Source organism: Oncorhynchus tshawytscha, linkage group LG08, assembly GCF_018296145.1.
Source record: "Oncorhynchus tshawytscha isolate Ot180627B linkage group LG08, Otsh_v2.0, whole genome shotgun sequence".
Lineage (NCBI taxonomy): Eukaryota > Metazoa > Chordata > Actinopteri > Salmoniformes > Salmonidae > Oncorhynchus > Oncorhynchus tshawytscha.
Window position 1 is genome coordinate 76,932,727 of NC_056436.1, and position 72,089 is coordinate 77,004,815.

General features: G+C 44.2%; 1 protein-coding gene across 1 annotated transcript; it reads left to right on the top strand.

The window, feature by feature from the left end:
• The first annotated feature begins 2,466 nt into the window (after positions 1 to 2,466).
• LOC112235230 (SH3 domain and tetratricopeptide repeat-containing protein 2) lies at positions 2,467 to 46,231 on the top strand. The gene is made up of 26 exons (XM_042326323.1): positions 2,467 to 2,763; positions 5,462 to 5,560; positions 6,527 to 6,655; positions 7,946 to 8,073; positions 8,295 to 8,400; positions 8,682 to 8,825; positions 10,007 to 10,205; positions 10,435 to 10,508; positions 14,549 to 14,744; positions 18,746 to 18,882; positions 19,726 to 19,776; positions 20,426 to 20,736; positions 21,015 to 21,209; positions 21,400 to 21,701; positions 21,914 to 22,145; positions 22,313 to 22,639; positions 23,782 to 24,002; positions 25,574 to 25,740; positions 26,284 to 26,461; positions 28,252 to 28,402; positions 28,978 to 29,100; positions 29,394 to 29,544; positions 30,286 to 30,482; positions 31,175 to 32,201; positions 38,435 to 38,511; positions 45,908 to 46,231. The coding sequence occupies exons 1-26, from the start codon at positions 2,679 to 2,681 to the stop codon at positions 46,229 to 46,231; spliced, it is 5,331 nt and encodes a 1,776-aa protein (XP_042182257.1). The 5' UTR covers positions 2,467 to 2,678.
• Positions 46,232 to 72,089: the final 25,858 nt, after the last annotated feature.

Sequence of the window (72,089 nt, forward strand, 5' to 3'; positions counted from 1 at the left end):
AGAGATAAAATGTCCAACTTATAGCAGAGATAACATGTCCAACTTATAGCAGAGATAACATGTTCAACTTATAGCAGAGATAACATGTCCAACTTATGGCAGAGATAACATGTTCAACTTATAGCAGAGATAACATGTTCAACTTATAGCAGAGATAACGTGTTCAACTTATGGCAGAGATAACATGTTCAACTTATAGCAGAGATAACGTGTTCAACTTATGGCAGAGATAACATGTTCAACTTATAGCAGAGATAACATGTTCAACTTATGGCAGAGATAACATGTTCAACTTATAGCAGAGATAACATGTCCAACTTATGGCAGAGATAACATGTCCAACTTAAAGCAGATATAACATGTTCAACTTATAGCAGAGATAACATGTTCAACTTATAGCAGAGATAACATGTCCAACTTATAGCAGAGATAACATGTTCAACTTATAGCAGAGATAACATGTTCAACTTCTAGCAGAGATAACATGTTCAACTTCTAGCAGAGATAACATGTTCAACTTCTAGCAGAGATAACATGTTCAACTTATAGCAGAGATAACATGTCCAACTTATAGCAGAGATAACATGTTCAACTTATAGCCGAGATAACATGTTCAACTTATGGCAGAGATAAAATATCCAACTTATAGCCGAGATAATACATCCAACTTATAGCCGAGATAACATGTTCAACTTATAGCCGAGATAACATTTACAGCATAAAACTGGTATGTGCGTGACAATATGAATTTGAACCCGGGTCTCCTGCTTGTCAAAACACTGCCCAAAACACTGACTCAGCCAGTCTTCAGACTTAACTGTTGTGATGAACCACCCTTGTTACACTGAGCACATGGGGCCCTATTCAGACTAGTCATATACAGACTTAACATGGACTTGAGTCAATAAAACAAGGTCAGAACGTGACAACAAGAGAAGGGAATAAACAATAAGAGAAGGGAATAAACAATAAGAGAAGGGAATAAACAATAAGAGAAGGGAATAAACAATAAGAGAAGGGAATAAACAATAAGAGAAGGGAATAAACAATAAGAGAAGGGAATAAACAACAAGAGAAGGGAATAAACAATAAGAGAAGGGAATAAACAATAAGAGAAGGGAATAAACAATATGAGAAGGGAATAAACAATAAGAGAAGGGAATAAACAATAAGAGAAGGGAATAAACAATAAGAGAAGGGAATAAACAACAAGAGAAGGGAATAAACAATAAGAGAAGGGAATAAACAATAAGAGAAGGAATAAACAATATGAGAAGGGAATAAACAATAAGAGAAGGGAATAAACAATAAGAGAAGGGAATAAACAATAAGAGAAGGGCATAAACAATAAGAGAAGGGAATAAACAATAAGAGAAGGGAATAAACAATAAGAGAAGGGAATAAACAATATGAGAAGGGAATAAACAATAAGAGAAGGGAATAAACAATAAGAGAAGGGAATAAACAATAAGAGAAGGGAATAAACAATAAGAGAAGTGAATCTCATTTACAGGAATTGGAAATAAGAAACATCAAATTGTTTTTTTAAACCTTTCTGTTAGTGCTCCCTGTCCCTGGCATGGTGTGGCCCAACTCTTGATTAAGTAGAGTTACAACACACCATGTCATGTTTCAAAACATCTCAGGATGATGTTTCAATACCCTAAGTTTGTGCCAGCTTAGTTGCCACTAGCTTTGTGTTTCAAAGCGTTTCCTTTGAACAGTGTAGCATCCTCCCACAATGTGCAGCACTCAAGCTTTCAGCCAATCAGAACTCCCCATCTGATCCCAATCCCTGACCCTATGGGCGGGTATTCACAATGTGTCTGAGTAGTAGAGCTGATCTAGGATCAGGTTCCCCCTGTCTATAAAATCGTATTCATTATGATTTGAAAGATTAAACTGATCCCCAGTCGGCACTCCTAGATCAGCACCGCTTTGTGAATACGAGCCCTGGTCACTATGGTGACCTTGCAGAGAGTAGGATGGTGTTTCCCCTGATCATGGGAAAGGTTTGTTTTGTGTTGTCCCCTCTACTGGTTATGAGTGGGGGAGGGTAAGCTGATCTTAGACCTGTGCCCAGTAACCTCTTGTAGAGTGACCTTGTAGCCTGCTGCACTCTGCCGGCATTCTCTTACAGTTGGTCAGCACTACTCTGTCTCAGCAGCACAAACAGTGGGGTCTCTCACACACACATTCTCTCTCACTAACCACCCCACTCACACATACCATCAGAAAAGAGTGCTTTGTGTATTCACAGACTGGGCAGCAGCTAGAGAGAGAGAGAGAGAGAGAGAGAGAGAGAGAGAGAGATGTGTGGGTACAGGAAGAAGCTCTAAAGAGAGTTAACTGGAGAGAGAACGAAAGTGACAGATCAGACATCCAACACAGGAGAGAGAGAGAAATCAGAAAAAGAGAAAGTGAGAAAGATAGATCAGAGCAGGAAAGAGAGAGAGAGAGATCAGAACGAGAGAGATAGATCAGAGCAGGAGAGAGAGAGAGAGATCAGAACGAGAGAGATAGATCAGAGCAGGAGAGAGAGAGAGAGAGCTGTCTCTGAGGACAGACAGAGCCGGACCACCAGACAGTCAGTCTGAATGCTTAGTAGCTGAGAGCTGTGCTGAGAGCTGCGGCTGTTGGCAGCATTGATTTCTGGGAGCTGTAAGCTGCTGGTACACATGGCGTGGTGCTGTTGCACTCCTCTCCGGGCCTCCTCGTCCTCCTGCTGCTCTCCGCTTCTCAAACGCTGCCCTCTCTTCCCAGGTTGGTTCCACTTCACTCTGCCGTCTGTACCCACAGCCTGTAGCTGAGGCTAGTAGGTCACTGACATGAGAAGACAGAGAGCAGTATCTCACTCGTTCAGACAGATACTGCTGCTGTAGGTATATCTATATGATATGGGTAACAGGCTATCCCATGAAGGTATAGTATAGTACAGGGCATGGTGTGTCAGTGTGACGCTGTGTTAGGTGGTGTTTGATTGTGCTTGTTGTGTGTACTGTAGTTGCAGTCCTGTCTGTCATATTGTTACTAAACTGTACAGTTTGTTGTGTTCTGTGTCTCAGTGCAGCACAACGGACCAGTCAATCATTGTGTATTGTATTGTCTTTATGCTTTGTCCTGTGTAGAGAGTCTCTCTGCTATGTTGGGTAATATTACCAGTATTACGACAAGGTCAAAAGCATGAAGACGATTTTGACATTGACTGTCAGCTGTGGCTTACCAATACAGTTTTGTATACAATACACAAAGGCTTACCGTTGTTTTGTTCCATTTACAGGGCATGCTTGTCCTTGTCTGAGTGTGTTCTAGTCTGAGTGTTCTCTCGTCTTGCTGAGCTGATGTCTCATGGGTAACGCTCAGTGATGTGTGGGGTTTTTGGCTGATGATGTCAGTGCAGATGTTTGTCTCTGGGTCATTGTGTGACCTCTCTGCTTCTTGCCATTGTGTTTCCCATCCCCTGTCAACCCTTACCACAGCTTTTCCCAATCCTGGTCCCTGGACCCCAGGGGGTGCACGTTTTGGATTTTGCCCTAGCACCACACATCTACATCGAATAATCAACTCATGATCAAGCTTTGATTATTTGAACAAGGTGTGTAGTGCTAGTATCTGTCTCTAGATCAGGGTGGCTGGTAAGGCCATATTGCTAGTATCTGTCTCTAGATCAGGGTGATCAGGGTGGCTGGTAAGGCCATACTGCTAGTATCTGTCTCTAGATCAGGGTGGCTGGTAAGGCCATAGTGCTAGTATCTGTCTCTAGATCAGGGTGGCTGGTAAGGCCATAGTGCTAGTATCTGTCTCTAGATCAGGGTGGCTGGTAAGGCCATAGTGCTAGTATCTGTCTCTAGATCAGGGTGATCAGGGTGGCTGGTAAGGCCATAGTACTAGTATCTGTCTCTAGATCAGGGTGATCAGGGTGGCTGGTAAGGCCATAGTGCTACTATCTGTCTCTAGATCAGGGTGATCAGGGTGGCTGGTAAGGCCATAGTGCTACTATCTGTCTCTAGATCAGGGTGGCTGGTAAGGCCATAGTGCTAGTATCTGTCTCTAGATCAGGGTGGCTGGTAAGGCCATAGTGCTACTATCTGTCTCTAAATCAGGGTGATCAGGGTGGCTGGTAAGGCCATAGTGCTACTATCTGTCTCTAGATCAGGGTGATCAGGGTGGCTGGTAAGGCCATAGTGCTAGTATCTGTCTCTAGATCAGGGTGGCTGGTAAGGCCATAGTGCTAGTATCTGTCTCTAGATCAGGGTGGCTGGTAAGGCCATAGTGCTAGTATCTGTCTCTAAATCAGGGTGATCAGGGTGGCTGGTAAGGCCATAGTGCTAGTATCTGTCTCTAGATCAGGGTGGCTGGTAAGGCCATAGTGCTAGTATCTGTCTCTAGATCAGGGTGGCTGGTAAGGCCATACTGCTAGTATCTGTCTCTAGATCAGGGTGGCTGGTAAGGCCTTAGTGCTAGTATCTGTCTCTAGATCAGGGTGGCTGGTAAGTCCATACTGCTAGTATCTGTCTCTAGATCAGGGTGGCTGGTAAGGCCATAGTGCTAGTATCTTTCTCTAGATCAGGGTGGCTGGTAAGTCCATACTGCTAGTATCTGTCTCTAGATCAGGGTGGCTGGTAAGGCCATAGTGCTAGTATCTGTCTCTAGATCAGGATGATCAGGGTGGCTGGTAAGGCCATAGTGCTAGTATCTGTCTCTAGATCAGGGTGGCTGGTAAGTCCATAGTGCTTGTATCTGTCTCTAGATCAGGGTGATCAGGGTGGCTGGTAAGGCCATATTGGTAGTATCTGTCTCTAGATCAGGATGATCAGGGTGGCTGGTAAGGCCATAGTGCTAGTATCTGTCTCTAGATCAGGGTGATCAGGGTGGCTGGTAAGGTCATACTGCTAGTATCTGTCTCTAGATCAGGGTGGCTGGTAAGGCCATACTGCTATGGCAAAAACAAACATTTGCAACCCTTGGGCTCCCCAGGACCAGGATTGGGAAGCGCTGTCTTACGATGTTTGATGGCTAGCTGCTTTTCTTTTAAAGACAACACGTCTGTTCACTATTTGCTGTTTGACCTGTTTGTGATACAACATTTTCAACCAACACAATTTTCCTTCAGGACTAGTAAATGTGTCCTTCCTGGTATCCTTCTCCTCATCAGAGTATTGATGGCGATATAAGGAGAGGAATCCACTTTAGACTATTGACATGCACCCCTTGATGGTGTTTACTACTTTGTGTTACACTATTCTCCTTCCCCCTCCCAGACATTTACAGATGTGTGTTAGACTAATCTCCTGGATAGGTATTTTATCAGCTAACCACATCATTTTCTATAGCAATCTGGTGCCCGAAGGCACAGTCGATGACATGGCGTGCAACCATTGGTTGATGCATGCAACGTCTGATCAGGGGAAAGCGACCATTTACTGATGTGTGTCATACTTATCTCCTTCCCCCCTCCCAGACATCTCCCCTGCTGAGCTGGATGCACTATGGAGGGAACCACTGTACACGCTAGCGGGAACCAATGGGCACTTCACAGGAAATGATGTTAGGAATCGAGGTAGAGTACAGTAAAAAAGCCTTCACAAAACATCCAGCTGATTCTGTCGCAATTATGTTCCTCCTTCCCATGTCCTGCATGAGTTATATTGCCCAGACTAATTTGTTGTTTGAATGTTTCTGGATTTGTACTGTAGCAAACAATGAAACATTGTATTACGCTGTAGCCTAAACAACATAACAGTGGTCATTTAAGCGGGAGGATTCTTTCAGGCTGTTTGGGAGTATTCTTTCAGGCTGCTGTGTCATGCCACTGGTCACCGGTCAGTCCCAGACTGAGGATGTGTTTGGGACAATGGGACAACAACATGGGGAAGCCAGCCCAGCCGCTCATAAAGCCTTTGTGTGTGTGTGTTTCTGTGTGTGTGTGTGTGTGTGTCTGTGTGTGTGTGTGTGAGCACGTGTGTGTGAAGCCGTCACCAGTCACAATGCCCTGTCAGGAGAACCAGAGCATGTCATTATATTGTAACAGACCATCTGGGAGCTGCAGTACGGTAATAGATGTGTGGGCTATGATAGACTCTTCATGTCCTGTTGATGTTCTGGAGGAAAAAACTCATCACTATTGAAACCCTCATCAGCTAGATCACAGAATACACTGTACACCAGCAGATATGCAACCTTACTGTGAATGTTCTCTCATACAGTAACATAGAAAACCACAAATTCTGTCACTTTGTCTCGTTACCTTGACTGGTTTGCATTCCAGAAGGATAGACAATGAAGCAATGTGGACACTAAATTATGGTAAATGCTGGTGTTGTTTTGTAGCCATGTCCACTATTTGGTCTCCATCCCCCTTCATAGTTGTCACACAACAAAGTTGATGGATGATCTTGAACTTGCTTACAGAGCACATGTTGCTGAAACAAAAGTTTATTTTTAAAATCAACCCCCAAACAACTGTATCACCCCCTTCCTTCCTGAGGGTTCCTCTGACCTGACCTCTGTTTCCTGGTTTCTCCAGGGGAGGAGGAGGGTCTGGGGGTGGAGTCTGGGGAAGGGGAGGCGGAGCTGGACAGTTACTGGACGAGGAAGGAGGCGTTCACCAGAGGAAGCACCGTGTCACTGGCTGTGGGAGAGAGGTTCTCCTCAGGTACTGTTCTACGCACAGATACTCGGATGTGTTCCAAATGGCACCCGATTACCCATAGGTGCTACTTTTGACCCATACGGTGCTATTTGGGACAGCCAGGGTGTTTCTCTCTCTATTCCTGCTATGGATGTGCTAACTGCTAATGTTGTGGTGGTGCTGGTCATGCTGACCAGCTGCTGGTCTTGGTTGTGTGGTGTGATGCTTATTGTGGATCTGTTGGTGTTGATGCTATCACAGCATCTCTATTGTATCCTGTCTCTTTCTATACAGTCATCTAGATGATCACTTTATCATTCATGTTGTCTGTATGTATGTCAACATCCTGCAAGAAAACTGATGACTCTTCATCTTCCCTTAACGTTAATGTTGCAGTAGACACAGCTACTTAGCTACTCTATGATAATCTGTTACTTTCCTCCAGCAGGTTCCTGTGTAGCTCTCTCCTAAATGGACCTAATGTTTAAAGGTCCCTTTTAAACGTCCACTAAGAGTCACTCAAGACTGTAATAGATCTGTTATTCCTAGTCTAACACTGAGACACTCAATGAGCTCACTGAGCTCTGTAATACACTCACTGAGCTCTGTAATACACTCACTGAGCTCTGTAATACACTCACTGAGCTCTATAATACACTCACTGAGCTCTATAATACACTCACTGAGCTCTATAATACACTCACTGAGCTCTATAATACACTCACTGAGCTCTATAATACACTCACTGAGCTCTATAATACACTCACTGAGCTCTGTAATACACTCACTGAGCTCTATAATACACTCACTGAGCTCTATAATACACTCACTGAGCTCTGTAATACACTCACTGAGCTCTATAATACACTCACTGAGCTCTATAATACACTCACTGAGAAATGACTCTATAATACACTCACTGAGCTCTGTAATACACTCACTGAGCTCTATAATACACTCACTGAGCTCTATAATACACTCACTGAGCTCTATAATACACTCACTGAGCTCTATAATACACTCACTGAGCTCTATAATTCACTCACTGAGAATGACTCTATAATACACTCACTGAGCTCTATAATACACTCACTGAGCTCTATAATACACTCACTGAGAATGGCTCTAAAATTCACTCACTTACCTTCTGCGAAAAGTCACATAAACAGCTTAACCTCTGCATATTGACCTCTACATGACAATATCACAGTAGGTGATGATGAGAATGACAGTGTGTGTGTGCACGTGTGCATATGTGCGTGTGTACGTGCGTTTGTGTGTGTGTTGTGTGTGTGTGTGTTTGTGTGTGTGTAGACGTGGTTCTAGTGTTCAGCGGTCGGCGGTGCTCAGGTGTAATACCTGACTCTGAACTACAGGAGGCGCTCCGTACAAGACTCAGGGTCGTCGAGAGCAACAGTCAGGACGTCATTCAGCTCTTCAAGGTTAGTCACAGGTCTTAGGTCAGTTGTTAGAAGTTATAGAGGTCAAGGCATGCCAAAACTGATGACCCCGCCTAGACCAAAGGTGCAGTACCAACCGTTGTCCTGCTGAAAGTATTTTCTCCCTGACGTAGGGGCCAGGAGTCGGTTTAACATAAAGGTGACCTTCTCTGCATCCTCTCTGCTCCTTCATCAATGTCTTTGGTTCTTCTGCCTCCATACAGGACCTGTCTGCCCGTCTGCTGTCTGTCCACGCTGAGAAGGACAGCTTTGTCATCACCTTCAAGACTGTAGAGGAGATCTGGAAGTTCTCTACCTACCTGGCTCTGGGTATGCTGTACTATCCTAGTCTACCTGACCTGGATGAAACTCTCATTTACACAGTCTGATAGCTGATTATTATGTCCAGCCTGGTTAGAAGTTGCCAATAAGCACAGATCTAGGACCAGTGTCCCCGCACCCAATCCTAATGAATCGACCCGGGACAACTTCCTCTTACTTCGTTGTGTGTCTAGGCTGTGTGGCGTGGTGAACCTTATGAACAGCATATGCCATGTTATAAACACCTTATGACATGTTATGAACATATTATGTGCATTTTGTATGTCCAGGCTATGTGGCGCGGTGCCTGGAGAATTTCCTGTGTGACCAGTCGTTCTGGCTGGACACTGAGCTGCTGAGGGACTTGGAGATCACTGTGACTGTAGACGAGGAACACCTGGCAACACTCTACCTGGGACTGCTGCTGCAGGAGGGTGAACGAACACCTTATAAACTCTTTATAAACACCCTATGAACAACTTATGAACACCTTATGACATGTTATAACCATATTATGAACAACACCTGGCCACACTACCTGGGACTGCTGCTGCAGGAGGGTGAACGAACACCTTATAAACTCTTTATAAACACCCTATGAACAACTTATGAACACCTTATGACATGTTATAACCATATTATGAACAACACCTGGCCACACTACCTGGGACTGCTAGTTTAGAAGGTTTGGGATGGACACTCCTTATGACAGGTTATGAACACCATATCAGCATCTTATGAAGTCTTTATAGACATCACTTCAGTGTTAATTTGCTAAATTGTAGTTACTTCGCTGCTTTGTTTGCACACACTGTATATAGACATTATTTTTTTCTGTTGTGTTATTGACTTATTTATTGTTAACTCTGTGTTGTTGTTTGTGTTGAACTGCTTTGCTTTATCTTGGCCAGGTCGCAATTGTAAATGAGAACTTGTTCTCAACTAGCCTACCTGGTTAAATTAAACAATTAAAAACATCTTATGAACAGTTTATAAACTACTAATGGACACGTTATGAAGACCTTACACACTCTACGAACTCCTTATGGACAGCTTATGTGCTCTACTTTCCTGACCTTCATCATCAACATCAGTTTACATCACACTCCCCTCAGAGAAGAACAGAAGCACAAAATGTCAACTTATTACTCAACCACTGAACTGAAGGGACATTTTCATGATATTTCAGCAGTTGTTCCAGATACCTAGAAATTAAATAGAGCTACACTTTAACTGATGACGTGTTCTGAATGTTCAGAGATCAAGTAAAACAGCAAAACAACCACAGTGCCCCTTTTCACTTTACAATTTGTCAGCCATTAACTCAACATACTTTAGGGAGGTATTTTCCTACACTGCATTTCCATTGTAGACATACTGCTTTAAGAGGAAGTACTGTTCTCCCTAATGGCTGAGAGGAATCAATAGCCAGTGAAATTAAGGCGTGTGTATGTTGAGAATGGATCTTTAAAACAGGACTCTGTGACATAGGACAGAGCCTCAGTTCCATGAAAAGATCCCTTTAGTTCAGTCGAATGTTCATTCTTTACAGAAACCTGCATCTGGTGTAGTGTTCGTTGCGTGTTATTTACCTGTATGTATCTCTCTCCCCCAGGTTCGTTCTTCGCCAAGGCGATGGTGAGCAGTGGCGAGCATAGTGATGAGGAAGAGGAGTTGTGTTTCAGACGTAACGATTTGCTGATGGTTAGAGACACGGGGCAGGACAGTCACTGGGAGGGCACCCTTCTCTCCACTGGACAACACGGACTAGTGCCTGTCAACACCATGCAGCCTCTGCCATATCCCTTCTACCAGTGAGTTACCTAGTCTCTACCCTAACCTATACCCCTTCTACCAGTAAGTCACATTACATCCTATGCTGTATGTACACCTTATAACATGACACAGTGACATACTCAGTCACCCTATAAGCTATCAACCTCTATCCTTCATTTTCACACTTGTGTTTCCTCTCGCCTTATATTTTGTAGGGAAATATGGCAGCCATTTTGTCCCAAGCTGATGTATTTCCTGTTTGTGTAGGTGGTTTCTGAGGAAGTACTCTGACTGTGCCGGATGCTCCCCTTCAGAGAGAGGACAATTTGACCACCCTATAGGTGAGGCCCTTACCTTAAACCTAACCCTAAACCTAACTCTTCAGAGAGAGGACAATTTGACCACCCTATAGGTGAGGCCCTTACCCTAACCCTAACCCTAACCCTAAACCTAACCCTAAACCTAACCCTAAACCTAACCCTAAACCTAGTCCTAAACCTAACCCTAAATCTAACCCTAAACCTGACCCTTCAGAGAGAGGACAGTTTAGGGTAAGGTGAGGCCCTTACCCTAAACCTAACCCTAAACCTAAACCTAACCCTAAACCTAGTCATAAACCTAACCCTAAATCTAACCCTAAACCTAGTCATAAACCTAACCCTAAATCTAACCCTAAACCTAACCCTAAACCTAGTCATAAACCTAACCCTAAATCTATAAAAGACTTCCGGCGCCGACAGAGATGGCCGCCTCGCTTCGCGTTCCTAGGAAACTATGCAGTTTTTTGTTTTTTTTACGTGTTATTTCTTACACTAGTACCCCAGGTCATCTTAGGTTTCATTACATACAGCCGAGAAGAACTACTGAATATAAGATCAGCGTCAACTCACCATCAGTACGACCAAGAATATGTTTTTCGCGATGCGGATCCTGTGTTCTGCCTTACAACCAGTGTAACCGAGTGGATCACATGCAGCGACCAAAAAAAAAAACGACTCAGAAAAAGAGGGAAACGAAGCGGTCTTCTGGTCAGACTCCGGAGACGGGCACATCGTGCACCACTCCCTAGCATTCTTCTTGCCAATGTCCAGTCTCTTGACAACAAGGTTGATGAAATCCGAGCAAGGGTAGCATTCCAGAGGGACATCAGAGACTGTAACGTTCTCTGCTTCACGGAAACATGGCTAACTGGAGAGACGCAATCCGAAGCGGTGCAGCCAGCGTGTTTCTCCACGCATCGCGCCGACAGAAACAAACATCTTTCTGGTAAGAAGACGGGCGGGGGCGTATGCCTTATGGCCAACGTGACATGGTGTGATGAAAGAAACATACAGGAACTCAAATCCTTCTGTTCACCTGATTTAGAATTCCTCACAATCAAATGTAGACCGCATTATCTACCAAGAGAATTCTCTTCGATTATAATCACAGCCGTATATATCCCCCAAGCAGACACATCGATGGCTCTGAACGAACTTTATTTAACTCTCTGCAAACTGGAAACGATTTATCCGGAGGCTGCATTCATTGTAGCTGGGGATTTTAACAAGGCTAATCTGAAAACAAGACTCCCTAAATTTTATCAGCATATCGATTGCGCAACCAGGGGTGGAAAGACCCTGGATCATTGTTACTCTAACTTCCGCGACGCATATAAGGCCCTGCCCCACCCCCCTTTCGGAAAAGCTGACCACGACTCCATTTTGTTGATCCCTGCCTACAGACAGAAACTAAAACAAGAAGCTCCCACGCTGAGGTCTGTCCAACGCTGGTCCGACCAAGCTGACTCCACACTCCAAGACTGCTTCCATCACGTGGACTGGGAGATGTTTCGTATTGCGTCAGACAACAACATTGACGAATACGCTGATACGGTGTGCGAGTTCATTAGAACGTGCGTTGAAGATGTCGTTCCCATAGCAACGATTAAAACATTCCCTAACCAGAAACCGTGGATTGATGGCAGCATTCGTGTGAAACTGAAGGCACGAACCACTGCTTTTAATCAGGGCAAGGTGTCTGGTAACATGACTGAATACAAACAGTGCAGCTATTCCCTCCGCAAGGCTATCAAACAAGCTAAGCGCCAGTACAGAGACAAAGTAGAATCTCAATTCAACGGCTCAGACACAAGAGGCATGTGGCAGGGTCTACAGTCAATCACGGACTACAGGAAGAAACCCAGCCCAGTCACGGACCAGGATGTCTTGCTCCCAGGCAGACTAAATAACTTTTTGCCCGCTTTGAGGACAATACAGTGCCACTGACACGGCCTGCAACGGAAACATGCGGTCTCTCCTTCACTGCAGCCGAAGTGAGTAAGACATTTAAACGTGTTAACCCTCGCAAGGCTGCAGGCCCAGACGGCATCCCCAGCCGCGCCCTCAGAGCATGCGCAGACCAGCTGGCCGGTGTGTTTACGGACATATTCAATCAATCCCTATACCAGTCTGCTGTTCCCACATGCTTCAAGAGGGCCACCATTGTTCCTGTTCCCAAGAAAGCTAAGGTAACTGAGCTAAACGACTACCGCCCGTAGCACTCACATCCGTCATCATGAAGTGCTTTGAGAGACTAGTCAAGGACCATATCACCTCCACCCTACCTGACACCCTTGACCCACTCCAATTTGCTTACCGCCCAAATAGGTCCACAGACGATGCAATCTCAACCACACTGCACACTGCCCTAACCCATCTGGACAAGAGGAATACCTATGTGAGAATGCTGTTCATCGACTACAGCTCGGCATTCAACACCATAGTACCCTCCAAGCTCGTCATCAAGCTCGAGACCCTGGGTCTCGACCCCGCCCTGTGCAACTGGGTACTGGACTTCCTGACGGGCCGCCCCCAGGTGGTGAGGGTAGGCAACAACATCTCCTCCCCGCTGATCCTCAACACTGGGGCCCCACAAGGGTGCGTTCTGAGCCCTCTCCTGTACTCCCTGTTCACCCACGACTGCGTGGCCATGCACGCCTCCAACTCAATCATCAAGTTTGCGGACGACACAACAGTGGTAGGCTTGATTACCAACAACGACGAGACGGCCTACAGGGAGGAGGTGAGGGCCCTCGGAGTGTGGTGTCAGGAAAATAACCTCACACTCAACGTCAACAAAACTAAGGAGATGATTGTGGACTTCAGGAAACAGCAGAGGGAACACCCCCATCCACATCGATGGAACAGTAGTGGAGAGGGTAGCAAGTTTTAAGTTCCTCGGCATACACATCACAGACAAACTGAATTGGTCCACTCACACAGACAGCATCGTGAGGAAGGCGCAGCAGCGCCTCTTCAACCTCAGGAGGCTGAAGAAATTCGGCTTGTCACCAAAAGCACTCACAAACTTCTACAGATGCACAATCGAGAGCATCCTGGCGGGCTGTATCACCGCCTGGTATGGCAACTGCACCGCCCTCAACCGTAAGGCTCTCCAGAGGGTAGTGAGGTCTGCACAACGCATCACCGGGGGCAAACTACCTGCCCTCCAGGACACCTACACCACCCGATGCTACAGGAAGGCCATAAAGATCATCAAGGACATCAACCACCCGAGCCACTGCCTGTTCACCCCGCTGTCATCCAGAAGGCGAGGTCAGTACAGGTGCATCAAAGCTGGGACCGAGAGACTGAAAAACAGCTTCTATCTCAAGGCCATCAGACTGTTAAACAGCCACCACTAACATTGAGTGGCTACTGCCAACACACTGTCAATGACACTGACTCTACTCCAGCCACTTTAATCATGGGAATTGATGGGAAATGATGTAAATATATCACTAGCCACTTTAAACAATGCTACCTTATATAATGTTACTTACCCTACATTGTTCATCTCATATGCATACATTGATACTGTACTCTATATCATCGACTGCATCCTTATGTAATACATGTATCACTAGCCACTTTAACTATGCCACTTGGTTTACATACTTATCTCATATGTATATACTGTACTCGATATCATCTACTGTATCTTGCCTATGCTGCTCTGTACCATCACTCATTCATATATCCTTATGTACATATTCTTTATCCCCTTACACAGTGTATAAGTCAGTAGTTTTTTGGAATTGTTAGTTAGATTACTTGCTCGTTATTACTGCATTGTCGGAACTAGAAGCACAAGCATTTCGCTACACTCGCATTAACATCTGCTAACCATGTGTATGTGACAAATAAAACTTGATTTGATTTGATTTGATTTGATTTGACCCTAAACCTAACCCTTCAGAGAGATGACAGTTTCATCACCCTATAGGTGAGGGCAGGAACCTACAGGGTTCTACAGCACACTACACTCATGCCATGGCCAGTGTTCATTACACATACTAGGTATTTCCTCCAACCCCCTCTCCTCTCCCCTCCCCTTGCAGTAACCGGATCCTGTGAGGCTGTAGTGGACCACAACCCAGTAGGTTCTGATGAGCTCCAGCTGAGTCAAGGTGACCTGATTGAGATACAGGGGATGCTACTTCGAGGTCTGGACCTGTTCATAGGAACACACTGCTCTACAGGAAACACCGGCTTCGTACACAAGGCTCACGTCAAGCCACTCAACGCCAAACCCCCGTAAGAGCAATACATTTAAATGTAAAATGTTTAGTCATTTAGCAGACACTCTTATCCAGAGCGACTTGCAATTAGTGCATTCATCTTAAGATAGGTGGGACAACCACATATCACAGGCATATTAAATACACTTTTCCTCAATAAAGTAGCTGTCAGCAAAGTCAGAGATAGAAGTGGGGGGGTCGAGGTGAGGAGGGGGATTATTTAAGATACTCATTGAGGAGGCAGAGTTTCAGGGGGTTTTGGAAGTTGGGCAGGGAATGTTGTCCTAACTGCAAGGGGAAGCTAATTCCACCACTACGGTGCCAGGACGGAGAAGAGCTTGTACTGGGCTGAGCGGGACCTGCCCTCCCATAGGGGTAGGAGGGCCAAGAGACCAGATGTGGCAGAACGGAGAGCTCGGGTTGGGGTGTAGGGTTTGAGCATATAGGGAGGGGCAGTTCCTCTTGCTGGTCTGTTGGAAAGCACCATGATCCTGTAGTGGATGTGAGCTTTGACTGAAAGCCAGTGCAGTGTGTGGAGCAGCGGGGTGACATGAGAAAACCAGGTGGGCTGCCCCTGGATCATTTGCAGGGGTTTGATGGCATGAAAGCATTACAATACCATACCACTGTGAGGGCTATAGACAACAGCATTACAATACTAAACCACTGTGAGGGCTATAGACAACAGCATTACAATACCATACCACTGTGAGGGCTATAGACAACAGCATTACAATACTAAACCACTGTGAGGGCTATAGACAACAGCATTACAATACTAAACCACTGTGAGGGCTATAGACAACAGCATTACAATACTAAACCACTGTGAGGGCTATAGACAACAGCATTACAATACCATACCACTGTGAGGGCTATAGACAACAGCATTACAATACCAACAGCATTACAATACCATACCACTGTGAGGGCTATAGACAACAGCATTACAATACTAAACCACTGTGAGGGCTATAGACAACAGCATTACAATACTAAACCACTGTGAGGGCTATAGACAACAGCATTACAATACCATACCACTGTGAGGGCTATAGACAACAGCATTACAATACCATACCACTGTGAGGGCTATAGACAACAGCATTACAATACTAAACCACTGTGAGGGCTATAGACAACAGCATTACAATACCATACCACTGTGAGGGCTATAGACAACAGCATTACAATACCATACCACTGTGAGGGCTATAGACAACAGCATTACAATACCATACCACTGTGAGGGCTATAGACAACAGCATTACAATACTAAACCACTGTGAGGGCTATAGACAACAGCATTACAATACCATACCACTGTGAGGGCTATAGACAACAGCATTACAATACCATACCACTGTGAGGGCTATAGACACAGCATTACAATACTAAACCACTGTGAGGGCTATAGACAACAGCATTACAATACCATACCACTGAGGGCTATAGACAGCATTACAATACCATACCACTGTGAGGGCTATAGACAACAGCATTACAATACCATACCACTGTGAGGGCTATAGACAACAGCATTACAATACCATACCACTGTGAGGGCTATAGACATTACAATACCATACCACTGTGAGGGCTATAGACAACAGCATTACAATACCATACCACTGTGAGGGCTATAGACAACAGCATTACAATACCATACCACTGTGAGGGCTATAGACAACAGCATTACAATACCATACCACTGTGAGGGCTATAGACAGCAGCATTACAATACCATACCACTTTGAGGGCAACAGCATTACAATACTAAACCACTGTGAGGTCTATAGACAATAGCATTACAATACTAAACCACTGTGAGGGCTATAGACAACAGCATTACAATACTAAACCACTGTGAGGGCTATAGACAACAGCATTACAATACCATACCACTTTGAGGTCTATAGACAACAGCATTACAATACTAAACCACTGTGAGGGCTATAGACAACAGCATTACAATACCATACCACTGTGAGGTCTATAGACAACAGCATTACAATACTAAACCACTGTGAGGGCTATAGACAACAGCATTACAATACCATACCACTGTGAGGGCTATAGACACAGCATTACAATACCATACCACTGTGAGGGCTATAGACAACAGCATTACAATACCATACCACTGTGAGGGCTATACATAACAGCATTACAATACCATACCACTGTGAGGGCTATAGACAACAGCATTACAATACCATACCACTTTGAGGTCTATAGACAACAGCATTACAATACTAAACCACTGTGAGGGCTATAGACAACAGCATTACAATACCATACCACTGTGAGGGCTATAGACAACAGCATTACAATACTAAACCACTGTGAGGGCTATAGACAACAGCATTACAATACCATACCACTGTGAGGGCTATAGACAACAGCATTACAATACCATACCACTGTGAGGGCTATACATAACAGCATTACAATACCATACCACTGTGAGGGCTATAGACAACAGCATTACAATACTAAACCACTGTGAGGGCTATAGACAACAGCATTACAATACCATACCACTGTGAGGGCTATAGATAACAGCATTACAATACCATACCACTGTGAGGGCTATAGACAACAGCATTACAATACCATACCACTGTGAGGGCTATACACAACAGCATTACAATACCATACCACTGTGAGGGCTATAGAACAGCATTACAATACCATACCACTGTGAGGGCTATAGACAACAGCATTACAATACCATACCACTGTGAGGGCTATAGACAACAGCATTACAATACCATACCACTGTGAGGGCTATAGACAACAGCATTACAATACCATACCACTGTGAGGGCTATAGACAACAGCATTACAATACCATACCACTGTGAGGGCTATAGACAACAGCATTACAATACCATACCACTGTGAGGGCTATAGACAACAGCATTACAATACCATACCACTGTGAGGGCTATAGACAACAGCATTACAATACCATACCACTGTGAGGGCTATAGACAACAGCATTACAATACTAAACCACTGTGAGGGCTATAGACAACAGCATTACAATACCATACCACTGTGAGGGCTATACATAACAGCACAATACAGCATAGACAACAGCATTACAATACCATACCACTGTGAGGGCTATAGACAACAGCATTACAATACCATACCACTGTGAGGGCTATAGACAACAGCATTACAATACTAAACCACTGTGAGGTCTATAGACAATAGCATTACAATACTAAACCACTGTGAGGGCTATAGACAACAGCATTACAATACCAAACCACTGTGAGGGCTATAGATAACAGCATTACAATACCATACCACTGTGAGGGCTATACATAACATCATTACAATACCAAACCACTGAGGGCTATAGACAACAGCATTACAATACCAAACCACTGTGAGGGCTATAGACAACAGCATTACAATACCATACCACTGTGAGGGCTATAGACAACAGCATTACAATACCATACCACTGTGAGGGCTATAGACAACAGCATTACAATACCATACCACTGTGAGGGCTATAGACAACAGCATTACAATACCATACCACTGTGAGGGCTATACATAACAGCATTACAATACCATACCACTGTGAGGGCTATACATAACAGCATTACAATACCAAGTAAAACACAGAGTAGAGAGATGAGGGGTGGGGGATGGAGGTGTAGAGAGTTGGAGGGGTGGGGGGGATGGGGGATGGAGGAGTAGAGAGTTGGAGGGGTGGGGGATGGAGAAGTAGAGAGATGATGAGGGCAGGGATGGAAGGATAAATGGTTGCAGAGGGGTGTAGGGGTAAAGGGAGGGAGGTATAGAGAGATGAGGGGTGGGGGTGGTGGGATGGAAGGATGGGGGTATGGAGGGTTGGATGGAGGGATAGAGAGATGGAAGGGGGAGGGATGGAGGGGTGGTTGAGAGCAGTCATGTGGGTGATAATGCTTTCTTTGTCTCTCTTCACTCCCTCTCTCTGCCCTCTCACTCTCGCTCTCTCTCCCTCCTTGTCAGAGACAGACAACTGGTGTTTCTGAGTGAGGAGGAACGTGCGTCAATGGCCCAGATTAACCCCTGCAGTAGTGAACCCAGAGACAGCGGCCTCCTAGAGAGACTCTTCTCCTCTGACATCAGTACTGTCTACAGACTAGGTAGGAGAGGATCCCTCAGTCTATGCAGTATAGGGAATTACTGAGTGCTGTCAGACTATTGTAGGTAGGGAACCACTGTGTTATACTGAGTACTGTCAGACTATTGTAGGTAGGGAACACTGTGTTATACTGAGTACTGTCAGACTACTGTAGGTAGGAAACCACTGTGTTATACTGAGTACTGTCAGACTATTGTAGGTAGGGAACCACTGTGTTATACTGAGGTCAGACTATTGTAGGTAGGGAACACTGTGTTATACTGAGTACTGTCAGACTACTGTAGGTAGGAAACCACTGTGTTATACTGAGTACTGTCAGACTATTGTAGGTAGGGAACCACTGTGTTATACTGAGTACTGTCAGACTATTGTAGGCAGGGAACCACTGTGTTATACTGAGTACTGTCAGACTATTGTAGGTAGGAAACCACTGTGTTATACTGAGTACTGTCAGACTATTGTAGGTAGGGAACCACTGTGTTACACTGAGTACTGTCAGACTATTGTAGGTAGGGAACCACTGTGTTTTACTCAGTGCTGCTTGACTGTATTTAAAGACCTGTACTGTATGCTTTATCATTAGGTAAGTTATGCTAAAACAGCTGCAGTACAGAGGACCCTTAGGCCTACAGCCCCATTTCATTTCAATAACTTAGCTTCTCAAAGATGCCCTCTGGTGGTCAAACTAGCATTAACTAGCATAAATGGCAACAATGGCTGACAGTTAAATAATGTGCCATAGAATTCTGCGGGAGCCCGCAGTCTGTGCTGCATTACCAAGCAACTTTTAATGGAAAAACCACTGTATGTGAAACATCAGTTAAATATATATTTCTTCCTGCAGATAGACTGGATCAGTCTGACTTTACCTACATCAGAAACCAACCAAAACAAGGTTAGTAATACGTTATCTATTAACAAGGTAATAAGATATTTATGAAAGTTAATACATTGTTTATCAGATTGTTAATACAACCTCAGCTGAATGGTAGAAGATTGTTTAGAGGTGGATATATCCTTCTGTCTCAGTCAAAGCCAAGAACATTTTCTCCCTGACAGCTGTAGGCCAGAACACTAAAAGGGGAACTCTATACATAGTCAAACTCTTTACTTTTCTTCCCTGTTTAGGAGGAGAGAAGGAAACCAATCATGTTTCAGTTTTTGCTTACATTTCATTTTACATGGGACAGGGACGTAACTTTCACTGGGGACGCCCAATTCAGAAATTGCAATTTTATCATTGGAATGTGATACAAAATGAGGCAACAGTGTGCTTTAGGACCATGCAGACTCCTCCGAGTGGTCGGGTAGACTGTTTGGAGTGTTAATCCGACTGGATAAATTTAAAAAACATATCATATCGCCCATGACAAGGGAGATAATATTTTATTAATTTGTTGAACAGGCACTTATTGCAGCACCAAGCTGAACTGCTAGGAGAGTCAAGGAAGTTTCATAGCTACATTTCTAATGTACAGTACATGGATTTTCATATACAGTGTACCGAAACCTTTACATTCAGTGTTCATATCTTTCTCTCTCAGAGCATAAGCCCCCCGCCAGCGCCCGGCAGTCCATCATCTCAGAGAAGAGTGACGCTACACCCCCCTACCACTCCTCCCCCCGCCCCTCTCTCTCTCACTCCTCGCCCCGCGCCTCCTTCTACGCCTCCCAGAATGCTTTGGGGCGTGGCGGTGACGGGGAGTTGCTGTCCTTCAGTCTGGACGACACCTTCAGAGAGATGAATGAGTTCCAGGAAGACCCACCCCTTTTCCTGGAGGAGGGGAGCTGGGAGGGGGTGGAGTCAGAGGTCTGTGACCCAACCCTGACACTGCTCAACATGCATCACTTCCAGGTGAGAGGTCAAAGAACCACTGTTTTGAAATTGAAGAGAATTAGGGGTTTGCGTCTGGTTTGTATAGTTGTGTTTGTTTTTTAATTCACTGTTGATTGTCAATAAAGTAATCTATTATATTAATTTTCCATCCTCTCCTCTCCTTTCTCTCCTCTCCTCCTCTCTCTCCTCTCCTCTCCTCTCCTCTCCTCTCTCTCCTCTCCTCTCCTCTCCTCTCCTCTCCTCTCCTCTCCTCTCCTCTCCTCTCCTCTCCTCTCCTCTCCTCTCCTCTCCTCCAGGAGGACTTCCTGCCCCTCTATGACCTAAACCACTCCTTCCTGTGGCTGACGTTCTCAGGACAGAGTGAGGATGAGTTACTGGGCCATCTGGAGATTGTCAGGGAGGGGGCTAAGAGAACGGGCATGGCCTGGGCACACCGACGGGCATGCTTCCTACTGGGGAGGCTCTGCGCCAAGAAGCTCAAGTACTCCCAGGTAGGGCAGAAGGGAGGAACACTGGAGTATGTACACATGCACACACACATTTACGCATACACACACAAACACACATACATAATATGTTAATTTAAGAGCACATAAGAGCACTAAAAGTTAATTTAAGAGCACACATATGAGTGTGCTCTTAAATGAACTTAAATGTTAATCTCCCATCCCTCTCTCCCAGGCCCGTGTGTATTACGAGGAAGCCCTTGGCGTCTCTGTTGACGGTTTCTGTGACCTCCCTCTCCTCATCGCCCTCTACACCAACCTCACAGCCATCTACCTCAAACAGAAGATGGCCGACAAGCTGCCCCCGACCCTGGAGAAGGCCAGTGCTCTGCTCCTCTGTCTCCCCAGCCACACCTTCACTTCCCTGGATGAGTTTGAGCTGCTGATGCTGGTGCTGCGGAGGTCTGTGGTGGAAGGGGACAAACACCTGGAGGCACGGGCCTGCTATCTCACCGCCAGCCTCTTCCTGCTCCTTAGGTTGGTGTTGTCTGTGTTGTCAATGCTCCCAAATGGCCTATATAGTGCAATTCTTTTGACCAGGTCCTATAGTGCTCTGGTCAAAAATAGTGCACTATATAGGGAATAGGGTGCCATGTTGGACACACTCTATGTCCTTTGTTTCGATATATCTGTGAAAAGTTTGTTATAAATCAAATATATAGTTATTATTTGTACGATTATTAATATAGAAAGATAGATGACGCCCTGCCCTTCGTGGAGCGCCTCCAGTTCCTCACCGTTACCCTGTCTGCTGAGGAGGGGCGCCCCATCGCCCCCCTGGACCTCAACTGGCTCCTGTCCCGGCTCTACCACCGTAAATACATGCCCTACCTGGCCCTGGCATCACTCAGCCTTGACTCTGGACAGGATCACTCACTACAGGACGCCTTCCACAGGATAGAACTGTTCAGCAGGAACTCGGTAGGCTACTGTTTGTTTGTTAGGCCATCACATTATAATATTCCAAAAACAAATGACATATTGATACAAAGTATACAACAGACACATTGGAAATATCCGACACTCAAACCAAAAAATTCGAAATAACATATCGTTCTTTAACTGTTTTACATGTACATTTTCCATAGGTGCGTCTGAATCCGCGATGGAAAGAGGGGACGTCTCTTCTCCCTGCCCAGATCGTGGTGTATCTTCAGCAGGCTCTGGCCATTGCGGAGCGGGGTGAGGACCTTAAGACCCAGAGGGACCTGTGTCTGGGCTTGGCCTGTGTGTACCAGAAACACGGTGCCCTGGTGAAGGCCCTGCCCTGTGCCCAGCAGGCTGTACAGACCGGGGGAGGTATCAATGAGGAGGAGGGGTTCGAGGCTTCAGTACTGCTGGGATGGTTGTTAGTCCTGACGGGAGAGCCTGAGAGGGCACAGCACACCCTGCAGCCACTACTGCAGTCTCTACAGGTAACTACAGTCTCTACAGCTAACTGCAGTCTCTACAGGTAACTACAGTCTCTACAGGTAACTACAGTCTCTACAGGTAACTACAGTCTCTACAGGTAACTACAGTCTCTACAGGTAACTACAGTCTCTACAGGTAACTACAGTCTCTACAGCTAACTACGGTCTCTACAGGTAACTGCAGTCTCTACAGGTAACTACAGTCTCTACAGGTAACTACAGTGTCTATAGGTAACTACAGTCTCTACAGGTAACTACAGTCTCTACAGGTAACTACGGTCTCTACAGGTAACTGCAGTCTCTACAGGTAACTACAGTCTCTACAGGTAACTACAGTGTCTATAGGTAACTGCAGTCTCTACAGGTAACTACAGTCTCTACAGGTAACTACAGTCTCTACAGCTAACTGCAGTCTCTACAGGTAACTACAGTCTCTACAGGTAACAACAGTCTCTACAGCTAACTGCAGTCTCTACAGGTAACTACAGTCTCTACAGGTAACTACAGTCTCTACAGGTAACTACGGTCTCTACAGGTAACTGCAGTCTCTACAGGTAACTACAGTCTCTACAGGTAACTACAGTGTCTATAGGTAACTACAGTCTCTACAGGTAACTACAGTCTCTACAGGTAACTACAGTGTCTATAGGTAACTACAGTCTCTACAGGTAACTACAGTCTCTACAGGTAACTACAGTGTCTATAGGTAACTACAGTCTCTACAGGTAACTACAGTCTCTACAGGTAACTACAGTCTCTACAGGTAACTACAGTCTCTACAGGTAACTACAGTCTCTACAGGTAACTACAGTGTCTACAGGTAACTACAGTCTCTACAGGTAACTACAGTCTCTACAGGTAACTACAGTCTCTACAGGTAACTACGTCTCTACAGGTAACTATTAAAGGTAACTAACTACATTACAGAATATCTAAACTATTGTGAGTATTATTACCATAGTCAACATTGACCCCTAGTCCTCATCCACTGCACACTTGTTTAGCTCTGAAAGAACTGGTCAGATGTAAGGAACAAGGTAGCAGCTCTTGCCACCTGCTCGTGTTACAGTAGTTTTTAACAGGACTTGTAAAGATCTTGTAATCAATGAATCATTCGTACCTCTATCTCCTCTCCTTTCTTTCAGGGAACCGACAGCCCGACCCAGAGGGGAGTGGTCCACAACCTGCTGGCTCTGTGTCTGCGGCGACAGGGTCGTATCGCAGAGGCCGGAAGCCACCTCCACCACGCCCTCACCATCTCCAGGGAGAGTGGCAACCAGAGGAACCAGGCCCTGGCCCTCGCCAACCTGGGCTGCCTGGCACTGGGCGTGGGGGCACCCACACTGGCAGAACGATTCCTATTCAGGTCAGCAAGGAGGGAGGGTGTGTGGGGTGGATGGGGCAGTGGGTCAGTTGTGTGTGTGTGTGAACAGTAGGTGGATGCTTACATCCATGAGTGTTATGTTTGAAATACTATTAATGTTAGAATGTTAGTGTCTGTATATCTACATGGTTGTAACCTGCTGAGTGAGACTGGTCTGTATCTACATGGTTTTAACCTGCTGAGTGAGACTGGTCTGTATCTCAACATGGTTGTAACCTGCTGAGTGAGACTGGTCTGTATCTACATGGTTGTAACCTGCTGAGTGAGACTGGTCTGTATCTACATGGTTGTAACCTGCTGAGTGAGACTGGTCTGTATCTAACATGGTTGTAACCTGCTGAGTGAGACTGGTCTGTATCTACATGGTTGTAACCTGCTGAGTGAGACTGGTCTGTATCTAACATGGTTGTAACCTGCTGAATGAGACTGGTCTGTTTATCTACATGGTTGTAACCTGTTGAGTGAGACTGGTCTGTATCTACATGGTTGTAACCTGCTGAATGAGACTGGTCTGTATCTACATGGTTGTAACCTGCTGAGTGAGACTGGTCTGTATATCTAATGGTTGTAACCTGCTGAGTGAGACTGGTCTGTATATCTACATGGTTGTAACCTGCTGAGTGAGACTGGTCTGTATCTACATGGTTGTAACCTGCTGAGTGAGACTGGTCTGTTTATCTACATGGTTGTAACCTGCTGAGTGAGACTGGTCTGTATCTACATGGTTGTAACCTGTTGAGTGAGACTGGTCTGTATCTATCTACTGGTCTGTGTATCTACATGGTTGTAACCTGCTGAGTGAGACTGGTCTGTTTATCTACATGGTTGTAACCTACTGAGTGAGACTGGTCTGTATCTACATGGTTGTAACCTGTTGAGTGAGACTGGTCTGTATCTACATGGTTGTAACCTGCTGAGTGAGACTGGTCTGTTTATCTACATGGTTGTAACCTGCTGAGTGAGACTGGTCTGTATCTACATGGTTGTAACCTGCTGAGTGAGACTGGTCTGTATCTACATGGTTGTAACCTGCTGAGTGAGACTGGTCTGTATCTACATGGTTGTAACCTGCTGAGTGAGACTGGTCTGTATATCTACATGGTTGTAACCTGCTGAGTGAGACTGGTCTGTATCTACATGGTTGTAACCTGCTGAGTGAGACTGGTCTGTATATCTACATGGTTGTAACCTGCTGAGTGAGACTGGTCTGTATCTACATGGTTGTAACCTGCTGAGTGAGACTGGTCTGTTTATCTACATGGTTGTAACCTGCTGAATGAGACTGGTCTGTTTATCTACATGGTTGTAAACTGCTGAGTGAGACTGGTCTGTATCTACATGGTTGTAACCTGCTGAGTGAGACTGGTCTGTTTATCTACATGGTTGTAACCTGCTGAGTGAGACTGGTCTGTTTATCGACATGGTTGTAACCTGTTGAGTGAGACTGGTCTGTATCTACATGGTTGTAACCTGCTGAGTGAGACTGGTCTGTATCTCTACATGGTTGTAACCCGTTGAATGAGTGTAACTGTTTTCTACTGTATTTCGCTCAGGTCTCTGTGGTTGTTCCTGGAGATCTGGGAGAGTCCCGTTGACGAGGAGCACGTCCAGACCTACCTATGGCTGGGGCGGAGCTACAAGGACAGGGGGAGGAGCCAGGACGTCAGGCTGTGTTTTGAGATGGGCCTCCTCATATCCCTCCAGGCCAGGAACCTCCATAGTGAGTTACCTTAACCCTAACCCTCCAGGCCAGGAACCTCCATAGTGAGTTACCTTAACCCTAACCCTCCAGGCCAGGAACCTCCATAGTGAGTTACCTTAACCCTAACCCTCCAGGCCAGGAACCTCCATAGTGAGTTACCTTAACCCTAACCCTCCAGGCCAGGAACCTCCATAGTGAGTTATCTTAACCCTACCCTCCAGGCCAGGAACCTCCATAGTGAGTTACCTTAACCCTAACCCTCCAGGCCAGGAACCTCCATAGTGAGTTACCTTAACCCTAACCCTCCAGGCCAGGAACCTCCATAGTGAGTTACCTTAACCCTAACCCTCCAGGCCAGGAACCTCCATAGTGAGTTACCTTAACCCTAACCCTCCACGCCAGGAACTGACACGTTTAATAATACTGTCAAAACTAACCCTAATCCAAAACCTAACATTAACGCTAGTTCAACCAAACTATGAAAGACAACAACCAATGACGATTATTGCATGTAAATCAAAAGTAGCCACTATCGGTCCTCTGTCCTCTCTCTCTCTCTAGGTCAGATGGTGGTGGCTAAAGTCCTGAGTCGTCACTACGCCGACGTACTGCTGTATGGACAGAGTATCCTCTACTATGAGCACTGTGTGTCTGTGTCCAGGGACCTGAAGGACAAGAGACTAGAGGGAGAATATCTAGAGATCCTCAGTAGCCTCTACCTGTCCCTCAATACTGAGAAGTAGGTTTATATATCTGTCTGTCTCTACCTCTCCCTCAATACTGAGAAGTAGGTTAATATATCTGTCTGTCTGTCTGTCTCTACCTCTCCCTCAATACTGACAAAGTAGGTGTATATATCTGTCTGTCTGTCTGTCTCTACCTCTCCCTCAATACTGAGAAATAGGTTTGTATATCTGTCTGTCTGTCTTTCTCTACCTCTCCCTCAATACTGAGAAGTAGGTTTGTATATCTGTCTGTCTGTCTTTCTCTACCTCTCCCTCAATACTGAGAAGTAGGTTTGTATATCTGTCTGTCTGTCTGTCTTTCTCTACCTCTCCCTCAATACTGAGAAGTAGGTTTATATATCACTGTCTGTCTCTACCTCTCCCTCAATACTGAGAAATAGGTTTGTATATCACTGTCTGTCTCTACCTCTCCCTCAATACTGAGAAGTAGGTTTGTATATCACTGTCTTCTCTCTACCTCTCCCTCAATACTGAGAAATAGGTTTGTATATCTGTCTGTCTGTCTTTCTCTACCTCTCCCTCAATACTGAGAAGTAGGTTTGTATATCTGTCTGTCTGTCTGTCTTTCTCTACCTCTCCCTCAATACTGAGAAGTAGGTTTATATATCACTGTCTGTCTCTACCTCTCCCTCAATACTGAGAAGTAGGTTTGTATATCACTGTCTGTCTCTACCTCTCCCTCAATACTGAGAAGTAGGTTTGTATATCACTGTCTGTCTCTACCCCTCCCTCAATACTGAGAAGTAGGTTTGTATATCACTGTCTGTCTCTACCTGTCCCTCAATACTGAGAAGTAGGTTTGTATATCTGTCTGTCTGTCTGTCTCTACCTGTCCCTCAATACTGAGAAGTAGGTTTGTATATCACTGTCTGTCTCTACCTCTCCCTCAATACTGAGAAGTAGGTTTGTATATCACTGTCTGTCTCTACCTGTCCCTCAATACTGAGAAGTAGGTTTGTATATCACTGTCTGTCTCTACCTCTCCCTCAATACTGAGAAGTAGGTTTGTATATCTGTCTGTCTGTCTGTCTCTACCTCTCCCTCAATACTGAGAAGTAGGTTTGTATATCACTGTCTGTCTCTACCTCTCCCTCAATACTGAGAAGTAGGTTTGTATATCAATGTCTTTCTCTACCTCTCCCTCAATACTGAGAAGTAGGTTTACATCTCTGTCTGTCTCTACCTCTCCCTCAATACTGAGAAGTAGGTTTACATCTCTGTCTCAATTCTGATCTCTCTCTGTGTCTTTCACGCTGTGTCTCTATCTCCCTCTCTCTCCCTATCAACACTGCAAAATAACTTATTTGGAGTGAATTACTGTTTTGCTATTCTCGGGTCTTCAAGGAAGTCTCTGGACTACAGTAAGCTGTGTCTGAGGATTAATAAAGTTATTCATTTCAAACAGATCATCAAGGAAGTCTCTGGACTACAGTAAGCAGAGTCTGAGGATTAATAAAGATTCATTTCAAACAGATTAATAAAGTTATTCATTTCAAACAGATCTCAAGGAAGTCTCTGGACTTTCACAGATAAGCTGTGTCTGAGGATTAATAAAGTTATTCATTTCAAACAGATCATCAAGGAAGTCTCTGGACTACAGTAAGCTGTGTCTGAGGATTAATAAAGTTATTCATTTCAAACAGATCATCAAGGAAGTCTCTGGACTACAGTAAGCTGTGTCTGAGGATTAATAAAGTTATTCATTTCAAACAGATCATCAAGGAAGTCACTGGACTACAGTAAGCAGAGTCTGAGGATTAATAAAGTTATTCATTTCAAACAGATCATCAAGGAAGTCTCTGGACTACAGTAAGCAGAGTCTGCGTATCTCCATTGACTTGGGGAAGAGAGAGGAAGAGTCAGAGACGTGGCTTCAGGTGGGACGCATCTACTACCTCATCCATGAAGACGAACTGGCGGACATGTACCTACAGGTGAGTCCAGAGAGAAAAGGGGAATAGAGAAAGGGGGAAGAGAGAAAGGGACAGAGAGAAAGGGACAGAGAGAGATCTATTACCTCATCCACAAAGATTAACTGGTTGACCTGTACCACCATGAGAGAGGGGGAGGAATGGAGGAGAAGAAGTAGAGAAGGCAAAGAGGAGAGTGAAAGATAGAAGAGGAGAGAAAGAGGGAAGTAAATTTGTCTCTCTATGTGTGTCTGCATGAACATAAACATTATGGACTCTTATCAGTCAACAACCACAGTGATAACCATCTTCTCCCCATACCTGACCTATAATCACACTGGATCATATCATCTTCATAGCACGTTTTATCATATGATGTCACAATATCTGTCTCTCTATAAACCTTGTTTACAACATCCTGCGTTGCATGATCCAAATGCCAAACAAGAAGGTAAGAGTTTAATGAAGTATATTGCACATGTTATAGTACTGGTACTTTGGCATTTTCCAAAATGTAAATACCATACGAGATGTTCCCTCAGAGCATTGGATTAATATGGTGGTGTATTGATTCTGGATTGATTGTGATTGACTTGCAGGCAGCGGTGAAGACAGCCCTGAGGATGAATGACCCTCGTTTCGCCATGAGTATCTACGAGGAGGCAGGAGATATCTTCTTCAAAGGCCACAGGAACAGACTGGCGTCACTGCCCTTCTACAGGGTGTGGATGAGGGGATGTTATTGAATTGAACTTTATTGATCACCAGAGGAGGAAATTAGGTTGTGGAGGGTCCATCTCCTCCATGAGATTACAGATTGTTATGACTTATTGGTAACATGTATTTCAAAGTTACTGTATAATAGTTTCAATTCAATTGGAAAATGAGTGACACATAAGATTTTAATTGGACTAGTGTGCCATTTTACACACATTTATAACAGGCTTTATACCATGGCCTGAGCCTGTTAAAAGCAACACATTATAACACCGGTGGTTCTCTGCTCTTGTTTTAGGACGGCAGTCTCCCGTTTGCTCGGAGCATCCATGACGTCCACTCAGAGTTCAGACTGCTGAGTAAACTGACTGAACTACTGATGACCCAGGAAGAGTATGAAGAGGCTCTACAGTACGCCATTCTGGCTGTACAGATCAGCACCAAAACAGGTAATGTAGGGAGGGAGGGAGGGAGGGAGGGGAGGGGGAGAGAGAGGGATGGAGGGAGGGGAGGGAGGGGGAGGGAGGGAGGGAGGGAGGGAGGGAGGGAGGGAGGGAGGGAGGGAGGGAGGGAGGGAGGGAGGGAGGGAGGGAGGGAGGGAGGGAGGGAGGGAGGAGGGAGGGAGGGAGGGAGGGGGGGAGGGAGGGAGGGAGGGAGGGAGGGAGGGAGGGAGGGAGGGAGGGAGGGAGGGAGGGAGGGAGGGAGGGAGGGAGGGAGGGAGGGAGGGAGGGAGGGAGGGAGGGAGGGGGGAGAGAGAGAGGGAGGGAGGGAGGGAGGATGGGAGGGAGGGAGGGAGGGAGGGAGGGAGGGGGAGAGGAGAGGGAGGGAGGGAGGGAGGGAGGGAGGGATGGAGGGAGGGAGGGAGGGAGGGAGGGAGGGAGGGAGGGAGGGAGGGAGGGAGGGAGGGAGGGAGGGAGGGAGGGAGGGAGGGAGGGAGGGAGGGAGGGAGGGAGGGAGGGAGGGAGGGAGGGAGGGAGGATGGGAGGGAGGGAGGGAGGGAGGGAGGATGGGAAGGAGGGAGGGATGTAGGGAGGGAGGGGCACTTTTATTACCTGGACCGGGATTTGAAGCAGCAACCCTTCAGCTTCCAGCTACTGGTCTGCTTCCTATAACCAGGACTACCAATCCTGGTTTGAATCTGTTCATTCCATTCATGTAGATAACCATCCTGCGATGTTATTGTCCTCCAGGTGTGTGTGTGAACGAGCGCGCAGCGTACCACCGTCTGGCTACAGTGTACTACAGTCTGGAGCAGTATGAGATGACAGAGAACTACTACCTCAAGTCTCTGTCTCTCAGCCCTGCTGTACTGCAGCACCCCCTGGAGGCTAGATACTACACCAAGCTCTACTGCAGGCTGGGGGACCTGACCCTGCACAAACTAAAGGTAAAGGCCCCGGCTCTGAAGGGCAGAAGTACTGCTGATTGTCTTTACTATCGGTAGTTCATTAATCTGTATAGGCTTTCCAGTTGAATAGCACTACAGCATGTGAGAGAGAGGGGGACAGAGAGCGAGGAGAGAGAGAGAGCAGTGGTGGAAAAAGAAAACCGCTAGCTGACTTGGAAACATACAAGACGAACTGGCACAGAGAGACATGAAACACAGGGATAAATACACTGGGAAAAATAAGCGACACCAGGAGGGGGTGGAGACAATCACGAGGACAGGTGAAACAGATCAGGGCGTGACAAAGCAGGGATGTTCTCTTGATAAGTGCTTGAATTAGACCATTTTCCTGTCCTGCTAAACATTCAAAATATAACGAGTACTTTTGGGTGTCAGGGAAAATGTATGGAGTAAAAAGATTTTCTTTAGGAATGTAGTGAAGTAAAAGTAAAAGTAGTCAAAAATATAAATAGTAAAGTACAGATACTCCAAAAAATGACTTAAATAGTACTTTAAAGTATTTTTACTTAAGTACTTTACACCACTGATAGATAGTAACAAACCCTTTAAAGCTATTAATGAATACATTACCTAAAAGGCCAATTATTCCCAACACCTCTGTCCTCCTCCTCTCCCCCCATATCCCCCCCCTCCCTCCTCTCCTCCATCTCCCCCACCCTCCTTCTCCCCAGGATGCCTATGACTCGGTGGGCTACTTCCAGCTGGCTCTAGCTGCTGCACTGGAGGACCGTGCCAACCCGCAGGCGCTGTATGTGGTCTACATGAAGCTGGCAGAGATCCATGCCAACCATATGCCAGACCCACTCCTCTGCCAGGCTTACAGGGAAAGAGCACAGAGCCTGAGGAGGGAACTCTCTGGGCTGGAAGAGATAGATGGGAGGGAAGGAGAGACAGAGGAGTGGAGAGGAGAGATGGAGGGCAAAGGAGAGACAGAGACAGAGGGAAGAGAAGAGACAGAGGGAAGAGAAGAGACGGAGGGCAGAGGAGAGATGGAGGGGAGAGGAGAGACAGAGACAGAGGGAAGAGAAGAGACAGAGGGGAGAGGAGAGATGGAGGGGAGAGGAGAGACAGAGACAGAGGGAAGAGAAGAGACAGAGGGGAGAGGAGTAGTAACATGTGATACAGACCTGAAGACGAGAAAAACAGTTATGGAGGAGACCGAGTCAGAGACTGGATGCAGTGAGCATACAGATACTATCCCCAAAGAGGCTATTGACATGGACAGTGCACAGAGCCTGAGTTTGGAGCCTGCTGGACTACAGGACATGGAGGGGAGAGACACAGAGGGACAACACACAGGACTTGGAGACATGGAGAGGGGAGACACAGAGGGACAACACACAGGACTTGGAGACACGGAGAGGGGAGACACAGAGGGACAACACACAGGACTTGGAGACACGGAGAGGGGAGACACAGAGGGACAACACACAGGACTTGGAGACATGGAGAGGGGAGACACAGAGGGACAACACACAGGACTTGGAGACATGGAGAGGGGAGACACAGAGGACAACACACAGGACTTGGAGACATGGAGAGGGGAGACACAGAGGGACAACACACAGGACTTGGAGACACGGAGAGGGGAGACACAGAGGGACAACACACAGGACTTGGAGACACGGAGAGGGGAGACACAGAGGGACAACACACAGGACTTGGAGACATGGAGAGGGGAGACACAGAGGGACAACACACAGGACTTGGAGACATGGAGAGGGGAGACACAGAGGGACAACACACAGGACTTGGAGACATGGAGAGGGGAGACACAGAGGGACAACACACAGGACTTGGAGACATGGAGAGGGGAGACACAGAGGGACAACACACAGGACTTGGAGACACAGAGAGGGGAGAGACAGAGATAGGACACCCAGACACTACAGAGAAACAGCATCCAGTTACCAAAAAGAGAGAAGCAGAGACTGAGACTGGATGTGGTGACTCTATCGATGCAGAAGCAAATTCCAAAGATGCTAACTGTAAGGATAGCAGTCACACCAATGCAGATAGCCATGAAGCCGATTCTGATGTGTTTAAAGTAGACAGAGACACCAGTCACTCAAATCCAGACAAGATCCTCCCATGGGCTACTCACATAGACCAAGACACTGACACTACAGACACAAGCCCTTGTCAAGCAGACGTTGAACACACACAGAATGACTATACAACAACAAGCAGTGCATGTGTAGACACTACAATAACAGAGGACACTGGCAGTATAGACAGAATACCTTGTGACCCTAACAACACTGAGACTATGCCAACAGAAACATGCATCAAACATAGCGACTCAACGGCCACAGATACAGATACAGACACACCCTACAAAGACAGCCCTACAGACAGCAGTCACACAGACACAGATACAGACATAGACTCCTTTCAAAGACAGACACATAGGTAACCCACAAAGACAGCCCTACAGACACGGACATGTTGTTGATGTTGAGTGTGCAAACAGTAACGTTAGAAAGACAGACAGACGCTGTTCAGCCACAGACTGAGCAGGATGATGATAGATCTGTTCACACCCTCACAGACACTCTCCATAAAGATAGTATCAGTCCTACAGACATCACACAGACAAAGATGTCGGCCATCTTTACTATGGTCTACTGTAGCAATGACAGTGTGTTTTTTTAACATTAATAGTATGTCTGTATGTAATTATGAATGCGTAACTTTTCTGTAGTTTACATGCTCTGTATATTACAGAGGTTTATCAAGCTTTTGTAAATATGTCGTTTTTATAACTGAATTAAAGTTATGTATGACTTGAGCTTAGTGTTTGTTTTGTATTATTCAGTTGTAAGGATTTGGCAATGAACACTAACATACTGTACAAACTCAAAATAACAAACAGATCATTTCATCTATTCAATATTTCTAAATAGTTTGTTTTTCACTGGCCAATACATAGTACATTTCAGCATATCAGGCCATATTGTCACAGAAATATTAAATTAATAAAGATATTAGGAAAATATCCTCCATTTTTTTTATGGAACATTCCAAATACTGTTCGGTCACACCTGCTGGATAGTGCTCCTCTTATAAGTCCACAAACTATCCACGGTGGTGGAGAGTAGGCAGGCAGCGATCATTTGGACATTTTAAATCTAAAAACCAATGGATCATTTGCAACCAACAAGCGGATTTAACGCACAGCACTGGGATTCCTTAAAACAATACTAACAGGAGATTACATGCACCAGTGTGTTAAAACAATACTACCGGGAGATTACATGCACCAATGTGTTAAAACAATACTACCGGGAGATTACATGCACCAGTGTGTTAAAACAATACTACCGGGAGATTACATGCACCAGTGTGTTAAAACAATACTACTGGGAGATTACATGCACCAGTGTGTTAAAACAATACTACTGGGAGATTACATGCACCAGTGTGTTAAAACAATACTACCGGGAGATTACATTCACCAGTGTGTTAAAACAATACTTGGGAGATTACAACACCAAAAACAATACTAGAATTAAATTCACCAGTGTGTTAAAACAATACTACCGGGAGATTACATGCACCAGTGTGTTAAAACAATACTACTGGGAGATTACATTCACCAGTGTGTTAAAACAATACTACTGGGTTCTTACATGCACCAGTGTGTTAAAATTGACTATCAGGAAAATGGAAATGCACCAGTGTGTTAAAAAAAATACTACTGTAAGAATATACATTCACCAGTGTGTTAAAACAATACTACCGGAGATTACACGAACCAGTGTGTTAAAACAATACTACCGGGTATAGTTACAGTTCAGTACAGTGTAGTTAAAACAAACTTGCTTGCACAAAAACACTATAATAAACCATGTAAATCATTTTAGTTGTTACCGTGTCAATCATTAGACACTGTACCACACAGCTGGGTCAGGTTCTCTACGCTAATTTTAGATGTGGACAGTTCAATTAAATATTGACCTATCAGGAAAATGGAAATTAGCAAGGTTGGAAAGTAATAAAAAAGATTTATTGTAAGAATATAGACCCAGTGAATCATAAGGAACTCGAGAACAGTAAACTTGGGTAGAGTATAGTTCAGTTCAGTACAGTGTAGTACAGTACAGTAGACAAATTACACTATAATTTAATGTAAACATTTTAGATTAACAATCATATTGGCTTCATTTTGTTACTAATTTTAGATGTGGACAGTTCAGGAACACTTTATTTTCCACTTGGTCATACTGTATTAGACTAGTTATTAATGGATGACATACTGTATTAGACTAGTTATTAATGGATGACATACTGTATTAGACTAGTTATTAATGGATGACATACTGTATTAGACTAGCTATTAATGGATGACATACTGTATTAGACTAGTTATTAATGGATGACGTACTGTATTAGACTAGTTATTAATGGGTGACATACTGTATTAGACTAGTTATTAATGGGTGACATACTGTGTTTTACTAGTTATTAATGGATGACATACTGTATTAGACAAATTATTAATTGGATGACATTCTGTATTAGACTAGTTATTAATACTGTATACATACTGTATTAGACTAGTTATTAATGGATGCCATACTGTATTAGACTAGTTATTAATGGATGACATACTGTATTAGACTAGTTAATAATGGATGACATACTGTATTAGACTAGTTATTAATGGATGACATACTGTATTAGACTAGTTATTAATGGATGACATTCTGTATTAGACTAGTTATTAATGGATGACATACTGTGTTCTACTAGTTATTTATGGATGACATACTGTATTAGACTATTTATTAATTGGATGACATTCTGTATTAGACTAGTTATTAATGGATGACATACTGTATTAGACTAGTTATTAATGGATGACATACTGTATTAGACTAGTTAATAATGGATGACATACTCTATTAGACTAGTTATTAATGGATGACATACTGTATTAGACTAGTTATTAATGGATGACATACTGTATTAGACTAGTTATTAATGGATGACATACTGTATTAGACTAGTTATTAATTGATGACATACTGTATTAGACTAGTTATTAATGGATGACATACTGTATAACACTAGTTATTAATGGATGACATACTGTATAACACTAGTTATTAATGGATGACATACTGTATTACCACTAGTTATTAATGGATGACATACTGTATTACAACTAGTTATTGATGGATTACATACTGTATTAAGACTAGTTAATAATGGATGACATATTGTATAACACTAGTTATTAATGGATGACATACTGTATTAAGACTAGTTAATAATGGATGACATACTGTATTAGACATCAATGGGTTCCCAAATATGAATGGATAGATGGCACCCACATCACCATAAAAGCACGGTCCCCAAACAAGTTCAACTATGTGAACAGAAAAGGCTTCCAGTCTTATTGTGGAGATGCTAGGTTGTGATGCGTAAAAGACGCTGCTGAATGGTGGCAAGTTGGCCAGGTGGAACGCAACACTCCATTCTGCTGTCATATCTTTCACATCATTATACTGAAGATTCATCTTTATCAAACGTTCTCTGTAATTATTATTACGTTATTAATCTAACTTAATCATGTAACTGTAATTAACTAGGAAGTCGGGGCACCAAGGACAATATTCAGATTACAAGGTTATAATTTTCCTACTATAACTTTCAGATATTTTAATATCTGATCAATTAGTCTTCCAATGAATGAATTATTCTTTATCTCACATTAGTCTCATTCCAAGCGTCGTAAATTGCTGGTTATCTGCACAAACCCATTCTTCACTATGAGTCATCCATACATCAATTGTCTTAAATCACTTATTTACTAACTAAATAAATCACAGAAATGCATAAACAGACAAAAGGGACGTGGGGGTGGACTGAGACACCACAAAGTTGATAATTATACCAATTGAAACGCTAATCCTTTGCACATGAACGCTCACTTTGCAATCAATTGCAATCAATATATATATTTACGCTCAGTGTGTCGTCCTGATCTCTGTTGGAAAGTTTGTTTCTGTTGGAGAGTTTTGTCTGTCCTCTCTTTCTCTCTGCTGTGGTTACAATGGATAGTTGAGAGTAACATTCATTCATGTCGTTATAGAGTAGGTGTTTCGGCGGTTGTCGGTCTTCACGTTCAATGATACCGAATTCCTAGCACAAGACTAGTAATTAATATCAAAGATTTGTTCTTATTCTGTCGGTATCGATAGTCTAAGAGTTTAACCACGAGGTTAAGAATTCAGCTAGAGAAATGCATGGTCTCTACTCAAATTCCCAAGTTGGAAGTTTTATTCGTAACATAGAAAAGGGCTGTCCCATGACGCCAGGTCATGTCTGTGCTCCTGGGGGAGTGCCATTGACTTAGTGAAACTTTAAACAGAAATACAGTTCTCTCACATTAACATAATTACATAGCATCACATCATTTCACCAATAGTTGAATCTCTACTCATTCATTTTATATCACAATTAAATGCAAGCCTCACAACTGAGACTCTTGTATAAACAGGGTTATGGTAATGTCGCTGTACTGTCTCTCATGGGTTTCACAAAATTGTACCAAACGGACCAGTTCGTAGCTAGCTACTTCACCAACCTTTTATATATTCTCCAGAACATGAATACTGTTCAGTTCTCGAGTTATGTGAGGGGGAAGAAATTCCTTTGTTCTCTCTATGTAAACTCACTTCTCTTATACTCTGGCCATGAGGAGAATTTATGACCTGCCTAACAGAGCCTGGCATAGGGAGTATAGAGAGAGGGGGGATGGTGCTCGCTACACCCAAAGAGGTGCTCGCTGTACCCAAGAGGGCAACGTCATGACACTACAGAACAGCTATGGGGCAACGTCATGACACTACAGAACAGCTATGTTGGCGAGGTGGAACGCACAACTCCTTCAGTCTGCAGAACAGCCATGTTGGCCAGATGGAACGCACAACTTCTTCATTCTGCAGAGCAGCTATGTTGGCCAGATGGAACGCACAACTTCTTCAGTCTGCAGAACAGCTATGTTGGCGAGGTGGAACGCACAACTTCTTCATTCTGCAGAACAGCCATGTTGGCCAGATGGAACGCACAACTTCTTCAGTCTGCAGAACAGCTATGTTGGCGAGGTGGAACGCACAACTTCTTCATTCTGCAGAACAGCCATGTTGGCGAGGTGGAACGCACAACTTCTTCATTCTGCAGAACAGCCATGTTGGCCAGATGGAACGCACAACTTCTTCATTCTGCAGAACAGCCATGTTGGCCAGATGGAACGCACAACTTCTTCATTCTGCAGAACAGCCATGTTGGCCAGATGGAACGCACAACTTCTTCATTCTGCAGAACAGCCATGTTGGCCAGATGGAACGCACAACTTCTTCATTCTGCAGAACAGCCATGTTGGCCAGATGGAACGCACAACTCCTTCAGTCTGCAGAGCAGCTATGTTGGCCAGATGGAACGCACAACTTCTTCATTCTGCAGAACAGCCATGTTGGCCAGATGGAACGCACAACTTCTTCATTCTGCAGAACAGCCATGTTGGCCAGATGGAATGCACAACTTCTTCATTCTGCAGAACAGCCATGTTGGCCAGATGGAACGCACAACTCCTTCAGTCTGCAGAGCAGCTATGTTGGCCAGATGGAACGCACAACTTCTTCAGTCTGCAGAACAGCTATGTTGGCGAGGTGGAACGCACGACTCCTTCAGTCTGCAGAACAGCCATGTTGGCCAGATGGAACGCACGACTCCTTCAGTCTGCAGAACAGCCATGTTGGCCAATAAGCCAACAGGTGGGAGCTGTTGAGGATGGATGGCTTATTGGTGAGTGTTGCCTACTTGTGTGAAGTACTGTATATTTGCAATTGCTAAAGCAACTTGAATTGTGCACGTGACTTTCCACACAGTCCTGTTATTGTGATTTATCCCCTTTTCAGCTGTATATCACAGCCTCCTGGTTTCCACCAATCAGAAGGCCCGAATGCACATTTGGACTCTGACCCCTCGACTCCAGGTAAGAGTGGCTGTGGTTGTTGGCTAACGACCATGTTATCTGTGTGTTTACTAGGAACATTCTGTGTGCATCCATAAAGTGAGGTGTAGGTTTCCAGTGGTGGCTTTTATGCTGTCAACAATTCTCAGTCCCAAATAGTTGCTTCCCTACGTTGGTACTGTGCATACTGCACTGTGTAACATACAGCTCATTTGTAAATATATTTCAGATACAACATCTGCATGTTTTTAAATTGTCTGTGCCAGCATTCACTAGTACTATGGACAGTTCGAGAACCTAATAGATGTTTCAGAGACAGTTCTTGAGGCTTGCACATGCACAGAGTAATTTACAACCCTGTGGCACCAGGGCAGATCAGATAAGATCTCCACCAGTCAAGAGAGAGAATCTAGCATGTCAGAGTTATTAATTTCTTTCTCACCAGAGAGATGTTTATATGTTTTGTTGATGTGTATGTGCTGGTATATGAATATGCTTTTCATTCCTGTTATATATTCCTATTGCAGGTGTAAAGGACGTCACACTGCTTGCTTAGAGATTACCACTTCGTCCCGGTTCGGCCCATACCTGGCGCGAACTCGAGACCTCTGCCTCGCAAACACACGAGACCATCCACCCTCAAGCTTTTTCGCTAGCTGAAGAAGCAACGCAAGCTAGACACTTCAGGTTCAGGAGTAAGTTTCACACATGGGGTGGCAGGTAGCCTAGTGGTTAGAGTGTTGGGCCAGTAACCGAAAGGTTGCTGGATTGAATCCCCAAACTGACAAGGTACAAATCTGTAATTCTGTCCCTGATTAAGGCCACTGTTAACCCACTGTTCCCCAGGTGCCGAGGATGTCGATTAAGGCAGCCCCCGCACCTCTCTGATTCAGAGGGGTTGGGTTAAATGTGGAAGACACATTTTGGTTGAAGGCATTCAGTTGTACAACTGACTAGGTATCCTCCTTTCCATCCCATTGTGCTACAAGTATTTTAATACTGTCATATGTGTATTTTTCTTCCCTGTAGAACTCCAGTCCTGTGTATCACACATGAATCACTTTCTAATGTGTGTTGTGGTAATAGACAACATTAAGTTCTGACAGGACCACTCAGATGGGTGAGGGCATACCAGCCAACCGCTCAGAAGGGTGAGGCAATACCAGCCAACCGCTCAGACAGGTGAGGGCATACCAGCTAACCACTCAGACAGGTGAGGGCATACCAGCTAACCGCTCAGACAGGTGAGGGCATACCAGCTAACCACTCAGATGCGTGAGGGCATACAACTTAACCACTCAGATGGGTGAGGGCATACCAGCCAACCGCTCAGACGGGTGAGGGCATACAAGCTAACCACTCAGACGGGTGAGGGCATATCAGCCAATCAATGACCTGCTACTGGCATTAAACAAAGCATGTGTGTCCATGTATGCTGATGATTCAACCATATACACATCAGCAACCACAGCTAATGAACTCATCTGTGAGGGCATACAAACTAACCACACAGATGGGTGAGGGAATACAAGCTAACCGCTCAGATGGGTGAGGGCATACAAGTTAACCGCTCAGACGGGTGAGGGCATACAAGTTAACCGCTCAGATGGGTGAGGGCATACAAGCTAACCGCTCAGATGGGTGAGGGCATACAAGCTAATATAATGTTTAAATACCCTACATTATTCATCTCATATGTATACGTATATACTGTACTCTATATCATCTACTGCATCCTTATGTAATACATGTATCACTAGCCACTTTAACTATGCCACTTTGTTTACATACTCATCTCATATGTATATACTGTACTCGATACCATCTACTGTATCTTGCCTATGCTGCTCTGTACCATCACTCATTCATATATCTTTATGTACATATTCTTTATCCCCTTACACTGTGTATAAGACAGTAGTTTTGAAATTGTTAGTTAGATTACTTGTTGGTTATTACTGCATTGTCGGAACTAGAAGCACAAGCATTTCACTACACTCGCATTAACATCTGCTAACCATGTGTATGTGACAAATAAAATTTTATTTTATTTGATTTAACTGCTCAGATGGGTGAGGGCATACCAGCTAACCGCTCAGATGGGTGAGGGCATACAAGCTAACTGCTCAGATGGGTGAGAGAATACAAGCTAACCGCTCAGATGGGTGAGGGAATACCAGCTAACCGCTCAGATGGGTGAGGGCATACCAGCCAACTGCTCAGATGGGTGAGGGCATACCAGCCAACTGCTCAGATGGGTGAGGGCATACAAGCTAACTGCTCAGATGGGTGAGGGCATACAAGCTAACTGCTCAGATGGGTGAGGGCATACAAGCTAACCGCTCAGATGGGTGAGGGCATACAAGCTAACTGCTCAGATGGGTGAGGGCATACCAGCCAACTGCTCAGATGGGTGAGGGCATACAAGCTAACCGCTCAGATGGGTGAGGGCATACAAGCTAACTGCTCAGATGGGTGAGGGCATACAAGCTGCTGCTCAGATGGGTGAGGGCATACAAGCTAACCGCTCAGATGGGTGAGGGCATGGGTGCTCAGATGGGTGAGGGCATACAAGCTAACTGCTCAGATGGGTGAGGGCATACAAGCTAACTGCTCAGATGGGTGAGGGCATACAAGCTAACTGCTCAGATGGGTGAGGGCATACAAGCTAACTGCTCAGATGGGTGAGGGCATACAAGCTAACTGCTCAGATGGGTGAGGGCATACAAGCTAACTGCTCAGATGGGTGAGGGCATACAAGCTAACCGCTCAGATGGGTGAGGGCATACAAGCTAACCGCTCAGATGGGTGAGGGCATACAAGCTAACTGCTCAGAATGGTGAGGGCATACAAGCTAACCGCTCAGATGGGTGAGGGCATACAAGCTAACCGCTCAGATGGGTGAGGGCATACAAGCTAACTGCTCAGATGGGTGAGGGCATACAAGCTAACCGCTCAGATGGGTGAGGGCATACAAGCTAACTGCTCAGATGGGTGAGGGCATACAAGCTAACCGCTCAGATGGGTGAGGGCATACAAGCTAACCACTCAGATGGGTGAGGGCATACAAGCTAACCGCTCAGATGGGTGAGGGCATACAAGCTAACCACTCAGATGGGTGAGGGCATACAAGCTAACCACTCAGATGGGTGAGGGCATACAAGCTAACCACTCAGATGGGTGAGGGCATACAAGCTAACCGCTCAGATGGGTGAGGGCATACAAGCTAACCGCTCAGATGGGTGAGGGCATACAAGCTAACCGCTCAGATGGGTGAGGGCATACAAGCTAACCGCTCAGATAGTGAGGGCCTTTAAGGAGGATTAATATGAGCTTTGCTCAACTCCTGCATCTTCTGGCCTCTCTGGTCTAAAAGGCTATCGAGGAGAGACGGCGAGGAGAAGGAAAGTGGATAAAAAATGTGCTTGATGAAATGAAACTCTCCATCTCTATTCGCTCTTCATCAGGCAAATTATGTTTACAGGATGGAATCCCAGAATAAATTAATAAAGTGATAACAACAAATGTAGGTAGTTGTGCAAGACATTTTATAGATAAAAGTAGCATATTGTTTTTAAATGTTTGCAAGCTTTTCTCCTTTTCTCTTCCATGATGAACTAATGATGCTTTCAAGACAACTGGGAATTCTGGAAAAAAAACAGGGTCAAAATTGATGTCAGTGATCTTCACGTCGGAAAGTCGGAGCTCTAGAACGATGCCAGTGTCCGACTTGGAATTCCGAGTTGATGAACATTCCAAACTATTTCTTCCAGCTGGTGCTGTTTTTTTTCAGAGTACCAGTTGTGTTGAACACACTAAAGTTGGAAGTCAGAGATTTTAGAGTTCCAGTTGTGTTGAACGCACTAAAGTTGGAAGTCGGAGATTTCCGAGTTCCAGTTGTGTTGAACGCACTAAAGTCGGAAGTCGGAGATTTCAGAGTTCCAGTTGTGTTGAACGCACTAAAGTCGGAAGTCGGAGATTTCAGAGTTCCAGTTGTGTTGAACGCACTAAAGTCGGAAGTCTGAGATTTCAGAGTCCCAGTTGTGTTGAACGCACTAAAGTCGGAAGTCTGAGATTTCAGAGTTCCAGTTGGGTTGAAAGCACTAAAGTCATAAGTCAGAGATTTCAGAGTTTCAGTTGTGTTGAACAAACTAAAGTCGGAAGTCGGAGATTTCAGAGTACCCAGTTGAGTTGAACGCACTAAAGTCGGAAGTCGGAGATTTCAGAGTTCCCAGTTGTGTTGAACGCACTAAAGTCGGAAGTCGGAGATTTCCGAGTTCCCAGGTGTTTTGAATGTGCTTCCTCACCAAAAGGAGGCTAATCGAGGATGGGAGGACTGTCTTCCATTTTCCTACTGACAAATTGACATGCTCCTCGACCACTTACTGGTTTCTGGTCAAGGAGGAGAGAAAACGGAGGAGAGAGGGCGGAGGACAGATTTTTGCCCATATGAGGCCAGAGTGGCCAATAGTGGTTGCCAATGAGATCAGCTGTGCATGTGATCTTAGCGCGTATTGATGGTTTACTGAGAGATCACCTCTTCATATGGTTCTCAATATTGGTTGCAACTGATGCAATGTTAACATTTCTAATCGCGTGTGATCTTTTATATACAAATATGGAACATGTCAGGCTTATGGGTCAATGCTTGACAACGCTTGAAATGCTACAACATGAAAAAACATTATCAAACATTTGCGGTCTGGCTTCAAATGAGTAGGCAGGAAAGGAGTGTGTGCTCTCCAGTGATTATCGTTATTGGTTTCTCCATCTATTTCTTCATTCGAGGAAAAATGTTGTGTTAAAAGCCCCTAGAAGAGTCTACACTCTCACGATCAAATGTACACATTGTTGTGTAGTACTGTGTAGTACTTGTGTAGTACTGTGTAGTACTTGTGTAGTACTGTGTAGTACTTCAACCAGTAGAGATCGTTGTTGTGCTGCTTGATTTCACTAAACCGGTATGTAACCTATTGTTTCACCACCTGATGGCAGTATACTATAATGTACTGTATGTCGAGTTCTGGTTCCAGCACCTCTCTATTGGCAAGAGCTTCTGGGGAAAGAGACAGAGGGATGGGGGGGGGGGGTTGTCATTAAATAGAAAAGAGTAACTTGAATCACTTGAAGACTGTTTTGCATGCAGAGACCTAAAGGTACTGTCTGAGCTTTAGTGATCAGGACTGTGCATGTTTGTAAGGAAGAAATCAATACTATTGAGTCAGTACCATATTTGGAGAGGGTCACAAATCTTGCTGCACACTGTGGTCTCTCTCTCTCTCTCTCTCTCTGTCTCTCTCTCTCTCACTCACTCACTCACTCACTCACTCACTCACTCACTCACTCACTCACTCACTCACTCACTCACTCACTCACTCACTCACTCACTCACTCTCTCTCACTCTCACTCTCACTCTCATTGTTGTGTTACTATATGCACAGACTTGACTGGCGTGTCTATAAGCCAGGTCAAACAGTGTTTGCATGCAGGGCTGCAGTGACATCCCTCTTTTCTATCCTAGAACTGTTGTACTGCTACCTTGTGTCATCATTCACCAGAGGAAAATGTTCAGAGAACAGTTGCTTTGGGCCTGCCATATTCCCTGTCTTAGGAGATGTGAGGAGACACGTGGTATTAGCAGTGGGCTGTTTTGTTCCAGTGAAAAGAAAATATTTTACACACTCCCCTTTTTACAAAACTGCCAACTCCAGACAACTCCATACAACAGCATCTAAACAGTCTGTGGGAGATGTGTGCTGGACATGAGCACATCACATGAGGTGCAGACTGAGTGTACTGTTTCATCTCTCCCTCTCTCTCTCGCTCCCCACTCTCTCCCCCCCTCTCTCCTTCTCCCCACTCTCTCCTTCTTTCTCATTTTTCATTGTGCTGATACCAGGAAGGCAGTTGGTTGTGTGAGTGACAGCAGAGTGGAGGAGTTTTGGAAACACTGTAGTGGTTAGCAGAATAGTGATGACTGGTGCTGAGAGAGGTGGAATTGACCCCCACACTCTTTCTCTCTACATACAACACACACACACACACACCTTTTACAAAGGTGCACAATGTGCTGTACTTTGGAATGCTATTGTGTGACAACTTAAAGACATGCTCCAGCACTTTGTCAACTAGTAATTATGTTTTAAACAAACCTCCCGCTATGGGCTGGATGTGTCAATGTGTAGTTCATCCATGCAAAACCTATGAGCAGAAATTACTATCTTACCTCAATTAGCCACAAAGTCCCTAGTTTGAAAGCAGCTGTTTTCTGGAAGCTGTGCAGTGCCATTTCCCCTAGCGATTCGAGTTCTAGCCAATGAGGCCTCAACCCCTGACGCACGCACGCACGTACACACACACACACACACACACACACACACACACACACACACACACACACACACACACACACACACACACACACACACACACACACACAAGCTCTGAATTTCATTTGGGGTTGATTGACAACGAGATATGGATCCCCTATGAGGGAAAGAAAGCTCTGACCTCTCTCTGTGAACTTACTGTAGCCAAGGCAAATACACGTACAACCTCTTAATTGGCTAAACATCAGCGCTTCATTATTACACTTCCATTGTCTCTTGCTATGTTCCACCCTTCCCTCTGCTGCGATGTCTTCCAGACTGTCGTTTTTGTGATTGACCATTTTCATAACAATAAGGGCAAGTTTGTTGTCGGACAACAATAGAATGTTCATGACTTAATGTGTACCAAAGATGGTTCCACGAAAGGCAATTTTTTCACAGAGGAGTAGGAGGAATCTGGTCTGAAACAAGTGGCGGAGAATGCGGGAATTTGACAACGTGGTCAGATTAGGGTTGACATTTACGCAGCATCAGCATCAGTTTGTCCTGGCCCAACAACCGCAACTGGCAGTTCAGGATGAATGCTGGAGGAGCAGTTCCTACAAAATGTCTGCCTGGTTGAGGAAATCAGGAATCAACGAGGAGGAACGCCTACCGAATCGCATCCAAACCAGTTTTTAAAAAAGCTAACAGAGGATGTCGACATGGAAACCAGTCATTAATAAAGCTAACGGAGGATGTCGACATGGGAACCAGTCATTAATAAAGCTAACGGAGGATGTCGACATGGAAACCAGATTTTAATAAAGCTAACGGAGGATGAGGACAAGGAAACCAGTTCTTAATAAAGCTAACGGAGGACAATGACATGGAAACCAGTTTTTAATAAAGCTAACGGAGGATGTCGACATGGAAACCTACTTCTGCACGTTTGAACGGACAGCACTCTGGGAAGGGTGGCCAACGGAGAAGTGGGCGAGTCTTCAGGCCCCGTTCCTGTCCGGAAGGAGTATTATGAACGCAACGTAGAACAGGCGGCTAACCACGACGGTCTCAAACGGGAGATACTCCGCCTCTATGGGTACAGCCAGGCCCGGTGGACCCAACTGGTCCCCCGAGCCCAGATGACCTACTGCACATCATCAGGGTATGGCTCCTAACCGACGGATATACCCTCTCCATCGTAGACAAAGTGGTCATGGATCGCTTCTTAAGTGCGCTACCCCACAACATGAAGAAGGCTGTGAGTCTTTGCAAGCCCCAGACCTTGGAGGACCCCCTGGAAGCAATGGAGGCTCATCAGAATACTGAGGCCCTGCTGAAGGGTAGCCGGGTTGAGTCGGGGAACCATCTAAGGGGACGGCCCACAGCTGATGACCGCAGGGGGATAGAGACTAAAGGAGGTGTGTAATGTTTGATATTCCCTGGAGTGTGTAAACCTGTATTTTTTATTAGCATAGCATTTCTGTATGTTTTCTATAGTTATGTTCTTGAAAATCTTTCAATTTAGCAATTCGGCCACTCGGAGGCCACTTGGGTACATTTCGGCAAATCGTGAAGGACACCTCGGTGACTTCAAACTAAATGTCATGTAGCTTGCTCATTCTTCAAGTTACCATTCTGAAACTTTGCACACACACTGGTGCCATCTTGTGGACGCCATTGGAATTACAATCAGAGTCATGGGACCTTTCTGTTGCATTTCCAATATGGTGCTAGAAAAAAACAGTTGTTTTGCTTTGTATTTTCTTCTACCAGATCTGTGGTGTTATATTCTCCTACATTCAATTCACATTTCCATACATTTCAAAGTGTTTCCTTTCAAATGCTACCAAGAATATGCGTATCCTTGCTTCAGGGCCTGAGCAACAGGCAGTTAGATTTGGGTATGTCATTTTAGGTGAAAATGTAAAAAAATGGAACTATCCCTAAGAAGTTTTAAAGTAACTAGTGATCCATTTGTTAAAGTGGCCAGTGATTGGATCTCCATGTAGGCAGCAACCTCTCTGAGTTATTGATTGCTGTTTAGCAGTCTGATCGCCTTGTGGTAGAAGCTGTTCTTCGTTCTCTCGGTCCCAGCTTTGATGCACCTGTCCTGACCTCGCCTTCTAGATGGTAGCGGTGTGAACAGGCAGTGGCTCGGGTGGTTGTTGTCTTTGATGATCTTTTTGCCTTCCTGTGACATCAGGTGCTATAGGTGTCATGGAGGGCAAGTAGTTTGCCCCCGGTGATGCATTGTGCAGACCCCGCCAACCTCTGGAGAGCCTTGCGGTTGAGTGCGGAGCAGTTGCCACACCAGGCTGTGATACAGCCCAACAAGATGCTCTCGATTGTGGATCTGTAAAAGTTAGTCAGGTTTTTGGGTGACAAGACACATTTCTTCAGCCTCCTGAGGTTGAAGAAGACACCAGCTTGGTGTCTGCTTGAGGGGGAATGTACACAGCTGTGACGATAACTGACGAGAATTCTCTTGGAAAGTAATACGGCCGGCATTTCATTGTGAGGAATTCTAGGTCGGGTGAGCAGAAGGACTTGAGTTCCTGTATGTTGTTATGATTACACCATGAGTCAGTAATCACAAAGCATACACCCCCGCCATTCCTCTTCCCAAAGAGTTGTGTTTATCCTTGTAGGCGCGATTCCGACAACATATCCAGAGAGAGCAATGTTTCTGTGAAATAGAGAATGTTTCAATCTCTGGTGTCTCTCTGGAAGGCCAACCTTGCTCGAATTTCGTCTACCTTGTTGTCAAGAGACTGGCATTGGCGGGTAGTATACTGGGGAGCTGTGGGCGATGTGAACATCTACGGAGCCTGACCAGGAGGCCGCTCCATCAGCCCCTTCTGCGGCGCTGTTGTCTTGGGTCGGCTTCTGGGATTAGATCCATTGTCCTGGGTGGTAGTCCAAACAGAGGACGTCGCTCTTTTATCCAAAGTTCTTCCCGGCTGTATGTAATAAGACTTAAGATTTCCTGGGGTAAAAAAACTGCAGATTCCTAAGGACTCAAAGCGAGGCGACCATCTCTGTCTGCGCCATCTTGATACATCACATCCACTCTCCACCAACTTCACTGCTCACCTACAAATCTCTCCATGTCCTGGCTCTTTCTTACCTATCTGACATCCTGCACATCTCAATCCCCTGTCACTCACTCTACACATCTGACTCCGGCTTCCATATCACCCCCAACACTAGACTCCTGGCCACTGGGGACCTTTTCTTCAGTGCCTTCAGCTCAGCTGCACTTCTCTGAAACTCCTGAAACTCCTGGAACATCATCGCTCAGACAACACCTATGTCTATTAATGATTTCAAGGTTTTAATATTAACCTACAAGACATTGTATGGACTTGCTCCAACTGCCATACATGATGTAACCTACACGCACGCTACAGTCACAAGACGCAGGCCTCCTTATTGTCCCTACAATTTCAAAGGAACAGCTGGAAGCAGGGCTTTCTCCTATAGACCTCATTTATGGACTGGTCTGCCGATCCATTTGAGAGATGTAGTCTCGGTCTCAACCTATAAGTCTCTTCAATAGGTCCTATGATTGTGGCTCTATAGTGTGAATGTGAACGGCAAGGCACTTGCTGTCTCTGCCTGGCCGGCTTTCTACTCACCCCTGGGATTCTGTGCCTCTGACCCTATTCCGGAGGCTATGCTTGGGCTTGTCTCATGGTAGTAAGTTAGGGGTCTGTTGATTTCCCTTGAGTGGTTTGGGGGTGTGCTTTGGCAAAGTGGGTGGTGTTTATCCTGCTTGATTGGCCCTGTCCGGGAGTCATTTTGAATGGGGCCACAGTTTCCCATTCCCCCTGTCTCAGTCCCCAGTAACTATGCTGAAATAGCCTATTTATCGGGGGCTAGGGTCAGTCTGTCCTATCTGGTGTACAGTTGTGGCCAAAAGTTTTGAGAATGACACAAATATTAATTTTCACAAAGTTTGCTACTTCAGTGTATTTAGATAATTTTGTCAGATGTTACTATGGAATACTGAAGTATAATTATAAGCATTTCATAAGTGTCAAAGGCTTTTATTGACAATTAGATGAAGTTGATGCAAAGAGTCAATATTTGCAGTGTTGACCCTTCTTTTTCAAGACCTCTGCAATCCACCCTGGCATGCTGTCAATTAACTTATGGGCCATATTCTGAATGATGGCAGCCCATTCTTGCATAATCAATGCTTGAAGTTTGTCAGAATTTGTGGGGTTTTGTTTGTCCACCTGCCACTTGAGGATTGACCACAAGTTCTCAATGGGATTAAGGTCTGGGGAGTTTCCTGGCCATGGACCCAAAATATCAATGTTTTGTTCCCTTAGCCACTTAGTTACAGTGGGGAGAACAAGTATTTGATACACTCCCGATTTTGCAGGTTTTCCTACTTACAAAGCATGTAGAGGTCTGTAATTTTTATCATAGGTATACTTCAACTGCGAGAGACGGAATCTAAAACAAAAATCCAGAAAATCACATTGTATGATTTTTAAGTAACTAATTTGTATTTTATTACATGACATAAGTATTTTAGATTCCGTCTCTCACAGTTGAAGTGTAACCATAAAAAAACTTATTTGAATGACAATACAGTGCCACCGACGCGATCCGCTACCGAAGACTGTGGGCTCTCCTTCTCCGTGGCCGACATGAGTAAAACATTTAAACGTGTTAACCCTCGCAAGGCTGCTGACCCAGACGGCATCCCTAGCTGCGTCCTCAGAGCATGGGCAGACCAGCTGGCTGTTGTGTTTACGGACATATTCAATCAATCCCTATCCCAGTCCACTGTCCCCACATGCTTGAAGATGGCCACCATTGTTCCTGTTCCCAAGAAAGCTAAGGTAACTGAATTAAATGACTATGGCCCCGTAGCACTCACTTCTGTCATCATGAAGTTCTTTGAGAGACTAGTCAAGCATCATATCACCTCTACCCTACCTGTCACCCTAGACCCACTTCAATTTGGTTAACGGCCCAATAGGTCCACAGATGATGGAATTGCCATCACACTGCACACTACCCTATCCAATCTGGACAAGAGGAATACCTATGTAAGAATGCTGTTCATTGACTACAACTCAGCATTCAACACTACAGTACCCTCCAACTCATCAAACTCAGGAGGCTGAAGAAATTCGGCTTGTCACCAAAAGCACTCACAAACTTCTACAGATTTACTTTCTGAAGACACTGTATATTTAAAAACAAATGGTTGTTTCTCTGTAATACTACTAGCTAGCAAACCATTTTATGAAGTTGTCTTTAGCTAGCTAGGTCCCTATCTCCCGACCTCATAACTAGCTCCCGACCTCATAATAAGCCATTTCAGGCTATTAATCAAGTTCGGGTAGCTTGTCTAACTATCTTAGCTGGCATTCCTGCAGGCAAGATTGGTAGACTTTAGAAAAGCAAGCAATTACTAAATTTACTGAAAAAGACACAGATTTCTTTCAAACGTTTATCCAGATTTTAGCAGTGAAGCATATTTAGTTTCCTTAATAAAGAAATAACCACCAGTCAGCAGGATACAGACAGCAGAAGAGGTATGCTTAGATAGAAATAGAGTTATGCATAATAACTATGGTTCTAGATCGCAGGAAATAGCTGTTTCAGGTGTTTGAAAAATGCAACATTCTCCAATTTATGGACTGGGGGCACCCCCCAGCCACCCTCACTTACTTTGTGCCCCCTCAGATTTTTGGGGTGCATGACGCCCCTGTGTGTGTGTGTGCCAGCTGTGACTGTGACCCACCCTCAGTGTTTCTGCTCTGTATAGCTCTGCTTGTTTGAGCAGAGAGCTGATTATTACAACAACACATTTTCACAAACACTGGATAGCTTTAATCTCAAGTTTTACAGATGATGTATTCTGGTTGATAAAAATATGATGTATACTGTAGTGTAGTCAAAACATGTCAAGATGTCCGTTGAAAACTTCCCATAAGCAACAGTGAGTCACATTCTGTGTTTATCCTATTGGGTACTGAACATTGAAAATACCTTTAAGTGTTGGTTTTCTCCAGGGAAATATTTCAAAAATATATATAAAAAGTGTATAATTGGATATAAAGGACTGCTAGAAATGTTACTTAAATATATTGATTTTATCTCAAATTCAGTGAAACAGAAAGCCAGCCATAAATTTTAAAAAGAGGTCCTAGTACTCCTGTTGTGAAGACCTGGGGAGGTAATGGAGGCTTTGCTGACTTGCCAGGAGCATCAGTGATGACACACACACACACAAACAGACAGTGATGAGCAGTCAGAGGTCCTCATCAGCAGGTTAAATAATGAATGAGTTACTTTAACTTCATTCCACTGTCATCACATCTCAAAAGGAGCCATTTCCCTCCTCTCTGATTCACAGAACTGGCTTGAGAGTAGTAAAGAATACGGTAGGAAGGACAAACTCAACATAGACACTTGCGGCCAGTTTCCTGCTTAAATAATTATCAGACCCTTTTTTCAATTTTCGCCCAAATCTAACTGCCTGTAGCTCAGGACCTGAAGCAAGGATATGCATATTCTTGGTACCATTTGAAAGGAAACACTTTGAAGTTTGTGGAAATCTGAAATGAATGTATGAGAATATAACACATTAGATCTGGTAGAAGATAATACAAAGAAAAAAACATGTCTGGGAAGTAAACATTAAACCACTTTTACTGACTAAATAATAATACTTTTTTTCAACAGGGCAGCAGGGTAGCCTAGTGGTTAGAGAGTTGCACTAGTAACCGAAAGGTTGCAAGTTCAAATCCCTGAACTGACAAGATATAAATCTGTTGTTTTGCCCCTGAACAGGCAGTTAACCCACTTTTCCTAGGCCGTCATTGAAAATAAGAATTTGTTCTTAACTGACTTGCCTAGTTAAATAAAGGTCAAATAAAAATAAAAACTTCTATAGTGCTTTTCATTCAAGAAATAATCTGAAACCACTTGAAAAAGAAAAACAAACAAGAATTTTAAAAAACAGCTGTACTGTATGATAGTCTCCCTTACGGTCTGATTTGAGTGTTTCAGACCTGAGATGGAGCGACAGTCTTGATAGTTATATTTGACCTCTGTTTATTCCTTCGCTGTTCGGATGTACTCTTTGCAGCATTGTCTGACAGGGTACAGCAATGTAAATCATGCTACAGTAAACAACAGCTTAATATTGTGCTGTAGATAGGACTCAGGGACAAAGGGGTGTGAGGGGGAGCTGAGGAGAGAGAGACAGACAAGAAGAGAGAGAGAGCGTATGTGTGTGTGTGTGGTTATTCAAGCACCAAACCCTGGGAGAGATGGGATATTTCATTGAGGATATATTCAACATGAAACGTTGTCATTGCTCTTTGCTTAGCGTCAGTCTCTGCTAGGGGAGAGTTTAGAGTTTAGCATTAGTGTCTGCTAGGGGAGAGTTTAGAGTTTAGCGTCAGTCTCTGCTAGGAGGCAGTTTAGAGTTTAGCATTAGTGTCTGCTAGGGGAGGTTTAGAGTTTAGCAGTGTTGCTAGAGAGTTTAGAGTTTAGCATTAGTGTCTGCTAGGGGAGAGTTTAGAGTTTAGCGTCAGTCTCTGCTAGGAGGCAGTTTAGAGTTTAGCATTAGTGTCTGCTAGGGGAGTTTAGAGTTTAGCGTCAGTCTCTGCTAGGAGGCAGTTTAGAGTTTAGCATTAGTGTCTGCTAGGGGAGTTTAGAGTTTAGCATTAGTGTCTGCTAGTTTTAGAGTTTAGCGTCAGTCTCTGCTAGGGGAGAGTTTAGAGTTTAGCATTAGTGTCTGCTAGGGAGAGTTTAGAGTTTAGCATTAGTGTCTGCTAGGGGAGTTTAGAGTTTAGCGTCAGTCTCTGCTAGGAGGCAGTTTAGAGTTTAGCATTAGTGTCTGCTAGGGGAGTTTAGAGTTTAGCGTCAGTCTCTGCTAGGAGGCAGTTTAGAGTTTAGCATTAGTGTCTGCTAGGGGAGTTTAGAGTTTAGCATCAGTCTGTGCATAGGGGAGTTTAAAGTTTAGCATCAGACTGCTAGGAGGGAGTTTAGAGTTCAGCATTAGTCTGCTAGGAGGGAGTTTAGAGTTTAGCATTAGTGTCTGCTAGGGAAGTTTAGAGTTTAGCTTGTGAAATGCCAAACTAAAGGAAACACTTGAGTAAATGAGGCATACAAGCACACTCTAAGGCCAAAAGTATGTGGACAGCTACTCGTCAAACATCTCATTCCAAAATCATGGGGATTAATATTGAGGGTATTCCACCCTTTGCTGCTACAAAAGCCTCCACTCTTCTGGGAAATCTTACCACTAGATGTTGGAACATTGCTGCAGGAACATGCTTCCATTCAGGCACAAGAGCATTAGTGAGGTCAGGCACTGATATTGGGCGATTAGGCCTGGCTAGAAATCGGCGATCCAATTCATCCCAAAGGTGTTTGGTGGGGTTGAGGTCAGGGCACTGTGCGGGGCAGTCAAGTTCTTCCACACCAATCTCAACAAACTATTTCAGTATGGACCTTGCTTTGTGCACGGGGGCATTGTCATGCTGAAACAGGAAAGGGCCTTCCCCAAACTGTTGCCACAAAATGGCAGGTCTAGCAGGGCAGAAATTTGACAAACTGACCTGTTGTAAAGCTGGCATCCTATGACGGTGCCACATTAAAAGTCACTGAGCTTTTCAGTGCGGGCCATTATTTGTCTATGACGATTGCATGGTTATGTGGTTGATTTTATACAGCTGTCAGCAATGGGTGTGGCTGAAATAGTTGAATCCACTCATCTGAAGGAGTTGTCCACGTACTTTTGGCCATGTAGATGTAGTGTATATTGAAGCAGGTGCTTCCATACAGGTATGGTTCCTGAGTTAATTAAGCATCAGCATTCCATTATACTTACGGCCACGTATAAAATGCCCAGTTGCCCATGGCTAGAAGAAAACATTACAGTGACTTTGAAAGAGGGGTTGCAAAGTAGCATGGAAGGTTTAAAGTGTGTGTGTTTCTACATCAGTCACCAGATCTCAACCCAACTGAACACTTATGGGAGATTCTGGAGTGGCTCCTGAGACAGTGTTTCTCATTGGAGAATGGTGTCGCATCCCTCCAATAGAGTTCCAGACTCTTGTAGAATCTATGCCAAGGTGCATTAAAGCTGTTCTGGCTCGTGGAGGCCCAGCACCCTATTAAGACACTTTATGTTGGTGTTTTGTTTATTTTGGCAGCTACCTGTATGTGTTGTATTTTATACATCTCAGGCCAGTAGTAAAAGCTTTGTCATGGGTAATGCAATTCAGTGTTCCCGTTTCCAAGCCAGAAAACACGGTATTTATTTGCTGTTTCATCTGGTTAAATATGGCCACTGGACACATTCCAGTGGATACCTAACATTCACAAAGAATCATCTGGCAGAGAATAGGAAAATAATGTCCCCAAAATAAACTAAAAGAATGGAAAATGGAAATAGACAAATATAAACTTCCTTCAGATCTATTTTCAGTGGTTTTCAAGGTAATTTTGATGACGTTCACGGGTCAGAGCCTCAAACCATTCCACATTTGAATGGCTCTGTACAGTATATATGACAACACTGATTTCCTGGCCACACTGCAAAGAGTGACAAAGTTTACATTTACATAGTGACACATAAGAGGAGAGAGAAAGTCAGAGACAGAAAAGACACTAGAGATGGACACAGCTAAAAATCAAAGTTGACAAAGTGCATTACTTATACTGTGGCAGACCAGGGGGTTTGATCAAGACGTTTCCACTGATCAGACACCGGCAACTTGGGTACGGCACCCACCACCATCGGGCAGCTCCCTTGTGGTGTAACGATGTTGGCCTGCCCTGTCCGATACCGCTTTGTGTCGCCATGGACACAGGAGATTGACAAATCTCTACTAATGATATGCATATCCTGGTTTCTGAGCCAGAGTAGCAGGCCGTTTACTTTGGACACGATTTTTTAAAAACTTTGGACGTGAAAATACTGCCCCCTATCCCAAATAAGTTTTAAAGGAGAAGATGAAGGCCTGGTCAATACATTTCCCCACGGAACCAGAGTCCAATAGAGCTGTGGACACAAAACATGAATGACAGCCAGCCAGTGAAATTGTTACTATGAAAGATTTGGCGGAAAGGGATTTTTCCAACTTAATTGAGGAAAATAAGAACAATCCGAAATGTCTTTTTGATAGTCGCAAAGCTAACTAAAAAGCAGCATTCCCCAAGAGAGGATGGCTTTCACTTCATCAGCAATAAATTCATGAACTTCTTTGAGGAAAAGATCATGATCATTAGAAAACAAATTACGGAATCTGCGTATTCCTCCAAAGCTCAGTTGTCCTGAGTCCTCACAACTTTGCCAGGACCTAGGATCAAGAGAGACACTCAAGTGTTTTAGTACTATATCTTTTGACACAATGATGAAAATTTATCATGGCCTCTAAACCTTCGAGCTGCATACTGGACCCTATTCCAACTAAACTACTGAAAGAGCTGCTTCCTGTGCTTGGCCCTCCTATGTTGAACATAATACACGGCTCTCTATCCACCGGATGTGTACCAAACTCACTAAAAGTGGCAGCAATAAAGTCTGTCTTGGAAAAGCCAAACCTTGACCCAGCAACTCACTGACTTCCTGAAGACAAACAATGTAAATGAAATGCTTCAGTCTGGTTTTAGACCCCATCATAGCACTGAGACTGCACTTGTGAAGGTGGTAAATTACCTTTTAATGGCATCAGACCGAGGCTCTGCATCTGTCCTCGTGTTCCTAGACCTTAGTGCTGCTTTTGATACCATCGATCACCACATTCTTTTGGAGCGATTAGAAACCCAAATTATTCTACAAGTTCTGGCCTGGATTAGATCTTATCTGTGCGAAAGATATGTTTGTCTCGGTGAATGGTTTGTCCTCTGACAAATCAACTGTAAATTTCGGTGTTCCTCAAGGTTCCGTTTCAGGACCACTATTGTTTTCACTATATATTTTACCTCAAGGGGATGTCATTCAAAAACATAATGTTAACTTTCACCGCTATGCGGATGACACACAGCTGTACATTTCGATAAAACATGGTGAAGCCCCAAAATTGCCCTTGCTAGAAGCTTGTGTTTCAGGCATAAGGAAGTGGATGGCTGCAAACTTTCTACTTTTAAAAACTTGGACAAAACTGAGATGCTTGTTCTAGTGCCCAAGAAACAAAGAGATCTTCTGTTGAATCTGACAATTAATCTTAATGGTTGTACAGTCGTCTCAAATAAAACTGTGAAGGACCTCAGCGTTACTCTGGACCCTGATCTCCCTTTTGACAAACATATCAAGACTGTTTCAAGGACAGCTTTTTTCCATCTACGTAACATTGCAAAATTCAGAAAATTTCTGTCCAAAAATTATGCAGAAAAACTCATCCATGCTTTTGTTACTTCTAGGTTAGACTACTGCAATGCTCTACTTTCTGGCTGCCCGGAAAAAGCACTTCAGTTAGGACTAAATACGGCTGCTAGAATCATGACTAGAACCAAAAAATTTGATCATATTACTCCAGTGCTAGCCTCCCTACACTGGCTTCCTGTTAAAGCAAGGGCTGATTTTAAGGTTTTACTGCTAAACTACAAAGCATTACATGGGCTTGCTCCTACCTATCTTTCCGATTTGGTCCTGCCGTACATACCTACACGTACGCTACGGTCACAAGACGCAGGCCTCCTAATTGTCCATAGAATTTCTAAGCAAACAGCTGGAGGCAGGGCTGTCTCCTCTAGAACTCCATTTTCATGGAATGGTCTGCCTTCCCATGTGAGAGACGCAGACTCGGTCTCAAACTTTAAGTCTTTACTGAAGACTCATCTCTTCAGTAGGTCATATGATTGAGTCTGGCCCAGGAGTGTGAAGGTGAACGGAAAGGCTCTGGAGCATCGAACCGCCCTTGCTCTCTCTGCCTGGCAGGTTCCCCTCTCTCCACTGGGATTATCTGCCTCTAACCCTGTTATAGGGGCTGAGTCAATGGTTTACTGGTGCTCTTCCATGCCATCCCTAGGAGGGGTGCATCACTTGAGTGGGTTGAGTGGTTGAAGACATCCCTCTAGTGGTGTGGGGGCTGTGCTTTGTCAAAGTGGGTGGGGTTATATCCTGCCTGTTTTGCCCTGTCCGGGGGTATCTTCGGATGGGGCCACAGTGTCTCCTGACCCCTCCTGTCTCAGCCTCCAGTATTTATGCTGCAGTAGTTTATGTGTATGGGGGCTAGGCTCAGTCTGATATATCTGAAGTACTTCTCCTGTCTTATCCGGTGTCCTGTGTGAATTTCAGTATGCTTTCTTTAATTCTCTCTTTCTCTCTTTCGTTCTTCTTTCTCTCGGGGGACCTGAGCCCTAGGACCATGCCTCAGGACTACCTGGCATGATGACTCATTGCTGTCCCCAGTCTACCGGGCCGTGCTGCTGCTCCAGTTTCAACTGTTCTGCTTGCGGCTATGGAACCCTGACCTGTTCACCGGATATTGCTACCTGTCCCAGACCTGCTGTTTTCAACTCTCTAGAGACAGCAGGAGCGGTAGAGATACTCTTAATGATCGGCTATGAAAAGCCAACTGACATTTACTCCGGAGGTGCTGATTTGTTGAACCCTCGACAACTACTGTGATTATTATTATTTGACCATGCTGGTCATTTATGAACATTTGAACATCTTGGCCATGTTCTGTTATAATCTTCACCCGGCACAGCCAGAAGAGGACTGTCCATCCCTCATAGCCTGGTTCCTCTCTAGGTTTCTTCCTAGGTTTTGGCCTTTCTAGGGAGTTTTTCCTAGCCACCATGCTTCTACACCTGCATTGCTTGCTGTTTGGGATTTTAGGCTGGGTTTCTGTACAGCACTTTGAGATATCAGCTGGTGTAAGAAGTGCTTTATAAATTCATTTGATTTGATAATGATGGAATACTCACGCCAGTCAGCAGAGAAATAACCGTGGCAACCTTGGACATCTTGGTGTTGGGTTCCCAAATGATGAGTGAAACTGAAGGGGGCACTGGAGAGGGTGCACTGGAGTAGGAAGCCAAGGAATTTCAATGGAGTCCCATCATATTTGTCCTGGAGGGAGAATTAGGCATCGCTGACCAGAATGTACTGCTGAATGGGCTGGGGTACTGGCTCGCTTTGTCGGCTTGTGGTAGAGAATCCTCTGCTTTTTGAAGATGACGCCCCTTGAGTAATGTCGACTCATTGAAGAACACGGAGGACCTCATCCATAGCCGTCCCCAAATGAGCCAGCTGGTCATGGTGTTGACGAAGTAGGTGTCCCTGTTCGCCAACCATCTGGTAGATGTCTTGGTTATCTGCTTCTTCCACTTCTAGAGATAGTATTCTGTAATGTAGTACAGGGAATCAGAAAGCAGTTGCAGTTAGGGAGTTTAATAATAGTGAACATGGTGCGATACAAAACAAGGCTGGCATATGACATAGAAACATGATGACTGATAACAAAAGAGTGCTATATAAAGGGTAAGTAGTCAAGGGACTAATGATGTCCAGGTGTGACTGATGATGAGATGCAGATGTGCATAGTTATGGTTGCCAGGTGTGCGTAAAGATGGGTTGCCAGGACTGGTGGTTAGTACCGGAGCGGCAGAGAGGGAGTGGACAGGGCACACTGACCTACACACAATACCCCATAATGTCAATGTGGAATTATGCTTTTTGAAATGTATTTTTTTAATGTAATGTTGAGGGGCTTCCTGATTGGTGCATCGGTCTAAGGCACTCTATCGCAGTGCTTGAGGAGTCGCCACGGACCTGGGTTCGATCACTGTGTCGCATTCGGCTGCGACCGGGAGGCCCACGAAGCAGCGCACAGTTGGCCCAGCATCATCCGGTTTAGGGAAGGGTTTGGCCAGCCGGAATGTCCTTGTCCAATCATGCTCTAGTGATTCTTGTGGCAGGCCAGGAGAATGCACGCTAACACGGTCCCGAGTTGTACGGTGTTTCCTCCGACAAATTGGTGTGGCTGGCTGCCGGGTTAAGCGAGCAATGTGTCAAGAAGCAGTGTGGCTTAGCAGGGTCGTGTTTCAGAGGACGCATGGCTCTCGAACATTCGCCTCTCAACGCATCTGTACGAGAGTTGCAGCAATGGGATAACACTGTAACTACCAATTGGATATCACGACATTGGGGATAACTTTTCTTTTAAGATATAAAATAAAATGTTGGATCTTGAATCAATAAGTATTTAACCACTTTGTTATGGCAATCCTAATTATGTTAATTTGCTTAACTTCTTGTGGCTGCAATCCCGTTAACAGGATAATTTTCATCAACAACCACTGAATTGCATAGCACCACATTCAAATAATATTACTAAAAATATTTCTATTAATGAAATCACAAATGCAATATAGCAAAACACTGCTTAGCCTTTTGTTAATCCACCTGTCGTGTCAGATTTTGAAAAAATTCTTTGCAGCGAAAGCAATCCAAGTGTTTGTGTAAGTTTATCGATCGCTCGACAAAAGATTATGAACACCAAGCATCATGTAGCTTGGTCAATAATCAGAAAAGCAGTCAAATTAATTGTTTACCTTTGATGATCTTCGGATGTTTTCACTCACAAGACTCCCAGTTACACAATAAATGTTCCTTTTGTTCCATAAAGATGATTTTTTATATCCAAAATACCTCCGTTTGTTTGGCGCGTTATGTTCAGAAATCCACAGGAAAGAGTGGTCACGACAACACAGACAAATTCCAAATAGTATCCGTAATGTTCACAAAAACATGTCAAACGATTTTTTAAAATCAATCCTCAGGTTGTTTTTAAAATATATAATCGATAATATATAAACCGCAACTGTCTTTTTCAGGAGGAGAGGGAAAGGCAATGGCTGCCCAAACTCTGTTGCGCATACAAAACGCTGGGTGTTTTCTATCCAATACTAATAATAATATGCATATATTAGCAACTGAGACTGAGTGGCAGGCCGTTTACTTTGGGCAACTTATTCATCCAAGCTACTCAATACTGCCCCCCAGCCATAAGAAGTTAACAAGTCACATAATAGGTTGCATAATAGGTTGACTACTTTATCTCTGTACCCCACACATGATATTATCTGTAAGGTCCCTCAGTTGAGCAGTGAATTTCAAACACAGATTCAACCACAAAGGTCAGGGAGGTTTTCTAATGCCTCGAAAAGTAGATGTAGATGTGTCAACAACAAAAAAACAACAGACATTGAATATCCGTTTGAGCATGGTGAAGTTATTAATTCCACTTTGGATGGTGTATCAATACAATCGCTATGAAAATACAGACGTCCTTCCTAACTTAGTTGCCGGAGAGTAAGGAAACAGCTCAGGGATTTCACCATGAGGCTAATGGTGACTTTAAAACAGTTACAGAGTTTATTGGCTGTGATAGGAGAAAACCGAGGATAGATCAACAATGTTGTAGTTAGTCCACAATACTAACCTAATTGACAGAGTGAAAAGAAGGAAGCTTGTACAGAATAAAATATTCCAAAACATGCATCCTGTTTACAACAAGGCACTAAAGTAATACTGCAACAAATGTGTCAAAGAACTTAACTTTTTGTCCTGAAAACAAACTGTTCATTTCAATACAACACATTAATGAGCACCACTCTCCATATTTTCAAGCACAGGAGGTTGGTGATCGGGGAGGACGGGCTCATGGTAATGGCTGAAGCGGAACAGGAGGAATAGTATCAAACAATGCAAACACATGATTTCCATGTGTTTGATGCCATTCCATTTGCTCCGTTCACTGCTCAATTGAGGGATACGTTCCAGCCGTGTTGATGAGCCATACTTCCTTAAGCAGCCTCAACTGTTTTCTAGCATAGTGGTGGCTGAATCATGTTATGGGTATGCTTGTAATCACTAGGGACTGGTGGGTTTTCACAATAAAAAAGAAACAGAATGGAAGTAAGCACAGGCAAACCTGATTAAGATAGCTTTCTACCAGAAACTAGGAGATTAATTCACCTTTCAGCAGGACAATAACCTAAAACACAAGGCCAAATCTACACTGGAGTTGCTTACCAAGAAGACAGTGAATATTCCTGAGTGGCCAAGTTACAGTTTTGACTTAAATCTACTTGATAATCCATGGCAATAACTAAAAATGGATGTGTAGCAATGATCAACAAACAATTTAACAGAGTTGAGAAGACTAATGGGCAAATTTCGGACAATCCATATCTGAAAAGCTCTTAGAGACTTATCTAGAAAGACTCACAGCTAAACATTTCCGGTCACAACTTATAGAGTTGTTTACGTGCTGCTGTGTGGTTTGTTGCTAACCTTACTTTGCTACCTGCCAACTTTACGGTTTTTACTTTTTAATTACCATTTTATATTTACATTTTTTCACTCGCTCAACTTTTTTCATTAAACTTTTTCACCCCGGATGCTTTATCTGGATGTGGTTCGTCAGGACCTCCACCAGCTGAAGCTAAGTAGTAACATTAACATTATGCCTTCTAATTGCAGTCGCTGTACTGAACGATCGCCTTATGACAAGGATAGCCGTGCTGCATGCCCAGCTTCAGACGCAATCGTTAGGCATGGGTAATTTAAGTGTAGGAAAGGATGAAACTGCGTCTGTGCCACCAATAAGTACAGATAGTAGTATTAATACCCTCACACAGTCCCCGCAGCCGGACAATTTTTTCATGGCTTCTGGAAGGAAATGCTGTAGGAATGCTCAACCGGTGTCGCTCATTCAGCCGACAGAATCTTTCAAACGGTTCTCCCCCTTAAGCAACGGGTCGGAGTCAGACGCCGAGCCTTCTCTGGTCTCTACTCCTCCCATTACGCCTCCCACCATTAGCTCTGACAAATTGAAAACTCTAGTCATTGGTGACTCCATTACCCGGAGCACTAGACTTATAATGTATCATCCAGTGATCATACTTTACCAGCGGGGCAGGGCTATCGGCGTTAAGGCTAATCTGAAGATGGTGCTGGCTAAGACTAAAACTGGCGAGTGTAAAGAGTATAGGGATATTGTTATCCACGTCAGCACCAACGATGTTAGGATGAAACAGTCAGAGGTCACCAAGCGCAACATAGCTTCAGCGTGTAAATCAGCTAAAAAGATGTGTTGGCATCAAGTATTTGTTTCTGCCCCCCTCCCAGTTAGGGGGAGTGATGAGCTCTACAGCAGAGTCTCACAACTCAATCGCTGGTTGAAAACTGTTTTCTGCCCCTCCCAAAAGATAGAATTTGTAGATAATTGGCCCTCTTTCTGGGACTCACCCACAAACAAGACCAAGCCTGGCCTGCTAAGGAATGACGAACTCCATCCTAGCTGGTGGGGTGCTCTCATCTTATCTACGAACATAGACAAGGCTCTAACTCCCCTTGCTCCACAATGTGATAGGGTGCAGGCCAAGCAGCAGGCTCTTTGCCAGCCTGCCAGCTTAGTTGAGTCTGCCACTAGCACAATCAGTGTAGTCAACTCAGCTATCCCCATTGAGACCGTATCTGTGCCTCAATCTAGGTTGGGCAAAACTAAACATGGCGGTGTTTCCCTTAGCAATCTCACTGGAATAAAGACCTCCTCCATTCCTGTCATTATTGAAAGAGATTGTGATATCTCACATCTCAAAATAGGGCTACTTAATGTTAGATCCCTCACTTCCAAGGCAGTTATTGTCAATGAACTAATCACTGATTATAATCTTGATGTGATTGTCCTGACTGAAACATGGCTTAAGCCTGATGAATTTACTGTGTTAAATGAGGCCTCTCCTCCTGGTTACACTAGTGACCAAATCCCCTGCGCATCCTGCAAAAGCGGAGGTGTTGCTAACATTTACGTTAGCAAATTTCAATGTACGCAAAAAAACAACTGCGTTTTTGTCTTATGACCTCCTGGTCATGAAATCTAGGCAGCCTACTCAATCACTTTTTATAGCGACTGTTTGCAGGCCTCCTGGGCCGCATGCGGCATCCCTCACTGAGTTTCCTGAATTCCTATCAGATCTTGCAGTCATGGCAGATAACATTCACATTTTTGGTGACGTTAATATTCACATGGAAAAGTCCACAGACGCACTCCAACAGACTTCGGAGCCATCATCGACTCAGTGGGTTTTGGACCTACTCACTGCCACAGTCATACTCTGGACCTAGTTTTGTCCTGTGGAATAAATGTTGCAGACCTTAATGTTTTTCCTCATAATCCTGGATTATCGGACCATCATTTTATTACGTTTGCAATCGCAACAAATAATCTGCTCAGATCCGAACCAAGGATCATCAAAAGCTATGCTATAAAAATAACCCAAAGATTCCTAGATGCCCTTCCAGACTCCTTCCACCTACCCAAGGACATCAGAGTACAAAAATCAGTTAACCACCTAACTGAGGAACTCAATTTAACCTTGCGTAATACCCTAGATGCAGTCGCACCCCTAAAAACAAAAAACATTTGTCATAAGAAACTAGCTCCCTGGGATACAGAAAATACCCGAGCCCTGACTCAAGCTTCCAGAAAATTGGAATGGAAATGGCGATACACCAAACTGGAAGTCTTCCGACTAGCTTGGAAAGACAGTACCATGCAGTATCGAAGAGCTCTCACTGTTGCTCGATCATCCTATTTATCCAATTTAATTGAGGAAAATAAGAACAATCAAAACTGTATCTTTGATACTGTCGCAAAGCTAACTAAAAAGCAGCATTCCCCAAGAGAGGATGGCTTTCACTTCAGCAGTGATAAATTCATGAGCTTTGATGAAAATATAAAAAAACTATCGCCCTATATCGAATCTTCCATTCCTCTCAAAACTTTTAGAAAAAGCTTTTGATGCAGCAACTCACTGCCTTCCTGAAGACAATCAATGTATACAAAACACTTCCGTCTGGTTTAAAACCCAATCATAGCACAATGACTGCACTTGTGAAAGTGGAAAACGACCTTTTAACTTGATATGGCTGGGGGCAGTATTGAGTAGCTTGGAGGAATAAGGTGCCCAGAGTTAACTGTCTGCTACTCAGGCCCAGTTGCTAATATATGCATATTATTAGCACATTTGGATAGAAAACACTCTGAAGTTTCTAAAACTTTTTGAATGACATCTGTGAGTATAACAGAACACATATGGCAGGCAAAAACCTGTCATATTGCACTTCCTAAGGCTTCCACTAGATGTCAACAGTCTTTAGAACCTTGTTTGATGCTTCTACTGTGAAGTGGGGGCGAATGAGAGGGGAATGAGTTAGAGGTCTGCCAGAGAGGCATGAGCTGACCACGCACATTCACGTGATAGTTAGCTTGCGTTCCATTGCTTTCCTACAGACAAAGGAATTCTCTGGTTGGAACATTATTGAAGATTTATGTTAAAAACATCCTAAAGATTGATTCTATACATCGTTTGACATGTTTCTACGGACTGTGATGGAGCTTTTTGACTTTTCGCCTGCACCTAGTGATTGCGTGTCATGAATTTGGATTACTGGGCTAAACGTGCGAACAAAAAGGAGGTATTTGGACATAAATTATGGACTTTATCGAACAAATGAAACATTTATTGTGGAACTGGGATTCCTGGGAGTGGAATTATAAGATCGTCAAAGGTAAGTGAATATTTATAATGCTATTTCTGACTTCTGTTGACTACACAACATGGCGGATATCTGTTTGGAGTGTTTTGGTCTCTGAGCGCTGTACTCAGATTTTTGCATGGTGTGCTTATTCGGTAAAGCTTTTTTGAAATCTGACACAGCGGTTGCATTAAGGAGAAGCGTATCTATAATTCCATGCTTAATAGTTCTATCTTTTATCAATGTTTATTATGAGTATTTCTGTAAATTGAAGTGGCTCTCTGCAAAATCACCCGGATGTTTTGGAACTACTGAACATAACACGGCAATGTATACTGAGATTTTTTTATATGAACTTTATCGGACAAAGCATACATGTATTGTGTAACATGAAGTCCTATGAGTGTCATCCGATGAAGATCATCAAAGGTTAGTGATTAATTTAGCTCTATTTCTGCTTTTTGTGACTCTTGTGGCTGTGTTTTCCCATGACTAGGCACTCACCTAACATAATCGTTTGGTTTGCTTTCTTTGTAAAGCCTTTTTGAAATCGGAAACTGTGGTGGGATTAACAACAAGTGTATCTTTAAAATGGTGTAAAATACTTGTATGTTTGAGGAATTTTCTGTTGTTTTGAATTTGGCACCCTGCATTTTCACTGGCTGTTGTCATATCTATCCCGTTAGCGGGATCTCAGCCCAAAGATGTTTTAATGGCATCAGACCGAGGCTCTGCATCTGTCCTCGTGCTCCTAGACCTTAGTGTCTGCATTTGATACCATCGACCACCACATGCTTTTGGAGAGATTGGAAACCCAAATTGGTCTACATGGACAAGTTCTGGCTTGGTTTAGATCTTATCTGTCTGAAAGATATGTTTGTCTCTGTCGATGGTTTGTCCTCTGACAAATCAACTGTACATTTTGGAGTTCTTCAAGGCTCCGTTTTAGGACCACTATTGTTTTCAATATGTATTTTACCTCTTGGTGATGTCATTTCGAAACATAATGTTAACTTTCACTGCTATGCGGATGACACACAACTGTACACTTCGATAAAACATGGTGAAGCCCCAAAATTGCCCTCCCTGGAAGCCTGTGTTTCAGACATAAGGAGGTGGATGGTGGTACATTTTCTACTTTTAAACTTGGACAAAACAGAGATGCTAGTTCTAGGTCCCATGAAACAAAGAGATCTTCTCTTGAATCTGACAATTAATCTTGATGGCATCTGAGCTGCCACAAACTTAGACTATTGAAACATCATCCTGAGATGTTTTGAAACATGACATGGTGTCTTCTAACTCTACTTAATCAAGAGTTGTGCAACATTCCAGGGACAGGGAGCACTAACAGAAGGGTGTTTCGAGTTTCCAATTCCTGTAAGTGAGATTCACTTCTCGTTGTTTTTTCCATTCTCTCATTGTTTATTCCCTTCTCTTATTGTTTATTCCCTTCTCTTATTGTTTATTCCCTTCTCTTATTGTTTATTCCCTTCTCTTATTGTTTATTCCCTTCTCTTATTGTTTATTCCCTTCTCTTATTGTTTATTCCCTTCTCTTATTGTTTATTCCCTTCTCCTGTTGTTTATTCCCTTCTCTTGTTGTTTATTCCCTTCTCATATTGTTTATTCCCTTCTCTTATTGTTTATTCCCTTCTCTTATTGTTTATTCCCTTCTCTTATACCATCGATCACCACAAAATGAATCCATGCTTTTGTCACTTCTAGATTAGACTATTGCAATGCTCTACTTTCCGGCTACCCGGATAAAGCACTAAATTAAAAACAGTTAGTGCTAAATACGGCTGCTAGAATCTTGTCTAGAACCCGAAAATTTGATCATATTTCTCCATACCCTCTCTACATTGGCTTCCTGCTAAGGCTAGGGCTGATTTCAAGGTTTTACTGCTAAACTACAAAGCATTACATGGGCTTGCTTCTACCTATTTTTCCGATTTGGTCCTGCCGTACATACCTACATGTATGCTACGGTCACAAGACGCAGGCCTCCTTACTGTCCCTAGAATTTCTTAGAAAAACAGCTTGAGGCTGTCTCCTATAGAGCAACATTTTTATGGAATGGTCTGCCTACACATGTGAAAGACACAGACTCTTTATTGAAGACTCATCTCTTAACATAAGTAGGTCCTATGATTGAGTGTAGTCTGGCCCAGGGGTGTGAAGGCGAACAGAAAGGTACTTGAGCAACGAACCGCCCTTGCTGTCTCTGACTGGCCGGTTCCCCTCTCTCCACTGGAATTCTCTGCCTCAAACCCTATTACAGAGGCTGAGTCACTGGCTTACTGGTCCTTTCCATGCGTTCCCTAGGAGGGGTGCGCTAATTGAGTGGGTTGAGTCACTAACGTGTTCTTCCTGTCCGGGTTCGCTCACCCCATCGGGTTCGTGCCGTGGGGGAGATCTTTGTGGGCTATACTCGGCCTTGTCTCAGGATAGTAAGTTGGTGGTTGAAGATATCCCTCTGGTGGTGTGGGGGCTGTGCTTTGCCAAGTGGGTGGGGCTATATCCTGCCTGTTTGGCCCTGTCCGGGGACATCATCGGACGGGGCCACAGTGTCTCCCGACCCCTCCTGTTTCAGCCTCCAGTATTTTTTCTGCAAAGGTTTATGTGTCGGTGGGGCTAGGGTCAGTCTGTTATATCTGAAGTATTTCTCCTGTCTTATCCGGCATCCTCTGTGAATTTAAGTATGCTCTCTCTCTTTCTCTCTTTCTCTTTCTCTCAGAGGAGCTGAGTCCTAGGACCATGCATCTGGACTACCTGCCCTGATGACTCCTTGCTGTCCCCAGTCTACCTGGTTGTGCTGCTGCTCCAGTTTCAACTGTTCTGCCTGTGACTATGGAACCATTGCCTGTTCACCGGACGTGCCACCTGTCCCAGACCTGCTGTTTTAAACTCTCTAGAGACAGCAGGTGCAGTTGAGATACTCTGAATGATTGGCATTGAAAAGCCAACTGACACCTGTTGCACCCTCTACAACCACTCTGATTATTATTATCTGAACCTGCTGGTCATCTATGAACATTTGAACATCTTGGCCATGCTCTGTTATAATCTCCACCAGACACAGCCAGAAGAGGACTGGCCACCCCTCATAGTCGGGTTCCTCCCTAGGTTCATTCCTAGGTTCCGGCCTTTCTAAGGAGTTTTTCCTAGCCACCGTGCTTCTACACCTGCATTGCTTGCTGTTTGGTGTTTTATGCTGGGTTTCTGTACAGCACTTTGTGACATCAGCTGATGTAAGAAGGGCTTTATAAATACATTTGATTGATTGATGACTGATTAATCACTGCCAAAGGTGCATCTAACATGTATTGACTCAAGGGTGTGAATGCTTATGCAAATGAGATATTTTTGTATTTCTTTCTTAATAAATATGCTAAAATGTCTAAAAATATGTTTTCCCTTTGTCGTCATGGGGTATTGTGTGTAGATGGTGAGATATTTGTATTTATTTAATCAATTTTGAATTCAGGCTGTAAAACAACAAAATGTGGAATAAGTCAAGGGGTATGAAAACTTTCTGAAGGCACTATGTCAACTAACGTGTTCTAATATACAACTTTGCAAAACACAGCTCTCCTGTAAACAGTTAAAACAAACCATACAGTACTTGCAAGAACAGCAAAAAAACATATCTCAGTCTCAAATCAGATTTCCTAAATGACATTAAAAGGAGTAATCGTTGAAATACGATATTTAACAGGATTCCAGGCTGATCTAATTTTATTGAATGAAAACCCCTTTGAGGGATGTTAATGAAAATTTGTTTTGTCAGAGCATTGATTTCCTGTGGCATGACGGCGACTAGGATTGCCATGTTTGGGTAATACATTTTTCAAAGGCAGGCATGCCTATGGAAGCCCCTCAATAAAAATAATAACAACCAACACAAAAATACCAACTCCCAAAATAGAAGTCTAGGTCAGAGAATGAGACATCACTCGTTTTCTGTGGATGGAGGGATTCTCTCTCCCTTTGTTTTGTCACTCTCTTCTATGTATTCTCATGTGTTTGGGTAGCTGTGGGCTGAGGCAGGGCCAGATTTATACTATAGTATATCTCTCATGGGATAGAGAAGGACTTTCCCATACAAGCTTATGATATCACCCCTGACAGATTTATCAGTAAGGACTGCCAGGCGACAGGCTTGAAAGATATCAAGTTGTTTTTACTGCGGTCTCACCGATCTCACAGAGGCTGTTTCTTAATATGCATACTACCGTGCTCCACACTCTCATGCTCGGAGTGCATTCTGCAACAACGTTCTCTTAACTATGTTCTTGTGAGGACGAGAGTGTGGAGAATGCATAAAACATTACATTTGATTAACTCTCGCACTCCCCTTACTGTATTACCTCACACTTCACCTCCACATTCACTGAACCTTCTTCTAGCCAAGACAATGGCAGTAGAGATGAAAAATGAATGTTGTGCAAGATAGATGTACATTTTTCGTGGCTATCTGATTAGCCAGTTAGCCCTATTAACCTATGGACTTACCCATTCACTGAACAGTCTTCCAGCCAGGACAATGGCAATAGAGATGAAAAACAAGACATGCACAAAGCAACCGTTTCACTTCATAACTATCAGCTAGCAATATGTAAATCGTAGTAATGTAGATAACCAGATAGTTCAACAGGCAAAATGACCTAAAACTAATATTATGCAAGATTCTTTGTGTGTAGCTAGCTAACAATTATTTGTGGCTAGTTAACAGTAGTAGCTAGCCAGTTGGCCCTATTGACTTATTATGGGCAAGCGATCTAGAGCATGTAGGCAGGTAAACATGCCAAAATTAACACAGTATGCATTTATTAACAAATCAAGATAAAATATTGTGGTCAGGCAACATCTGAGATGTGAATAGGTAACATTTCATTCTGAAGTCGGAGTGTATATTCTCTCGCTACTGCTCAAACAATGGCCCCCACAGGGTTCAAGAAATTCTGCATAGTGGTTGTGTCAATTGTCTTTGCATACTTTCCATTGAAGCTTGTATCAATGTATGCTTCAAAATATGTACAAACGGATTGGAGAATGCACTAACAGAACCTCAGAGCCTCAGCTGTGCCTGCCTAAGCAGAGAATGTAGGTAATCATTTTAAAAGTCATACAGCTGAGCCAAAACTATAATACCATTTCAGACTAGAGATACATGCGTGATTGAAGCAGCCTTCTTCCAAAAGTATTACAATGAGACATCATAGTTGTGCCCAAGCTATAGGGTCCATTCTATATTATATTCTATTCTATTTGATTCTATTATATTCTATTTGATTCTACTCTGTTCTATTTGATTCTACTCTGTTCTATTTGATTATTTTCTATTTGATTCTATTATATTCTATTCAATTCTACTCTGTTCTATTTGATTCTATTCTATTTGATTCTATTCTATTCTATTTGATTCTATTCCACCTCACCAGACCATTTTTAATCAGTCATTGTAAAGTATGACTGTAAACTATGACTGAAGCAGATATGAGACCTCAACCACAGCCGCCTGCCTTGAGTTCTCTCTGAGAGGTACCAGGAAGTGTTGAATGATGACAGACAGAGCCGGCCAGAAGCCAGAGCAGCTGGGGTCACGGCTGGTAACAGTGTGGGGAAATTATATCAGCATCACAGTCCGTCACTGGCTTTTTCTAAACAGAGACATGGCTGAACCTCTATCAGAGAATATACTGAAGCATGGAGACAAGATGCTATCTCAGAGTCTGTCTTCCATGTATTAGAGCAGCTAGCATAGCCAGATTAATCAAATGGGCACTGATGTTTTAATCAACGGTGGCGATACAAGTGATATGAAGCTCAAGCTATAAAAGCCAGTCACCGTAGTATGTCATCGTCTTTAACAAAGCATTTTTGTGTTGGAGGGGAGGCGGATTGTCAGTGACTTCACCAACCATCTGCTGTTATGCTTTTGTGTGTGAGTGTGTGTGTTTGAGGTGTACTTTCTATAATCTCAGTGCCAGCTACAGTCCTCCTTCTAACATCATGTCCTAGACATTCAGTCAGTTATGGACTGAACGCTACTAGACAGTGTGACAAGTTGCCCTTGAGGATATCGCAGAGCAGCCAGCCTCCCTCCCTCCCTCCACCCCACCCTGTCTAACTGTGCTAAGTGCTATTTCCAAGGAAGTTTTCATCCTATGAACGTGCTCTACCAGATGCCATCCCCTCCCCTGCCCTCTAAGGGTTAAAACCCTTCCCCTCCCCTCTAAGGGTTAAATACCTTCCCCTCCCCTCCCCTCTAAGGGTTAAACACCTTCCCCTCCCCTCTAAGGGTTAAACACCTTCCCCTCCCCTGCCCTCTAAGGGTTAAATACCTTCCCCTCCCCTCTAAGGGTTAAATACCTTCCCCTCCCCTCTAAGGGTTAAACACCTTCCCCTCCCCTCTAAGGGTTAAACACCTTCCCCTCCCCTGCCCTCTAAGGGTTAAATACCCTCCCCTCCCCTCTAAGGGTTAAATACCTTCCCTTCCCCTCCCCTGCCCTCTAAGGGTTAAATACCCTCCCCTCCCCTCCCCTCTAAGGGTTAAACACCTTCCCCTCCCCTCTAAGGGTTAAACACCTTCCCCTCCCCTCCCCTCCCCTCTAAGGGTTAAATACCTTCCCCTCCCCTGCCCTCTAAGGGTTAAATACCTTCCCCTCCCCTCCCCTCCCCTCCCCGCCCCTGCCCTCTAAGGGTTAAATACCTTCCCTTCCCCTCCCCTCCCCTGCCCTCTAAGGGTTAAATACCTTCCCCTCCCCTCCCCTCCCCTCCCCTCCCCTCCCCTCCCCTCCCCTCCCCTCCAAGGGTTAAACACCTTCCCCTCCCCTCCCTTCCCCTCTAAGGGTTAAATACCTTCCCCTCCCCTCCCCTGCCTTCTAAGGGTTAAATACCTTCCCCTCCCCTCCCCTACCTTCCCCTCCAATCTATAAACAATACCCCATAATTGCAAATATATATACCATAACATTAGCATTCAGACCCTTTGCTTTGAGCTCAGGTGCATCCTGTTTCCGTTGATCATCCTTCAAATGTTTCTACAACTTGATTGGAGTCCACCTGTGGTAAATTCAATTGGAAAGACACACTCATGTCTGTATAAGGTCCCGTAGTTGACAGTGCATGTCAATGCAAAAGCCAAGCCATGAGATATAAAGGAATTGCCCGTAGAGCTCCGGGACAGGATTGTGTCGAGGCACAGATCTGGGGAAGGGTACCGAAACATTTCTACAGCATTGAAGGTCCCCAAGAACACAGTGGCCTCCAACATTCTTGAATGGAAGAACCATCAAGATTCTCCCTAGAGCTGGCCACCCAGCCAAACTGAGCAGGGAGGTGACCAAGAACCCGATGGTCACTCTGACAGAGCTCCAGAGTTCCTTTGTGGAGATGGGAAAATCTTTCAGAAGGACAACCATCTCTGCAGCACTCCGCCAGTCAGGCCTTTATGGTAGAGTGTCCAGACGGAAGCAACTTCTCAGTGAAAGGCAAGACAGCCCGCTTGGAGTTTGCCAAAAGGCACCTAAAGGACTCTCAGACCATGAGAAACAAGATTCTCTGGTCTGATTAAACCAAGATTGAACTCTTCGGCATGAATGCCAAGTGTCACTTTTGGAGGAAAGCTGGCAACATTCCTACGGTGAAGCATGGTGGTGGCTGCGTCATGCTGTGGGGATGTTTTTCAGTGGCAGGGACTGGGAGACTAGTTAGGATTGAGGGGAAGATGAATGGAG

Coding starts and splice junctions, on each gene's coding strand:
- LOC112235230 (XM_042326323.1), top strand. CDS start 2,679: ATGGCGTGGTGCTGTTGCACTCCTCTCCGGGCCTCCTCGTCCTCCTGC. Junction 8,074..8,294: donor ACGTCATTCAGCTCTTCAAG/GTTAGTCACAGG, acceptor GCCTCCATACAG/GACCTGTCTGCCCGTCTGCT. Junction 21,702..21,913: donor AGCCTCTTCCTGCTCCTTAG/GTTGGTGTTGTC, acceptor TTATTAATATAG/AAAGATAGATGACGCCCTGC.